Raw genomic sequence first — 72,089 nt, 5'->3', positions numbered from 1 at the left:
TACCTCACTTGCGTGGGTAGGCATAGTGGCTGCGACATGAAACAGCGCAAAGCGCAGCATGGTTGCACCTCAATTTCCCAGTGAAATTTAGCACGCTTTGGACAAAAAGACTACCTTTTCTTTTTGCGCCGAAGCTCTGCCAGCACCTAGGAAAATCTAGCAAACCTATACATTTATGAAAACTAGACACCCAGGGCAATTCAGGATGGGGTGACTCGTCTGCCTACCCCCAGGTTTTGTTACCCAGAATCCGTTGCAAACCTAACAATTTGAAAAAAAAAAACATTTTCCTCACATTTCTGTGGTGGAAAGTTCTGGAATCTGCGTAGATCAACAAATTTCCACCCACCCAGCGTGCCCTCAGGTCTCCCGAAAGAAATGGTATCTCACTTGCGTGGGTAGGCATAGTGGCTGCGACATGAAACAGCGCAAAACGCAGCATGGTCGCACCTCAATTTCCCAGTGAAATTTAGCACGTTTTGGACAAAAAGACTACCTTTTGTTTTTGCGCCGTAGCTCTGCCAGCACCTAGGGAAACCTAGCAAACCTATACCTTTTTGAAAACTAGACACCCAGGGAAATTTAGGATGGGGTGACTCGTCTGCCTACCTCCAGGTTTTGTTACCGAGAATCCCTTGCAAACATAAAAATTTGACAAACAAAACACATTTTCCTCACATTTCTGTGGTGGAAAGTTCTGGAATCTGCGTTGATCAACAAATTTCTACCCACCCAGCGTTCCCCAAGGTCTCCCGATAAAAACGGTACCTCACTTGTGTGGGTAGGCCTTGTGCCTACGACAGGAAACGGCACAAAATGCAACGTGGTTGCACCTCAATTTCCCAGTGAAATCTTAAGCTCTTTGGACAAAGAGACTACCTTTTGTTTTTGAGCCGTAGCTCAGCCAGCACCTAGGGAAACCTAGCAAACCTATACATTTTTGAAAACTAGACACCCAGGGAAATTCAGGATGGGGTGACTCGTCTGCCTACCCCCAGGTTTTGTTACCCAGAATCCCTTGCAAACCTAAAAATTTGACAAAAAAAACACATTTTCCTCACATTTCTGTGGTGGAAAGTTCTGGAATCTGCGTGGATCAACAAATTTCCACCCACCCAGCGTGCCCCCACCTCTCCCAAAAAAAATGGTACCTCACTTGCGTGGGTAGGCATAGTGGCTGCGACATGAAACAGCGCAAAACGCAGCATGGTCGCACCTCAATTTCCCAGTGAAATTTAGCACGTTTCGGACAAAAAGACTACCTTTTGTTTTTGCGCCGTAGCTCTACCAGCACCTAGGGAAACCTAGCAAACCTATACCTTTTTGAAAACTAGACATCCAGGGGAATTTAGGATGGGGTGACTCGTCTGCCTACCTCCAGGTTTTGTTACCCAGAATCCCTTGCAAACATAAAAATTTGACCAAAAAAAACACATTTTCCTCACATTTCTGTGGTGGAAAGTTCTGGAATCTGTGTGGATCAACACATTTCCACCCACCCAGCGTGCCCCCAGGTCTCCCGAAAAAAATGGTACCTCACTTGCGTGGGTAGGCATAGTGGCTGCGACATAAAACAGCGCAAAACGCAGCATGGTCGCACCTCAATTTCCCAGTGAAATTTAGCACGCTTTGGACAAAAAAACTACCTTTTCTTTTTGCGCCGAAGCTCTGCCAGCACCTAGGGAAACCTAGCAAACCTATACATTTTTGGAAACTAGACACCCAGGGGAATTCAGGATGGGGTGACTCGTCTGCCTACCCCCAGGTTTTGTTACCCAGAATCCCTTGCAAACATAAAAATTTGACCAAAAAAACACATTTTCCTCACATTTCTGTGGTGGAAAGTTCTGGAATCTGCGTGGATCAACGAATTTCCACCCACCCAGCGTGCCCCCAGGTCTCTCAAAAAAAATGGTACCTCACTTGCGTGGGTAGGCATAGTGGCTGAGACATGAAACAGCGCAAAGCGCAGCATGGTTGCACCTCAATTTCCCAGTGAAATTTAGCACGCTTTGGACAAAAAGACTACCTTTTCTTTTTGCGCCGAAGCTCTGCCAGCACCTTGGGAAATCTAGCAGACCTATACATTTTTGAAAACTAGACACCCAGGGCAATTCAGGATGGGGTGACTCGTCTGCCTACCCCCAGGTTTTGTTACCCAGAATCCCTTGCAAACATAAAAATTTTACAAACAAAACACATTTTCCTCACATTTCTGTGGTGGAAAGTTCTGGAATCTGCGTTGATCAACAAATTTCTACCCACCCAGCGTTCCCCAAGGTCTCCCGATAAAAACGGTACCTCACTTGTGTGGGTAGGCCTTGTGCCTACGACAGGAAACGGCACAAAATGCAACGTGGTTGCACCTCAATTTCCCAGTGAAATCTTAAGCTCTTTGGACAAAGAGACTACCTTTTGTTTTTGCGCCGTAGCTCTGCCAGCACCCAGGGAAACCTAGCAAACCTATACCTTTTTGAAAACTAGACACCCAGGGGAATTTAGGATGGGGTGACTCGTCTGCCTACCTCCAGGTTTTGTTACCCAGAATCCCTTGCAAACATAAAAATTTGACCAAAAAAAACACATTTTCCTCACATTTCTGTGGTGGAAAGTTCTGGAATCTGTGTAGATCAACAAATTTCCACCCACCCAGCGTGCCCCCAGGTCTCCCGAAAAATTTGTACCTCACTTGCGTGGGTAGGCATAGTGGCTGGGACATAAAACAGCGCAAAACGCAGCATGGTCGCACCTCAATTTCCCAGTGAAATTTAGCACGCTTTGGACAAAAAAACTACCTTTTCTTTTTGCGCCGAAGCTCTGCCAGTACCTAGGGAAACCTAGCAAACCTATATATTTTTGAAAACTAGACACCCAGGGGAATTCAGGATGGGGTGACTCGTCTGCCTACCCCCAGGTTTTGTTACCCAGAATCCCTTGCAAACATAATAATTTGACCAAAAAAACACATTTTCCTCACATTTCTGTGGTGGAAAGTTCTGGAATCTGCGTGGATCAACAAATTTCCACCCACCCAGCGTGCCCCCAGGTCTCTCAAAAAAAATGGTACCTCACTTGCGTGGGTAGGCATAGTGGCTGCGACATGAAACAGCGCAAAGCGCAGCATGGTTGCACCTCAATTTCCCAGTGAAATTTAGCACGCTTTGGACAAAAAGACTACCTTTTCTTTTTGCGCCGAAGCTCTGCCAGCACCTAGGAAAATCTAGCAAACCTATACATTTATGAAAACTAGACACCCAGGGCAATTCAGGATGGGGTGACTCGTCTGCCTACCCCCAGGTTTTGTTACCGAGAATCCCTTGCAAACATAAAAATTTGACAAACAAAACACATTTTCCTCACATTTCTGTGGTGGAAAGTTCTGGAATCTGCGTTGATCAACAAATTTCTACCCACCCAGCGTTCCCCAAGGTCTCCCGATAAAAACGGTACCTCACTTGTGTGGGTAGGCCTTGTGCCTACGACAGGAAACGGCACAAAATGCAACGTGGTTGCACCTCAATTTCCCAGTGAAATCTTAAGCTCTTTGGACAAAGAGACTACCTTTTGTTTTTGAGCCGTAGCTCAGCCAGCACCTAGGGAAACCTAGCAAACCTATACATTTTTGAAAACTAGACACCCAGGGAAATTCAGGATGGGGTGACTCGTCTGCCTACCCCCAGGTTTTGTTACCCAGAATCCCTTGCAAACCTAAAAATTTGACAAAAAAAACACATTTTCCTCACATTTCTGTGGTGGAAAGTTCTGGAATCTGCGTGGATCAACAAATTTCCACCCACCCAGCGTGCCCCCACCTCTCCCAAAAAAAATGGTACCTCACTTGCGTGGGTAGGCATAGTGGCTGCGACATGAAACAGCGCAAAACGCAGCATGGTCGCACCTCAATTTCCCAGTGAAATTTAGCACGTTTCGGACAAAAAGACCACCTTTTGTTTTTGCGCCGTAGCTCTACCAGCACCTAGGGAAACCTAGCAAACCTATACCTTTTTGAAAACTAGACATCCAGGGGAATTTAGGATGGGGTGACTCGTCTGCCTACCTCCAGGTTTTGTTACCCAGAATCCCTTGCAAACATAAAAATTTGACCAAAAAAAACACATTGTCCTCACATTTCTGTGGTGGAAAGTTCTGGAATCTGTGTGGATCAACACATTTCTACCCACCCAGCGTGCCCCCAGGTCTCCCGAAAAAAATTGTACCTCACTTGCGTGGGTAGGCATAGTGGCTGCGACATAAAACAGCGCAAAACGCAGCATGGTCGCACCTCAATTTCCCAGTGAAATTTAGCACGCTTTGGACAAAAAAACTACCTTTTCTTTTTGCGCCGAAGCTCTGCCAGCACCTAGGGAAACCTAGCAAACCTATACATTTTTGGAAACTAGACACCCAGGGGAATTCAGGATGGGGTGACTCGTCTGCCTACCCCCAGGTTTTGTTACCCAGAATCCCTTGCAAACATAAAAATTTGACCAAAAAAACACATTTTCCTCACATTTCTGTGGTGGAAAGTTCTGGAATCTGCGTGGATCAACGAATTTCCACCCACCCAGCGTGCCCCCAGGTCTCTCAAAAAAAATGGTACCTCACTTGCGTGGGTAGGCATAGTGGCTGCGACATGAAACAGCGCAAAGCGCAGCATGGTTGCACCTCAATTTCCCAGTGAAATTTAGCACGCTTTGGACAAAAAGACTACCTTTTCTTTTTGCGCCGAAGCTCTGCCAGCACCTTGGGAAATCTAGCAGACCTATACATTTTTGAAAACTAGACACCCAGGGCAATTCAGGATGGGGTGACTCGTCTGCCTACCCCCAGGTTTTGTTACCCAGAATCCCTTGCAAACATAAAAATTTTACAAACAAAACACATTTTCCTCACATTTCTGTGGTGGAAAGTTCTGGAATCTGCGTTGATCAACAAATTTCTACCCACCCAGCGTTCCCCAAGGTCTCCCGATAAAAACGGTACCTCACTTGTGTGGGTAGGCCTTGTGCCTACGACAGGAAACGGCACAAAATGCAACGTGGTTGCACCTCAATTTCCCAGTGAAATCTTAAGCTCTTTGGACAAAGAGACTACCTTTTGTTTTTGCGCCGTAGCTCTGCCAGCACCCAGGGAAACCTAGCAAACCTATACCTTTTTGAAAACTAGACACCCAGGGGAATTTAGGATGGGGTGACTCGTCTGCCTACCTCCAGGTTTTGTTACCCAGAATCCCTTGCAAACATAAAAATTTGACCAAAAAAAACACATTTTCCTCACATTTCTGTGGTGGAAAGTTCTGGAATCTGTGTAGATCAACAAATTTCCACCCACCCAGCGTGCCCCCAGGTCTCCCGAAAAATTTGTACCTCACTTGCGTGGGTAGGCATAGTGGCTGGGACATAAAACAGCGCAAAACGCAGCATGGTCGCACCTCAATTTCCCAGTGAAATTTAGCACGCTTTGGACAAAAAAACTACCTTTTCTTTTTGCGCCGAAGCTCTGCCAGTACCTAGGGAAACCTAGCAAACCTATATATTTTTGAAAACTAGACACCCAGGGGAATTCAGGATGGGGTGACTCGTCTGCCTACCCCCAGGTTTTGTTACCCAGAATCCCTTGCAAACATAATAATTTGACCAAAAAAACACATTTTCCTCACATTTCTGTGGTGGAAAGTTCTGGAATCTGTGTGGATCAACAAATTTCCACCCACCCAGCGTGCCCCCAGGTCTCTCAAAAAACATGGTACCTCACTTGCGTGGGTAGGCATAGTGGCTGCGACATGAAACAGCGCAAAGCGCAGCATGGTTGCACCTCAATTTCCCAGTGAAATTTAGCACGCTTTGGACAAAAAGACTACCTTTTCTTTTTGCGCCGAAGCTCTGCCAGCACCTAGGAAAATCTAGCAAACCTATACATTTATGAAAACTAGACACCCAGGGCAATTCAGGATGGGGTGACTCGTCTGCCTACCCCCAGGTTTTGTTACCCAGAATCCGTTGCAAACCTAACAATTTGAAAAACAACAACATTTTCCTCACATTTCTGTGGTGGAAAGTTCTGGAATCTGCGTAGATCAACAAATTTCCACCCACCCAGCGTGCCCTAAGGTCTCCCGAAAGAAATGGTATCTCACTTGCGTGGGTAGGCATAGTGGCTGCGACATAAAACAGCGCAAAACGCAGCATGGTCGCACCTCAATTTCCCAGTGAAATTTAGCACGTTTTGGACAAAAAGACTACCTTTTGTTTTTGCGCCGTAGCTCTGCCAGCACCTAGGGAAACCTAGCAAACCTATACCTTTTTGAAAACTAGACACCCAGGGAAATTTAGGATGGGGTGACTCGTCTGCCTACCTCCAGGTTTTGTTACCGAGAATCCCTTGCAAACATAAAAATTTGACAAACAAAACACATTTTCCTCACATTTCTGTGGTGGAAAGTTCTGGAATCTGCGTTGATCAACAAATTTCTACCAACCCAGCGTTCCCCAAGGTCTCCCGATAAAAACGGTACCTCACTTGTGTGGGTAGGCCTTGTGCCTACGACAGGAAACGGCACAAAATGCAACGTGGTTGCACCTCAATTTCCCAGTGAAATCTTAAGCTCTTTGGACAAAGAGACTACCTTTTGTTTTTGAGCCGTAGCTCAGCCAGCACCTAGGGAAACCTAGCAAACCTATACATTTTTGAAAACTAGACACCCAGGGGAATTCAGGATGGAGTGACTCGTCTGCCTACCCCCAGGTTTTGTTACCCAGAATCCCTTGCAAACATAAACATTTGACAAAAAAAACACATTTTCCTCACATTTCTGTGGTGGAAAGTTCTGGAATCTGCGTGGATCAACAAATTTCCACCCACCCAACGTGCCCCCAGGTCTCCCAAAAAAAATGGTACCTCACTTGCATGGGTAGGCATAGTGGCTGCGACATGAAACAGCGCAAAACGCAGCATGGTCGCACCTCAATTTCCCAGTGAAATTTAGCACGTTTCGGACAAAAAGACTATCTTTTGTTTTTGCGCCGTAGCTCTGCCAGCACCTAGGGAAATCTAGCAAACCTATACATTTTTTAAAACTAGACACCCAGGGCAATTCAGGATGGGGTGACTCGTCTGACTACCCCCAGGTTTTGTTACCCAGAATCCCTTGCAAACATAAATATTTGACAAAAAAACACATTTTCCTCACATTTCTGTGGTGGAAAGTTCTGGAATCTGCGTAGATCAACAAATTTCCACCCACCCAGCGTGCCCCCAGGTCTCCAAAAAAAATGGTACCTCACTTGCGTGGGTAGGCATAGTGGCTGCGACATGAAACAGCGCAAAACGCAGCATGGTCGCACCTCAATTTCCCAGTGAAATTTAGCACGTTTACGACAAAAAGACTACCTTTTCTTTTTGCGCCGAAGCTCTGCCAGCACCTAGGGAAACCTAGCAAACCTATACATTTTTGAAAACTAGACACCCAGGGGAATTCAGGATGGGGTGACTCGTCTGCCTACCCCCAGGTTTTGTTACCCAGAATCCCTTGCAAACATAAACATTTGACAAAAAAAACACATTTTCCTCACATTTCTGTGGTGGAAAGTTCTGGAATCTGCGTGGATCAACAAATTTCCACCCACCCAACGTGCCCCCAGGTCTCCCAAAAAAAATGGTACCTCACTTGCATGGGTAGGCATAGTGGCTGCGACATGAAACAGCGCAAAACGCAGCATGGTCGCACCTCAATTTCCCAGTGAAATTTAGCACGTTTCGGACAAAAAGACTACCTTTTGTTTTTGCGCCGTAGCTCTGCCAGCACCTAGGGAAACCTAGCAAACCTATACCTTTTTGAAAACTAGACACCCAGGGGAATTTAGGATGGGGTGACTCGTCTGCCTACCTCCAGGTTTTGTTACCCAGAATCCCTTGCAAACATAAAACTTTGACCAAAAAAAACACATTTTCCTCACATTTCTGTGGTGGGAAGTTCTGGAATCTGTGTAGATCAACAAATTTCCACCCACCCAGCGTGCCCCCAGGTCTCCCGAAAAATTTGTACCTCACTTGCGTGGGTAGGCATAGTGGCTGCGACATAAAACAGCGCAAAACGCAGCATGGTCGCACCTCAATTTCCCAGTGAAATTTAGCACGCTTTGGACAAAAAAACTACCTTTTCTTTTTGCGCCGAAGCTCTGCCAGTACCTAGGGAAACCTAGCAAACCTATATATTTTTGAAAACTAGACACCCAGGGGAATTCAGGATGGGGTGACTCGTCTGCCTACCCCCAGGTTTTGTTACCCAGAATCCCTTGCAAACATAATAATTTGACCAAAAAAACACATTTTCCTCACATTTCTGTGGTGGAAAGTTCTGGAATCTGCGTGGATCAACAAATTTCCACCCACCCAGCGTGCCCCCAGGTCTCTCAAAAAAAATGGTACCTCACTTGCGTGGGTAGGCATAGTGGCTGCGACATGAAACAGCGCAAAGCGCAGCATGGTTGCACCTCAATTTCCCAGTGAAATTTAGCACGCTTTGGACAAAAAGACTACCTTTTCTTTTTGCGCCGAAGCTCTGCCAGCACCTAGGAAAATCTAGCAAACCTATACATTTATGAAAACTAGTCACCCAGGGCAATTCAGGATGGGGTGACTCGTCTGCCTACCCCCAGGTTTTGTTACCCAGAATCCGTTGCAAACCTAACAATTTGAAAAAAAAAAACATTTTCCTCACATTTCTGTGGTGGAAAGTTCTGGAATCTGCGTAGATCAACAAATTTCCACCCACCCAGCGTGCCCTCAGGTCTCCCGAAAGAAATGGTATCTCACTTGCGTGGGTAGGCATAGTGGCTGCGACATGAAACAGCGCAAAACGCAGCATGGTCGCACCTCAATTTCCCAGTGAAATTTAGCACGTTTTGGACAAAAAGACTACCTTTTGTTTTTGCGCCGTAGCTCTGCCAGCACCTAGGGAAACCTAGCAAACCTATACCTTTTTGAAAACTAGACACCCAGGGAAATTTAGGATGGGGTGACTCGTCTGCCTACCTCCAGGTTTTGTTACCGAGAATCCCTTGCAAACATAAAAATTTGACAAACAAAACACATTTTCCTCACATTTCTGTGGTGGAAAGTTCTGGAATCTGCGTTGATCAACAAATTTCTACCCACCCAGCGTTCCCCAAGGTCTCCCGATAAAAACGGTACCTCACTTGTGTGGGTAGGCCTTGTGCCTACGACAGGAAACGGCACAAAATGCAACGTGGTTGCACCTCAATTTCCCAGTGAAATCTTAAGCTCTTTGGACAAAGAGACTACCTTTTGTTTTTGAGCCGTAGCTCAGCCAGCACCTAGGGAAACCTAGCAAACCTATACATTTTTGAAAACTAGACACCCAGGGAAATCCAGGATGGGGTAACTCGTCTGCCTACCCCCAGGTTTTGTTACCCAGAATCCCTTGCAAACCTAAAAATTTGACCAAAAAAACACATTTTCCTCACATTTCTGTGGTGGAAAGTTCTGGAATCTGCGTGGATCAACAAATTTCCACCCACCCAGCGTGCCCCCACCTCTCCCAAAAAAAATGGTACCTCACTTGCGTGGGTAGGCATAGTGGCTGCGACATGAAACAGCGCAAAACGCAGCATGGTCGCACCTCAATTTCCCAGTGAAATTTAGCACGTTTCGGACAAAAAGACTACCTTTTGTTTTTGCGCCGTAGCTCTGCCAGCACCTAGGGAAACCTAGCAAACCTATACCTTTTTGAAAACTAGACACCCAGGGGAATTTAGGATGGGGTGACTCGTCTGCCTACCTCCAGGTTTTGTTACCCAGAATCCCTTGCAAACATAAAAATTTGACCAAAAAAAACACATTTTCCTCACATTTCTGTGGTGGAAAGTTCTGGAATCTGTGTGGATCAACACATTTCCACCCACCCAGCGTGCCCCCAGGTCTCCCGAAAAAAATGGTACCTCACTTGCGTGGGTAGGCATAGTGGCTGCGACATAAAACAGCGCAAAACGCAGCATGGTCGCACCTCAATTTCCCAGTGAAATTTAGCACGCTTTGGACAAAAAAAACTACCTTTTCTTTTTGCGCCGAAGCTCTGCCAGCACCTAGGGAAACCTAGCAAACCTATACATTTTTGGAAACTAGACACCCAGGGGAATTCAGGATGGGGTGACTCGTCTGCCTACCCCCAGGTTTTGTTACCCAGAATCCCTTGCAAACATAAAAATTTGACCAAAAAAACACATTTTCCTCACATTTCTGTGGTGGAAAGTTCTGGAATCTGCGTGGATCAACGAATTTCCACCCACCCAGCGTGCCCCCAGGTCTCTCAAAAAAAATGGTACCTCACTTGCGTGGGTAGGCATAGTGGCTGCGACATGAAACAGCGCAAAGCGCAGCATGGTTGCACCTCAATTTCCCAGTGAAATTTAGCACGCTTTGGACAAAAAGACTACCTTTTCTTTTTGCGCCGAAGCTCTGCCAGCACCTTGGGAAATCTAGCAGACCTATACATTTTTGAAAACTAGACTCCCAGGGCAATTCAGGATGGGGTGACTCGTCTGCCTACCCCCAGGTCTTGTTACCCAGAATCCCTTGCAAACATAAAAATTTGACAAACAAAACACATTTTCCTCACATTTCTGTGGTGGAAAGTTCTGGAATCTGCGTTGATCAACAAATTTCTACCCACCCAGTGTTCCCCCAGGTCTCCCGATAAAAACGGTACCTCACTTGTGTGGGTAGGCCTTGTGCCTACGACAGGAAACGGCACAAAATGCAACGTGGTTGCACCTCAATTTCCCAGTGAAATCTTAAGCTCTTTGGACAAAGAGACTACCTTTTGTTTTTGAGCCGTAGCTCAGCCAGCACCTAGGGAAACCTAGCAAACCTATACATTTTTGAAAACTAGACACCCAGGGAAATTCAGGATGGGGTAACTCGTCTGCCTACCCCCAGGTTTTGTTACCCAGAATCACTTGCAAACCTAAACATTTGACCAAAAAAACACATTTTCCTCACATTTCTGTGGTGGAAAGTTCTGGAATCTGCGTGGATCAACAAATTTCCACCCACCCAGCGTGCCCCCAGGTCTCCCAAAAAAAATGGTACCTCACTTGCGTGGGTAGGCATAGTGGCTGCGACATAAAACAGCGCAAAACGCAGCATGGTCGCACCTCAATTTCCCAGTGAAATTTAGCACGTTTCGGACAAAAAGACTACCTTTTGTTTTTGCGCCGTAGCTCTGCCAGCACCTAGGGAAACCTAGCAAACCTATACCTTTTTGAAAACTAGACACCCAGGGGAATTTAGGATGGGGTGACTCGTCTGCCTACCTCCAGGTTTTGTTACCCAGAATCCCTTGCAAACATAAAAATTTGACCAAACAAAACACATTTTCCTCACATTTCTGTGGTGGAAAGTTCTGGAATCTGTGTAGATCAACAAATTTCCACCCATCCAGCGTGCCCCCAGGTCTCCCGAAAAATTTGTACCTCACTTGCGTGGGTAGGCATAGTGGCTGCGACATAAAACAGCGCAAAACGCAGCATGGTCGCACCTCAATTTCCCAGTGAAATTTAGCACGCTTTGGACAAAAAAACTACCTTTTCTTTTTGCGCCGAAGCTCTGCCAGTACCTAGGGAAACCTAGCAAACCTATATATTTTTGAAAACTAGACACCCAGGGGAATTCAGGATGGGGTGACTCGTCTGCCTACCCCCAGGTTTTGTTACCCAGAATCCCTTGCAAACATAATAATTTGACCAAAAAAACACATTTTCCTCACATTTCTGTGGTGGAAAGTTCTGGAATCTGCGTGGATCAACAAATTTCCACCCACCCAGCGTGCCCCCAGGTCTCTCCAAAAAAATGGTACCTCACTTGCGTGGGTAGGCATAGTGGCTGCGACATGAAACAGCGCAAAGCGCAGCATGGTTGCACCTCAATTTCCCAGTGAAATTTAGCACGCTTTGGACAAAAAGACTACCTTTTCTTTTTGCGCCGAAGCTCTGCCAGCACCTAGGAAAATCTAGCAAACCTATACATTTATGAAAACTAGACACCCAGGGCAATTCAGGATGGGGTGACTCGTCTGCCTACCCCCAGGTTTTGTTACCCAGAATCCGTTGCAAACCTAACAATTTGAAAAAAAAAACATTTTCCTCACATTTCTGTGGTGGAAAGTTCTGGAATCTGCGTAGATCAACAAATTTCCACCCACCCAGCGTGCCCTCAGGTCTCCCGAAAGAAATGGTATCTCACTTGCGTGGGTAGGCATAGTGGCTGCGACATGAAACAGCGCAAAACGCAGCATGGTCGCACCTCAATTTCCCAGTGAAATTTAGCACGCTTTGGACAAAAAGACTACCTTTTCTTTTTGCGCCGAAGCTCTGCCAGCACCTTGGGAAATCTAGCAGACCTATACATTTTTGAAAACTAGACTCCCAGGGCAATTCAGGATGGGGTGACTCGTCTGCCTACCCCCAGGTCTTGTTACCCAGAATCCCTTGCAAACATAAAAATTTGACAAACAAAACACATTTTCCTCACATTTCTGTGGTGGAAAGTTCTGGAATCTGCGTTGATCAACAAATTTCTACCCACCCAGTGTTCCCCCAGGTCTCCCGATAAAAACGGTACCTCACTTGTGTGGGTAGGCCTTGTGCCTACGACAGGAAACGGCACAAAATGCAACGTGGTTGCACCTCAATTTCCCAGTGAAATCTTAAGCTCTTTGGACAAAGAGACTACCTTTTGTTTTTGAGCCGTAGCTCAGCCAGCACCTAGGGAAACCTAGCAAACCTATACATTTTTGAAAACTAGACACCCAGGGAAATTCAGGATGGGGTAACTCGTCTGCCTACCCCCAGGTTTTGTTACCCAGAATCACTTGCAAACCTAAACATTTGACCAAAAAAACACATTTTCCTCACATTTCTGTGGTGGAAAGTTCTGGAATCTGCGTGGATCAACAAATTTCCACCCACCCAGCGTGCCCCCAGGTCTCCCAAAAAAAATGGTACCTCACTTGCGTGGGTAGGCATAGTGGCTGCGACATAAAACAGCGCAAAACGCAGCATGGTCGCACCTCAATTTCCCAGTGAAATTTAGCACGTTTCGGACAAAAAGACTACCTTTTGTTTTTGCGCCGTAGCTCTGCCAGCACCTAGGGAAACCTAGCAAACCTATACCTTTTTGAAAACTAGACACCCAGGGGAATTTAGGATGGGGTGACTCGTCTGCCTACCTCCAGGTTTTGTTACCCAGAATCCCTTGCAAACATAAAAATTTGACCAAACAAAACACATTTTCCTCACATTTCTGTGGTGGAAAGTTCTGGAATCTGTGTAGATCAACAAATTTCCACCCATCCAGCGTGCCCCCAGGTCTCCCGAAAAATTTGTACCTCACTTGCGTGGGTAGGCATAGTGGCTGCGACATAAAACAGCGCAAAACGCAGCATGGTCGCACCTCAATTTCCCAGTGAAATTTAGCACGCTTTGGACAAAAAAACTACCTTTTCTTTTTGCGCCGAAGCTCTGCCAGTACCTAGGGAAACCTAGCAAACCTATATATTTTTGAAAACTAGACACCCAGGGGAATTCAGGATGGGGTGACTCGTCTGCCTACCCCCAGGTTTTGTTACCCAGAATCCCTTGCAAACATAATAATTTGACCAAAAAAACACATTTTCCTCACATTTCTGTGGTGGAAAGTTCTGGAATCTGCGTGGATCAACAAATTTCCACCCACCCAGCGTGCCCCCAGGTCTCTCCAAAAAAATGGTACCTCACTTGCGTGGGTAGGCATAGTGGCTGCGACATGAAACAGCGCAAAGCGCAGCATGGTTGCACCTCAATTTCCCAGTGAAATTTAGCACGCTTTGGACAAAAAGACTACCTTTTCTTTTTGCGCCGAAGCTCTGCCAGCACCTAGGAAAATCTAGCAAACCTATACATTTATGAAAACTAGACACCCAGGGCAATTCAGGATGGGGTGACTCGTCTGCCTACCCCCAGGTTTTGTTACCCAGAATCCGTTGCAAACCTAACAATTTGAAAAAAAAAACATTTTCCTCACATTTCTGTGGTGGAAAGTTCTGGAATCTGCGTAGATCAACAAATTTCCACCCACCCAGCGTGCCCTCAGGTCTCCCGAAAGAAATGGTATCTCACTTGCGTGGGTAGGCATAGTGGCTGCGACATGAAACAGCGCAAAACGCAGCATGGTCGCACCTCAATTTCCCAGTGAAATTTAGCACGTTTTGGACAAAAAGACTACCTTTTGTTTTTGCGCCGTAGCTCTGCCAGCACCTAGGGAAACCTAGCAAACCTATACCTTTTTGAAAACTAGACACCCAGGGAAATTTAGGATGGGGTGACTCGTCTGCCTACCTCCAGGTTTTGTTACCGAGAATCCCTTGCAAACATAAAAATTTGACAAACAAAACACATTTTCCTCACATTTCTGTGGTGGAAAGTTCTGGAATCTGCGTTGATCAACAAATTTCTACCCACCCAGCGTTCCCCAAGGTCTCCCGATAAAAACGGTACCTCACTTGTGTGGGTAGGCCTTGTGCCTACGACAGGAAACGGCACAAAATGCAACGTGGTTGCACCTCAATTTCCCAGTGAAATCTTAAGCTCTTTGGACAAAGAGACTACCTTTTGTTTTTGAGCCGTAGCTCAGCCAGCACCTAGGGAAACCTAGCAAACCTATACATTTTTGAAAACTAGACACCCAGGGGAATTCAGGATGGGGTAACTCGTCTGCCTACCCCCAGGTTTTGTTACCCAGAATTCCTTGCAAACCTAAACATTTGACCAAAAAAACACATTTTCCTCACATTTCTGTGGTAGAAAGCTCTGGAATCTGTGTGGATCAACACATTTTCACCCACCCAGCGTGCCCCCAGGTCTCCCAAAAAAAATGGTACCTCACTTGCGTGGGTAGGCATAGTGGCTGCGACATAAAACAGCGCAACACGCAGCATGGTCGCACCTCAATTTCCCAGTGAAATTTAGCACGCTTTGAACAAAAAGACTACCTTTTGTTTTTGCGCCGTAGCTCTGCCAGCACCTAGGGAAACCTAGCAAACCTATACATTTTTCAAAACTAGACACCCAGGGGAAGTTAGGATGGGGTGCCTCGTCTGTCTACCTCCAGGTTTTGCTACCCAGAATCCCTTGCAAACATATTAATTTGACAAAAAAAAAACATTTTCCTCACATTTCTGTGGTGGAAAGTTCTGGAACCTCTGTGGATCAACAAAGTTCCACCCACCCAGCGTGCCCCCAGGTCTCCCGAAAAAAATGGTACCTCACTTGCGTGGGTAGGCATAGTGGCTGCGACATAAAACAGCGCAAAACGCAGCATGGTTGCACCTCAATTTCCCAGTGAAATTTAGCACGCTTTGGACAAAAAGACTACCTTTTCTTTTTGCGCCGAAGCTCTGCTAGCACCTAGGGAAACCTAGCAAACCTATACATTTTTGAAAACTAGACACCCAGGGGAATTCAGGATGGGGTGACTCGTCTGCCTACCCCCAGGTTTTGTTACCCAGAATTCCTTGCAAACATACAAATTTGACCAAAAAAACACTATTTCCTCACATTTCTGTGGTGGAAAGTTCTGGAATCTGCATGGATCAACAAATTTCCACCCACCCAGCGTGCCCCCAGGTCTCCCAAAAAAATGGTACCTCACTTGCGTGGGTAGGCATAGTGGCTGCGACATGAAACAGCGCAAAACGCAGCATGGTCGCACCTCAATTTCCCAGTGAAATTTAGCACGTTTCGGACAAAAAGACTATCTTTTGTTTTTGCGCCGTAGCTCTGCCAGCACCTAGGGAAATCTAGCAAACCTATACATTTTTTAAAACTAGACACCCAGGGCAATTCAGGATGGGGTGACTCGTCTGACTACCCCCAGGTTTTGTTACCCAGAATCCCTTGCAAACATAAATATTTGACAAAAAAACACATTTTCCTCACATTTCTGTGGTGGAAAGTTCTGGAATCTGCGTAGATCAACAAATTTCCACCCACCCAGCGTGCCCCCAGGTCTCCAAAAAAAATGGTACCTCACTTGCGTGGGTAGGCATAGTGGCTGCGACATGAAACAGCGCAAAACGCAGCATGGTCGCACCTCAATTTCCCAGTGAAATTTAGCACGTTTACGACAAAAATACTACATTTTATTTTTGCGCCGTAGCTCTGCCAGCACCTAGGGAAACCTAGCAAACCTATACATGTTTGAAAACTAGACACCCAGGGGAATTTAGGATGGGGTGACTCGTCTGCCTACCTCCAGGTTTTGTTACCCAGAATCCCTTGCAAACATAAACATTTGACAAAAAAAACACATTTTCCTCACATTTCTGTGGTGGAAAGTTCTGGAATCTGTGTGGATCAACAAATTTCCACCCACCCAGCGTGCCCCCAGGTCTCCCGAAAAAAATGGTACCTCACTTGCGTGGGTAGGCATAGTGGCTGCGACATAAAACAGCGCAAAACGCAGCATGGTCGCACCTCAATTTCCCAGTGAAATTTAGCACGCTTTGGACAAAAAGACTACCTTTTCTTTTTGCGCTGAAGCTCTGCCAGCACCTAGGGAAACCTAGCAAACCTATACCTTTTGGAAAACTAGACACCCAGGGGAATTTAGGATGGGGTGACTCGTCTGCCTACCTCCAGGTTTTGGTACCCAGAATCCGTTGCAAACATAAATATTTGACAAAAAAATACAGTTTCCTCACATTTCTGTGGTGGAAAGTTCTGGAATCTGTGTGGATCAACAAATTTCCACCCACCCAGCGTGCCCCCAGGTCTCCCGAAACAAATGGTACCTCACTTGCGTGAGTAGGCATAGTGGCTGCGACATAAAACAGCACAAAACGCAGCATGGTCGCACCTCAATTTCCCAGTGAAATTTAGCACGCTTTGGACAAAAAGACTACCTTTTCTTTTTGCGCCGAAACTCTGCCAGCACCTAGGGAAATCTAGCAAACCTATACATTTTTGAAAACTAAACACCCAGGGCAATTCAGGATGGGGTGACTCGTCTGCCTACCCCCAGGTTTTGTTACCCAGAATCCGTTGCAAACCTAACAATTTGAAAAACAAAACACATTTTCCTCACATTTCTGTGGTGGAAAGTTCTGGAATCTTCGTGGATCAACAGATTTCCACCCACCCAGCGTGCCCCTAGGTCTCCCGGAAACAATGATACCTCACTTGTGTGGGTAGGCATAGTGGCTGCGACATGAAACAGCGCAAAACGCAGCATGGTCGCACCTCATTTTCCCAGTGAAATTTAGCACGTTTTGGACAAAAAGACTACCTTTTGTTTTTGCGCCGTAGCTCTGCCAGCACCTAGGGAAACCTAGCAAACCTATACCTTTTTGAAAACTAGACACCCAGGGGAATTTAGGATGGGGTGACTCGTCTGCCTACCTCCAGGTTTAGTTACCGAGAATCCCTTGCAAACATAAACATTTGACAAAAAAAACACATTTTCCTCACATTTCTGTGGTAGAAAGCTCTGGAATCTGTGTGGATCAACAAATTTTCACCCACCCAGCGTGCCCCCAGGTCTCCCAAAAAAAATGGTACCCCACTTGCGTGGGTAGGCATAGTGGCTGCGACATAAAACAGCGCAAAACGCAGCATGGTCGCGCCTCAATTTCCCAGTGAAATTTAGCACGCTTTGAACAAAAAGACTACCTTTTGTTTTTGCGCCGTAGCTCTGCCAGCACCTAGGGAAACCTAGCAAACCTATACATTTTTTAAAACTAGACACGCAGGGAAAGTTAGGATGGGGTGACTCCTCTGCCTACCTCCAGGTTTTGTTACCGAGAATCCCTTGCAAACATAAACATTTGACAAAAAAAACACATTTTCCTCACATTTCTGTGGTGGAAAGTTCTGGAATCTGCGTGGATCAACAAATTTCCACCCACCCAGCGTGCCCCCAGGTCTCCCAAAAAAATGGTACCTCACTTGCATGGGTAGGCATAGTGGCTGCGACATGAAACAGCGCAAAACGCAGCATGGTCGCACCTCAATTTCCCAGTGAAATTTAGCACGTTTTGGACAAAAAGACTACCTTTTGTTTTTGCGCCGTAGCTCTGCCAGCACCTAGGGAAACCTAGCAAACCTATACTTTTTTGAAAACTAGACACCCAGGGAAATTTAGGATGGGGTGACTCGTCTGCCTACCTCCAGGTTTTGTTACCGAGAATCCCTTGCAAACATAAAAATTTGACAAACAAAACACATTTTCCTCACATTTCTGTGGTGGAAAGTTCTGGAATCTGCGTTGATCAACAAATTTCTACCCACCCAGCGTTCCCCAAGGTCTCCCGATAAAAACGGTACCTCACTTGTGTGGGTAGGCCTTGTGCCTACGACAGGAAACGGCACAAAATGCAACGTGGTTGCACCTCAATTTCCCAGTGAAATCTTAAGCTCTTTGGACAAAGAGACTACCTTTTGTTTTTGAGCCGTAGCTCAGCCAGCACCTAGGGAAACCTAGCAAACCTATACATTTTTGAAAACTAGACACCCAGGGGAATTCAGGATGGGGTAACTCGTCTGCCTACCCCCTGGTTTTGTTACCCAGAATCCCTTGCAAACCTAAACATTTGACCAAAAAAACACATTTTCCTCACATTTCTGTGGTAGAAAGCTCTGGAATCTGTGTGGATCAACACATTTTCACCCACCCAGCGTGCCCCCAGGTCTCCCAAAAAAAATGGTACCTCACTTGCGTGGGTAGGCATAGTGGCTGCGACATAAAACAGCGCAAAACGCAGCATGGTCGCACCTCAATTTCCCAGTGAAATTTAGCACGCTTTGAACAAAAAGACTACCTTTTGTTTTTGCGCCGTAGCTCTGCCAGCACCTAGGGAAACCTATACATTTTTGAAAACTAGACACCCAGGGGAAGTTAGGATGGGGTGACTCGTCTGCCTACCTCTAGGTTTTGCTACCCAGAATCCCTTGCAAACATATAAATTTGACAAAAAAAACACATTTTCCTCACATTTCTGTGGTGGAAAGTTCTGGAATCTGCATGGATCAACAAATTTCCACCCACCCAGCGTGCCCCCAGGTCTCCCAAAAAAATGGTACCTCACTTGCGTGGGTAGGCATAGTGGCTGCGACATGAAACAGCACAAAGCGCAGCATGGTTGCACCTCAATTTCCCAGTGAAATTTAGCACGCTTTGGACAAAAAGACTACCTTTTCTTTTTGCGCCGAAGCTCTGCCAGCACCTAGGGAAACCTAGCAAACCTATACATTTTTGAAAACTAGACACCCAGGGGAATTCAGGATGGGGTGACTCGTCTGCCTACCCCCAGGTTTTGTTACCCAGAATCCCTTGCAAACATAAAAATTTGACAAAAAAAACACATTTTCCTCACATTTCTGTGGTGGAAAGTTCTGGAATCTGTGTGGATCAACAAATTTCCACCCACCCAGCGTGCCCCCAGGTCTCCCAAAAAAAATGGTACCTCACTTGCATGGGTAGGCATAGTGGCTGCGACATGAAACAGCGCAAAACGCAGCATGGTCGCACCTCAATTTCCCAGTGAAATTTAGCACGTTTACGACAAAAATACTACATTTTATTTTTGCGCCGTAGCTCTGCCAGCACCTAGGGAAACCTAGCAAACCTATACATGTTTGAAAACTAGACACCCAGGGGAATTTAGGATGGGGTGACTCGTCTGCCTACCTCCAGGTTTTGGTACCCAGAATCCGTTGCAAACATAAATATTTGACAAAAAAAAAAGATTTTCCTCACATTTCTGTGGTGGAAAGTTCTGGAATCTGTGTGGATCAACAAATTTCCACCCACCCAGCGTGCCCCCAGGTCTCCCGAAACAAATGGTACCTCACTTGCGTGAGTAGGCATAGTGGCTGCGACATAAAACAGCACAAAACGCAGCATGGTCGCACCTCAATTTCCCAGTGAAATTTAGCACGCTTTGAACAAAAAGACTACCTTTTGTTTTTGCGCCGTAGCTCTGCCAGCACCTAGGGAAATCTAGCAAACCTATACATTTTTGAAAACTAAACACCCAGGGCAATTCAGGATGGGGTGACTCGTCTGCCTACCCCCAGGTTTTGTTACCCAGAATCCGTTGCAAACCTAACAATTTGAAAAACAAAACACATTTTCCTCACATTTCTGTGGTGGAAAGTTCTGGAATCTTCGTGGATCAACAGATTTCCACCCACCCAGCGTGCCCCTAGGTCTCCCGGAAACAATGATACCTCACTTGTGTGGGTAGGCATAGTGGCTGCGACATGAAACAGCGCAAAACGCAGCATGGTCGCACCTCAATTTCCCAGTGAAATTTAGCACGTTTTGGACAAAAAGACTACCTTTTGTTTTTGCGCCGTAGCTCTGCCAGCACCTAGGGAAACCTAGCAAACCTATACCTTTTTGAAAACTAGACACCCAGGGGAATTTAGGATGGGGTGACTCGTCTGCCTACCTCCAGGTTTTGTTACCGAGAATCCCTTGCAAACATAAACATTTGACAAAAAAAACACATTTTCCTCACATTTCTGTGGTAGAAAGCTCTGGAATCTGTGTGGATCAACAAATTTTCACCCACCCAGCGTGCCCCCAGATCTCCCAAAAAAAATGGTACCTCACTTGCGTGGGTAGGCATAGTGGCTGCGACATAAAACAGCGCACAACGCAGCATGGTCGCACCTCAATTTCCCAGTGAAATTTAGCACGCTTTGAACAAAAAGACTACCTTTTGTTTTTGCGCCGTAGCTCTGCCAGCACCTAGGGAAACCTAGCAAACCTATACATTTTTTAAAACTAGACACGCAGGGAAAGTTAGGATGGGGTGACTCCTCTGCCTACCTCCAGGTTTTGTTACCGAGAATCCCTTGCAAACATAATAATTTGACCAAAAAAACACATTTTCCTCACATTTCTGTGGTGGAAAGTTCTGGAATCTGCGTGGATCAACAAATTTCCACCCACCCAGCGTGCCCCCAGGTCTCTCAAAAAAAATGGTACCTCACTTGCGTGGGTAGGCATAGTGGCTGCGACATGAAACAGCGCAAAGCGCAGCATGGTTGCACCTCAATTTCCCAGTGAAATTTAGCACGCTTTGGACAAAAAGACTATCTTTTCTTTTTGCGCCGAAGCTCTGCCAGCACCTAGGGAAATCTAGCAAACCTATACATTTATGAAACTAGACACCCAGGGCAATTCAGGATGGGGTGACTCGTCTGCCTACCCCCAGGTTTTGTTACCCAGAATCCGTTGCAAACCTAACAATTTGAAAACAAAACACATTTTCCTCACATTTCTGTGGTGGAAAGTTCTGGAATCTGCGTAGATCAACAAATTTCCACCCACCCAGCGTGCCCTCAGGTCTCCCGAAAGAAATGGTATCTCACTTGCGTGGGTAGGCATAGTGGCTGCGACATGAAACAGCGCAAAACGCAGCATGGTCGCACCTCAATTTCCCAGTGAAATTTAGCACGTTTTGGACAAAAAGACTACCTTTTGTTTTTGCGCCGTAGCTCTGCCAGCACCTAGGGAAACCTAGCAAACCTATACCTTTTTGAAAACTAGACACCCAGGGAAATTTAGGATGGGGTGACTCGTCTGCCTACCTCCAGGTTTTGTTACCGAGAATCCCTTGCAAACATAAAAATTTGACAAACAAAACACATTTTCCTCACATTTCTGTGGTGGAAAGTTCTGGAATCTGCGTTGATCAACAAATTTCTACCCACCCAGCGTTCCCCAAGGTCTCCCGATAAAAACGGTACCTCACTTGTGTGGGTAGGCCTTGTGCCTACGACAGGAAACGGCACAAAATGCAACGTGGTTGCACCTCAATTTCCCAGTGAAATCTTAAGCTCTTTGGACAAAGAGACTACCTTTTGTTTTTGAGCCGTAGCTCAGCCAGCACCTAGGGAAACCTAGCAAACCTATACATTTTTGAAAACTAGACACCCAGGGGAATTCAGGATGGGGTAACTCGTCTGCCTACCCCCAGGTTTTGTTACCCAGAATTCCTTGCAAACCTAAACATTTGACCAAAAAAACACATTTTCCTCACATTTCTGTGGTAGAAAGCTCTGGAATCTGTGTGGATCAACACATTTTCACCCACCCAGCGTGCCCCCAGGTCTCCCAAAAAAAATGGTACCTCACTTGCGTGGGTAGGCATAGTGGCTGCGACATAAAACAGCGCAAAACGCAGCATGGTCGCACCTCAATTTCCCAGTGAAATTTAGCACGCTTTGAACAAAAAGACTACCTTTTGTTTTTGCGCCGTAGCTCTGCCAGCACCTAGGGAAACCTAGCAAACCTATACATTTTTCAAAACTAGACACCCAGGGGAAGTTAGGATGGGGTGACTCGTCTGCCTACCTCCAGGTTTTGCTACCCAGAATCCCTTGCAAACATATTAATTTGACAAAAAAAACACATTTTCCTCACATTTCTGTGGTGGAAAGTTCTGGAACCTCTGTGGATCAACAAAGTTCCACCCACCCAGCGTGCCCCCAGGTCTCCCGAAAAAAATGGTACCTCACTTGCGTGGGTAGGCATAGTGGCTGCGACATAAAACAGCGCAAAACGCAGCATGGTTGCACCTCAATTTCCCAGTGAAATTTAGCACGCTTTGGACAAAAAGACTACCTTTTCTTTTTGCGCCGAAGCTCTGCTAGCACCTAGGGAAACCTAGCAAACCTATACATTTTTAAAAACTAGACACCCAGGGGAATTCAGGATGGGGTGACTCGTCTGCCTACCCCCAGGTTTTGTTACCCAGAATCCCTTGCAAACATACAAATTTGACCAAAAAAACACTATTTCCTCACATTTCTGTGGTGGAAAGTTCTGGAATCTGCATGGATCAACAAATTTCCACCCACCCAGCGTGCCCCCAGGTCTCCCAAAAAAATGGTACCTCACTTGCGTGGGTAGGCATAGTGGCTGCGACATGAAACAGCGCAAAGCGCAGCATGGTTGCACCTCAATTTCCCAGTGAAATTTAGCACGCTTTGGACAAAAAGACTACCTTTTCTTTTTGCGCCGAAACTCTGCCAGCACCTAGGGAAACCTAGCAAACCTATACATTTTTGAAAACTAGACACCCAGGGCAATTCAGGATGGGGTGACTCGTCTGCCTACCCCCAGGTTTTGTTACCCAGAATCCCTTGCAAACATAAAAATTTGACAAACAAAACACATTTTCCTCACATTTCTGTGGTGGAAAGTTCTGGAATCTGCGTTGATCAACAAATTTCTACCCACCCAGCGTTCCCCCAGGTCTCCCGATAAAAACGGTACCTCACTTGTGTGGGTAGGCCTTGTGCCTACGACAGGAAACGGCACAAAATGCAACGTGGTTGCACCTCAATTTCCCAGTGAAATCTTAAGCTCTTTGGACAAAGAGACTACCTTTTGTTTTTGAGCCGTAGCTCAGCCAGCACCTAGGGAAACCTAGCAAACCTATACATTTTTTAACACTAGACACCCAGGGAAATTCAGGATGGGGTAACTCGTCTGCCTACCCCCAGGTTTTGTTACCCAGAATCACTTGCAAACCTAAACATTTGACCAAAAAAACACATTTTCCTCACATTTCTGTGGTGGAAAGTTCTGGAATCTGCGTGGATCAACAAATTTCCACCCACCCAGCGTGCCCCCAGGTCTCCCAAAAAAAATGGTACCTCACTTGCGTGGGTAGGCATAGTGGCTGCGACATGAAACAGCGCAAAACGCAGCATGGTCGCACCTCAATTTCCCAGTGAAATTTAGCACGTTTCGGACAAAAAGACTACCTTTTGTTTTTGCGCCGTAGCTCTGCCAGCACCTAGGGAAACCTAGCAAACCTATACCTTTTTGAAAACTAGACACCCAGGGGAATTTAGGATGGGGTGACTCGTCTGCCTACCTCCAGGTTTTGTTACCCAGAATCCCTTGCAAACATAAAAATTTGACCAAAAAAAACACATTTTCCTCACATTTCTGTGGTGGGAAGTTCTGGAATCTGTGTAGATCAACAAATTTCCACCCACCCAGCGTGCCCCCAGGTCTCCCGAAAAATTTGTACCTCACTTGCGTGGGTAGGCATAGTGGCTGCGACATAAAACAGCGCAAAACGCAGCATGGTCGCACCTCAATTTCCCAGTGAAATTTAGCACGCTTTGGACAAAAAAACTACCTTTTCTTTTTGCGCCGAAGCTCTGCCAGTACCTAGGGAAACCTAGCAAACCTATATATTTTTGAAAACTAGACACCCAGGGGAATTCAGGATGGGGTGACTCGTCTGCCTACCCCCAGGTTTTGTTACCCAGAATCCCTTGCAAACATAATAATTTGACCAAAAAAACACATTTTCCTCACATTTCTGTGGTGGAAAGTTCTGGAATCTGCGTGGATCAACAAATTTCCACCCACCCAGCGTGCCCCCAGGTCTCTCAAAAAAAATGGTACCTCACTTGCGTGGGTAGGCATAGTGGCTGCGACATGAAACAGCGCAAAGCGCAGCATGGTTGCACCTCAATTTCCCAGTGAAATTTAGCACGCTTTGGACAAAAAGACTACCTTTTCTTTTTGCGCCGAAGCTCTGCCAGCACCTAGGAAAATCTAGCAAACCTATACATTTATGAAAACTAGACACCCAGGGCAATTCAGGATGGGGTGACTCGTCTGCCTACCCCCAGGTTTTGTTACCCAGAATCCGTTGCAAACCTAACAATTTGAAAAAAAAAAACATTTTCCTCACATTTCTGTGGTGGAAAGTTCTGGAATCTGCGTAGATCAACAAATTTCCACCCACCCAGCGTGCCCTCAGGTCTCCCGAAAGAAATGGTATCTCACTTGCGTGGGTAGGCATAGTGGCTGCGACATGAAACAGCGCAAAACGCAGCATGGTCGCACCTCAATTTCCCAGTGAAATTTAGCACGTTTTGGACAAAAAGACTACCTTTTGTTTTTGCGCCGTAGCTCTGCCAGCACCTAGGGAAACCTAGCAAACCTATACCTTTTTGAAAACTAGACACCCAGGGAAATTTAGGATGGGGTGACTCGTCTGCCTACCTCCAGGTTTTGTTACCGAGAATCCCTTGCAAACATAAAAATTTGACAAACAAAACACATTTTCCTCACATTTCTGTGGTGGAAAGTTCTGGAATCTGCGTTGATCAACAAATTTCTACCCACCCAGCGTTCCCCAAGGTCTCCCGATAAAAACGGTACCTCACTTGTGTGGGTAGGCCTTGTGCCTACGACAGGAAACGGCACAAAATGCAACGTGGTTGCACCTCAATTTCCCAGTGAAATCTTAAGCTCTTTGGACAAAGAGACTACCTTTTGTTTTTGAGCCGTAGCTCAGCCAGCACCTAGGGAAACCTAGCAAACCTATACATTTTTGAAAACTAGACACCCAGGGGAATTCAGGATGGGGTAACTCGTCTGCCTACCCCCAGGTTTTGTTACCCAGAATTCCTTGCAAACCTAAACATTTGACCAAAAAAACACATTTTCCTCACATTTCTGTGGTAGAAAGCTCTGGAATCTGTGTGGATCAACACATTTTCACCCACCCAGCGTGCCCCCAGGTCTCCCAAAAAAAATGGTACCTCACTTGCGTGGGTAGGCATAGTGGCTGCGACATAAAACAGCGCAAAACGCAGCATGGTCGCACCTCAATTTCCCAGTGAAATTTAGCACGCTTTGAACAAAAAGACTACCTTTTGTTTTTGCGCCGTAGCTCTGCCAGCACCTAGGGAAACCTAGCAAACCTATACATTTTTCAAAACTAGACACCCAGGGGAAGTTAGGATGGGGTGACTCGTCTGCCTACCTCCAGGTTTTGCTACCCAGAATCCCTTGCAAACATATTAATTTGACAAAAAAAACACATTTTCCTCACATTTCTGTGGTGGAAAGTTCTGGAACCTCTGTGGATCAACAAAGTTCCACCCACCCAGCGTGCCCCCAGGTCTCCCGAAAAAAATGGTACCTCACTTGCGTGGGTAGGCATAGTGGCTGCGACATAAAACAGCGCAAAACGCAGCATGGTTGCACCTCAATTTCCCAGTGAAATTTAGCACGCTTTGGACAAAAAGACTACCTTTTCTTTTTGCGCCGAAGCTCTGCTAGCACCTAGGGAAACCTAGCAAACCTATACATTTTTAAAAACTAGACACCCAGGGGAATTCAGGATGGGGTGACTCGTCTGCCTACCCCCAGGTTTTGTTACCCAGAATCCCTTGCAAACATACAAATTTGACCAAAAAAACACTATTTCCTCACATTTCTGTGGTGGAAAGTTCTGGAATCTGCATGGATCAACAAATTTCCACCCACCCAGCGTGCCCCCAGGTCTCCCAAAAAAATGGTACCTCACTTGCGTGGGTAGGCATAGTGGCTGCGACATGAAACAGCGCAAAGCGCAGCATGGTTGCACCTCAATTTCCCAGTGAAATTTAGCACGCTTTGGACAAAAAGACTACCTTTTCTTTTTGCGCCGAAACTCTGCCAGCACCTAGGGAAACCTAGCAAACCTATACATTTTTGAAAACTAGACACCCAGGGCAATTCAGGATGGGGTGACTCGTCTGCCTACCCCCAGGTTTTGTTACCCAGAATCCCTTGCAAACATAAAAATTTGACAAACAAAACACATTTTCCTCACATTTCTGTGGTGGAAAGTTCTGGAATCTGCGTTGATCAACAAATTTCTACCCACCCAGCGTTCCCCCAGGTCTCCCGATAAAAACGGTACCTCACTTGTGTGGGTAGGCCTTGTGCCTACGACAGGAAACGGCACAAAATGCAACGTGGTTGCACCTCAATTTCCCAGTGAAATCTTAAGCTCTTTGGACAAAGAGACTACCTTTTGTTTTTGAGCCGTAGCTCAGCCAGCACCTAGGGAAACCTAGCAAACCTATACATTTTTTAACACTAGACACCCAGGGAAATTCAGGATGGGGTAACTCGTCTGCCTACCCCCAGGTTTTGTTACCCAGAATCACTTGCAAACCTAAACATTTGACCAAAAAAACACATTTTCCTCACATTTCTGTGGTGGAAAGTTCTGGAATCTGCGTGGATCAACAAATTTCCACCCACCCAGCGTGCCCCCAGGTCTCCCAAAAAAAATGGTACCTCACTTGCGTGGGTAGGCATAGTGGCTGCGACATGAAACAGCGCAAAACGCAGCATGGTCGCACCTCAATTTCCCAGTGAAATTTAGCACGTTTCGGACAAAAAGACTACCTTTTGTTTTTGCGCCGTAGCTCTGCCAGCACCTAGGGAAACCTAGCAAACCTATACCTTTTTGAAAACTAGACACCCAGGGGAATTTAGGATGGGGTGACTCGTCTGCCTACCTCCAGGTTTTGTTACCCAGAATCCCTTGCAAACATAAAAATTTGACCAAAAAAAACACATTTTCCTCACATTTCTGTGGTGGGAAGTTCTGGAATCTGTGTAGATCAACAAATTTCCACCCACCCAGCGTGCCCCCAGGTCTCCCGAAAAATTTGTACCTCACTTGCGTGGGTAGGCATAGTGGCTGCGACATAAAACAGCGCAAAACGCAGCATGGTCGCACCTCAATTTCCCAGTGAAATTTAGCACGCTTTGGACAAAAAAACTACCTTTTCTTTTTGCGCCGAAGCTCTGCCAGTACCTAGGGAAACCTAGCAAACCTATATATTTTTGAAAACTAGACACCCAGGGGAATTCAGGATGGGGTGACTCGTCTGCCTACCCCCAGGTTTTGTTACCCAGAATCCCTTGCAAACATAATAATTTGACCAAAAAAACACATTTTCCTCACATTTCTGTGGTGGAAAGTTCTGGAATCTGCGTGGATCAACAAATTTCCACCCACCCAGCGTGCCCCCAGGTCTCTCAAAAAAAATGGTACCTCACTTGCGTGGGTAGGCATAGTGGCTGCGACATGAAACAGCGCAAAGCGCAGCATGGTTGCACCTCAATTTCCCAGTGAAATTTAGCACGCTTTGGACAAAAAGACTACCTTTTCTTTTTGCGCCGAAGCTCTGCCAGCACCTAGGAAAATCTAGCAAACCTATACATTTATGAAAACTAGACACCCAGGGCAATTCAGGATGGGGTGACTCGTCTGCCTACCCCCAGGTTTTGTTACCCAGAATCCGTTGCAAACCTAACAATTTGAAAAAAAAAAACATTTTCCTCACATTTCTGTGGTGGAAAGTTCTGGAATCTGCGTAGATCAACAAATTTCCACCCACCCAGCGTGCCCTCAGGTCTCCCGAAAGAAATGGTATCTCACTTGCGTGGGTAGGCATAGTGGCTGCGACATGAAACAGCGCAAAACGCAGCATGGTCGCACCTCAATTTCCCAGTGAAATTTAGCACGTTTTGGACAAAAAGACTACCTTTTGTTTTTGCGCCGTAGCTCTGCCAGCACCTAGGGAAACCTAGCAAACCTATACCTTTTTGAAAACTAGACACCCAGGGAAATTTAGGATGGGGTGACTCGTCTGCCTACCTCCAGGTTTTGTTACCGAGAATCCCTTGCAAACATAAAAATTTGACAAACAAAACACATTTTCCTCACATTTCTGTGGTGGAAAGTTCTGGAATCTGCGTTGATCAACAAATTTCTACCCACCCAGCGTTCCCCAAGGTCTCCCGATAAAAACGGTACCTCACTTGTGTGGGTAGGCCTTGTGCCTACGACAGGAAACGGCACAAAATGCAACGTGGTTGCACATCAATTTCCCAGTGAAATCTTAAGCTCTTTGGACAAAGAGACTACCTTTTGTTTTTGAGCCGTAGCTCAGCCAGCACCTAGGGAAACCTAGCAAACCTATACATTTTTGAAAACTAGACACCCAGGGAAATTCAGGATGGGGTGACTCGTCTGCCTACCCCCAGGTTTTGTTACCCAGAGTCCCTTGCAAACCTAAAAATTTGACAAAAAAAACACATTTTCCTCACATTTCTGTGGTGGAAAGTTCTGGAATCTGCGTGGATCAACAAATTTCCACCCACCCAGCGTGCCCCCACCTCTCCCAAAAAAAATGGTACCTCACTTGCATGGGTAGGCATAGTGGCTGCGACATGAAACAGCGCAAAACGCAGCATGGTCGCACCTCAATTTCCCAGTGAAATTTAGCACGTTTCGGACAAAAAGACTACCTTTTGTTTTTGCGCCGTAGCTCTGCCAGCACCTAGGGAAACCTAGCAAACCTATACCTTTTTGAAAACTAGACACCCAGGGGAATTTAGGATGGGGTGACTCGTCTGCCTACCTCCAGGTTTTGTTACCCAGAATCCCTTGCAAACATAAAAATTTGACCAAAAAAAACACATTTTCCTCACATTTCTGTGGTGGAAAGTTCTGGAATCTGTGTGGATCAACACATTTCCACCCACCCAGCGTGCCCCCAGGTCTCCCGAAAAAAATGGTACCTCACTTGCGTGGGTAGGCATAGTGGCTGCGACATAAAACAGCGCAAAACGCAGCATGGTCGCACCTCAATTTCCCAGTGAAATTTAGCACGCTTTGGACAAAAAAACTACCTTTTCTTTTTGCGCCGAAGCTCTGCCAGCACCTAGGGAAACCTAGCAAACCTATACATTTTTGGAACCTAGACACCCAGGGGAATTCAGGATAGGGTGACTCGTCTGCCTACCCCCAGGTTTTGTTACCCAGAATCCCTTGCAAACATAAAAATTTGACCAAAAAAACACATTTTCCTCACATTTCTGTGGTGGAAAGTTCTGGAATCTGCGTGGATCAACGAATTTCCACCCACCCAGCGTGCCCCCAGGTCTCTCAAAAAAAATGGTACCTCACTTGCGTGGGTAGGCATAGTGGCTGCGACATGAAACAGCGCAAAGCGCAGCATGGTTGCACCTCAATTTCCCAGTGAAATTTAGCACGCTTTGGACAAAAAGACTACCTTTTCTTTTTGCGCCGAAGCTCTGCCAGCACCTTGGGAAATCTAGCAGACCTATACATTTTTGAAAACTAGACACCCAGGGCAATTCAGGATGGGGTGACTCGTCTGCCTACCCCCAGGTTTTGTTACCCAGAATCCCTTGCAAACATAAAAATTTGACAAACAAAACACATTTTCCTCACATTTCTGTGGTGGAAAGTTCTGGAATCTGCGTTGATCAACAAATTTCTACCCACCCAGCGTTCCCCCAGGTCTCCCGATAAAAACGGTACCTCACTTGTGTGGGTAGGCCTTGTGCCTACGACAGGAAACGGCACAAAATGCAACGTGGTTGCACCTCAATTTCCCAGTGAAATCTTAAGCTCTTTGGACAAAGAGACTACCTTTTGTTTTTGAGCCGTAGCTCAGCCAGCACCTAGGGAAACCTAGCAAACCTATACATTTTTGAAAACTAGACACCCAGGGAAATTCAGGATGGGGTAACTCGTCTGCCTACCCCCAGGTTTTGTTACCCAGAATCACTTGCAAACCTAAACATTTGACCAAAAAAACACATTTTCCTCACATTTCTGTGGTGGAAAGTTCTGGAATCTGCGTGGATCAACAAATTTCCACCCACCCAGCGTGCCCCCAGGTCTCCCAAAAAAAATGGTACCTCACTTGCGTGGGTAGGCATAGTGGCTGCGACATGAAACAGCGCAAAACGCAGCATGGTCGCACCTCAATTTCCCAGTGAAATTTAGCACGTTTCGGACAAAAAGACTACCTTTTGTTTTTGCGCCGTAGCTCTGCCAGCACCTAGGGAAACCTAGCAAACCTATACCTTTTTGAAAACTAGACACCCAGGGGAATTTAGGATGGGGTGACTCGTCTGCCTACCTCCAGGTTTTGTTACCCAGAATCCCTTGCAAACATAAAAATTTGACCAAAAAAACACATTTTCCTCACATTTCTGTGGTGGAAAGTTCTGGAATCTGTGTAGATCAACAAATTTCCACCCACCCAGCGTGCCCCAAGGTCTCCCGAAAAATTTGTACCTCACTTGCGTGGGTAGGCATAGTGGCTGCGACATAAAACAGCGCAAAACGCAGCATGGTCGCACCTCAATTTCCCAGTGAAATTTAGCACGCTTTGGACAAAAAAACTACCTTTTCTTTTTGCGCCGAAGCTCTGCCAGTACCTAGGGAAACCTAGCAAACCTATATATTTTTGAAAACTAGACACCCAGGGAAATTCAGGATGGGGTGACTCGTCTGCCTACCCCCAGGTTTTGTTACCCAGAATCCCTTGCAAACATAATATTTTGACCAAAAAAACACATTTTCCTCACATTTCTGTGGTGGAAAGTTCTGGAATCTGCGTGGATCAACGAATTTCCACCCACCCAGCGTGCCCCCAGGTCTCTCAAAAAAAATGGTACCTCACTTGCGTGGGTAGGCATAGTGGCTGCGACATGAAACAGCGCAAAGCGCAGCATGGTTGCACCTCAATTTCCCAGTGAAATTTAGCACGCTTTGGACAAAAAGACTACCTTTTCTTTTTGCGCCGAAGCTCTGCCAGCACCTTGGGAAATCTAGCAGACCTATACATTTTTGAAAACTAGACACCCAGGGCAATTCAGGATGGGGTGACTCGTCTGCCTACCCCCAGGTTTTGTTACCCAGAATCCCTTGCAAACATAAAAATTTGACAAACAAAACACATTTTCCTCACATTTCTGTGGTGGAAAGTTCTGGAATCTGCGTTGATCAACAAATTTCTACCCACCCAGCGTTCCCCCAGGTCTCCCGATAAAAACGGTACCTCACTTGTGTGGGTAGGCCTTGTGCCTACGACAGGAAACGGCACAAAATGCAACGTGGTTGCACCTCAATTTCCCAGTGAAATCTTAAGCTCTTTGGACAAAGAGACTACCTTTTGTTTTTGAGCCGTAGCTCAGCCAGCACCTAGGGAAACCTAGCAAACCTATACATTTTTGAAAACTAGACACCCAGGGAAATTCAGGATGGGGTAACTCGTCTGCCTACCCCCAGGTTTTGTTACCCAGAATCACTTGCAAACCTAAACATTTGACCAAAAAAACACATTTTCCTCACATTTCTGTGGTGGAAAGTTCTGGAATCTGCGTGGATCAACAAATTTCCACCCACCCAGCGTGCCCCCAGGTCTCCCAAAAAAAATGGTACCTCACTTGCGTGGGTAGGCATAGTGGCTGCGACATGAAACAGCGCAAAACGCAGCATGGTCGCACCTCAATTTCCCAGTGAAATTTAGCACGTTTCGGACAAAAAGACTACCTTTTGTTTTTGCGCCGTAGCTCTGCCAGCACCTAGGGAAACCTAGCAAACCTATACCTTTTTGAAAACTAGACACCCAGGGGAATTTAGGATGGGGTGACTCGTCTGCCTACCTCCAGGTTTTGTTACCCAGAATCCCTTGCAAACATAATATTTTGACCAAAAAAACACATTTTCCTCACATTTCTGTGGTGGAAAGTTCTGGAATCTGCGTGGATCAACAAATTTCCACCCACCCAGCGTGCCCCCAGGTCTCTCAAAAAAAATGGTACCTCACTTGCGTGGGTAGGCATAGTGGCTGCGACATGAAACAGTGCAAAGCGCAGCATGGTTGCACCTCAATTTCCCAGTGAAATTTAGCACGCTTTGGACAAAAAGACTACCTTTTCTTTTTGCGCCGAAGCTCTGCCAGCACCTAGGAAAATCTAGCAAACCTATACATTTATGAAAACTAGACACCCAGGGCAATTCAGGATGGGGTGACTCGTCTGCCTACCCCCAGGTTTTGTTACCCAGAATCCGTTGCAAACCTAACAATTTGAAAAAAAAAAACATTTTCCTCACATTTCTGTGGTGGAAAGTTCTGGAATCTGCGTAGATCAACAAATTTCCACCCACCCAGCGTGCCCTCAGGTCTCCCGAAAGAAATGGTATCTCACTTGCGTGGGTAGGCATAGTGGCTGCGACATGAAACAGCGCAAAACGCAGCATGGTCGCACCTCAATTTCCCAGTGAAATTTAGCACGTTTTGGACAAAAAGACTACCTTTTGTTTTTGCGCCGTAGCTCTGCCAGCACCTAGGGAAACCTAGCAAACCTATACCTTTTTGAAAACTAGACACCCAGGGAAATTTAGGATGGGGTGACTCGTCTGCCTACCTCCAGGTTTTGTTACCGAGAATCCCTTGCAAACATAAAAATTTGACAAACAAAACACATTTTCCTCACATTTCTGTGGTGGAAAGTTCTGGAATCTGCGTTGATCAACAAATTTCTACCCACCCAGCGTTCCCCAAGGTCTCCCGATAAAAACGGTACCTCACTTGTGTGGGTAGGCCTTGTGCCTACGACAGGAAACGGCACAAAATGCAACGTGGTTGCACCTCAATTTCCCATTGAAATCTTAAGCTCTTTGGACAAAGAGACTACCTTTTGTTTTTGAGCCGTAGCTCAGCCAGCACCTAGGGAAACCTAGCAAACCTATACATTTTTGAAAACTAGACACCCAGGGGAATTCAGGATGGGGTAACTCGTCTGCCTACCCCCAGGTTTTGTTACCCAGAATCCCTTGCAAACATACAAATTTGACCAAAAAAACACTATTTCCTCACATTTCTGTGGTGGAAAGTTCTGGAATCTGCATGGATCAACAAATTTCCACCCACCCAGCGTGCCCCCAGGTCTCCCAAAAAAATGGTACCTCACTTGCGTGGGTAGGCATAGTGGCTGCGACATGAAACAGCGCAAAGCGCAGCATGGTTGCACCTCAATTTCCCAGTGAAATTTAGCACGCTTTGGACAAAAAGACTACCTTTTCTTTTTGCGCCGAAGCTCTGCCAGCACCTAGGGAAACCTAGCAAACCTATACATTTTTGAAAACTAGACACCCAGGGGAATTCAGGATGGGGTGACTCGTCTGCCTACCCCCAGGTTTTGTTACCCAGAATCCCTTGCAAACATAAACATTTGACAAAAAAAACACATTTTCCTCACATTTCTGTGGTGGAAAGTTCTGGAATCTGCGTGGATCAACAAATTTCCACCCACCCAACGTGCCCCCAGGTCTCCCAAAAAAAATGGTACCTCACTTGCATGGGTAGGCATAGTGGCTGCGACATGAAACAGCGCAAAACGCAGAATGGTCGCACCTCAATTTCCCAGTGAAATTTAGCACGTTTCGGACAAAAAGACTATCTTTTGTTTTTGCGCCGTAGCTCTGCCAGCACCTAGGGAAATCTAGCAAACCTATAAATTTTTTGAAACTAGACACCCAGGGCAATTCAGGATGGGTGACTCGTCTGACTACCCCCAGGTTTTGTTACCCAGAATCCCTTGCAAACATAAATATTTGACAAAAAAACACATTTTCCTCACATTTCTGTGGTGGAAAGTTCTGGAATCTGCGTAGATCAACAAATTTCCACCCACCCAGCGTGCCCCCAGGTCTCCAAAAAAAATGGTACCTCACTTGCGTGGGTAGGCATAGTGGCTGCGACATGAAACAGCGCAAAACGCAGCATGGTCGCACCTCAATTTCCCAGTGAAATTTAGCACGTTTACGACAAAAATACTACATTTTATTTTTGCGCCGTAGCTCTGCCAGCACCTAGGGAAACCTAGCAAACCTATACATGTTTGAAAACTAGACACCCAGGGGAATTTAGGATGGGGTGACTCGTCTGCCTACCTCCAGGTTTTGTTACCCAGAATCCCTTGCAAACATAAACATTTGACAAAAAAAACACATTTTCCTCACATTTCTGTGGTGGAAAGTTCTGGAATCTGTGTGGATCAACAAATTTCCACCCACCCAGCGTGCCCCCAGGTCTCCCGAAAAAAATGGTACCTCACTTGCGTGGGTAGGCATAGTGGCTGCGACATAAAACAGCGCAAAACGCAGCATGGTCGCACCTCAATTTCCCAGTGAAATTTAGCACGCTTTGGACAAAAAGACTACCTTTTCTTTTTGCGCTGAATCTCTGCCAGCACCTAGGGAAACCTAGCAAACCTATACCTTTTTGAAAACTAGACACCCAGGGGAATTTAGGATGGGGTGACTCGTCTGCCTACCTCCAGGTTTTGGTACCCAGAATCCGTTGCAAACATAAATATTTGACAAAAAAAACACATTTTCCTCACATTTCTGTGGTGGAAAGTTCTGGAATCTGTGTGGATCAACAAATTTCCACCCACCCAGCGTGCCCCCAGGTCTCCCGAAACAAATGGTACCTCACTTGCGTGAGTAGGCATAGTGGCTGCGACATAAAACAGCACAAAACGCAGCATGGTCGCACCTCAATTTCCCAGTGAAATTTAGCACGCTTTGGACAAAAAGACTACCTTTTCTTTTTGCGCCGAAACTCTGCCAGCACCTAGGGAAATCTAGCAAACCTATACATTTTTGAAAACTAAACACCCAGGGCAATTCAGGATGGGGTGACTCGTCTGCCTACCCCCAGGTTTTGTTACCCAGAATCCGTTGCAAACCTAACAATTTGAAAAACAAAACACATTTTCCTCACATTTCTGTGGTGGAAAGTTCTGGAATCTTCGTGGATCCACAGATTTCCACCCACCCAGCGTGCCCCTAGGTCTCCCGGAAACAATGATACCTCACTTGTGTGGGTAGGCATAGTGGCTGCGACATGAAACAGCGCAAAACGCAGCATGGTCGCACCTCAATTTCCCAGTGAAATTTAGCACGTTTTGGACAAAAAGACTACCTTTTGTTTTTGCGCCGTAGCTCTGCCAGCACCTAGGGAAACCTAGCAAACCTATACCTTTTTGAAAACTAGACACCCAGGGGAATTTAGGATGGGGTGACTCGTCTGCCTACCTCCAGGTTTAGTTACCGAGAATCCCTTGCAAACATAAACATTTGACAAAAAAAACACATTTTCCTCACATTTCTGTGGTGGAAAGTTCTGGAATCTGCGTGGATCAACGAATTTCCACCCACCCAGCGTGCCCCCAGGTCTCTCAAAAAAAATGGTACCTCACTTGCGTGGGTAGGCATAGTGGCTGCGACATGAAACAGCGCAAAGCGCAGCATGGTTGCACCTCAATTTCCCAGTGAAATTTAGCACGCTTTGGACAAAAAGACTACCTTTTCTTTTTGCGCCGAAGCTCTGCCAGCACCTTGGGAAATCTAGCAGACCTATACATTTTTAAAAACTAGACACCCAGGGCAATTCAGGATGGGGTGACTCGTCTGCCTACCCCCAGGTTTTGTTACCCAGAATCCCTTGCAAACATAAAAATTTGACAAACAAAACACATTTTCCTCACATTTCTGTGGTGGAAAGTTCTGGAATCTGCGTTGATCAACAAATTTCTACCCACCCAGCGTTCCCCCAGGTCTCCCGATAAAAACGGTACCTCACTTGTGTGGGTAGGCCTTGTGCCTACGACAGGAAACGGCACAAAATGCAACGTGGTTGCACCTCAATTTCCCAGTGAAATCTTAAGCTCTTTGGACAAAGAGACTACCTTTTGTTTTTGAGCCGTAGCTCAGCCAGCACCTAGGGAAACCTAGCAAACCTATACATTTTTGAAAACTAGACACCCAGGGAAATTCAGGATGGGGTAACTCGTCTGCCTACCCCCAGGTTTTGTTACCCAGAATCACTTGCAAACCTAAACATTTGACCAAAAAAACACATTTTCCTCACATTTCTGTGGTGGAAAGTTCTGGAATCTGCGTGGATCAACAAATTTCCACCCACCCAGCGTGCCCCCAGGTCTCCCAAAAAAATGGTACCTCACTTGCGTGGGTAGGCATAGTGGCTGCGACATGAAACAGCGCAAAACGCAGCATGGTCGCACCTCAATTTCCCAGTGAAATTTAGCACGTTTCGGACAAAAAGACTACCTTTTGTTTTTGCGCCGTAGCTCTGCCAGCACCTAGGGAAACCTAGCAAACCTATACCTTTTTGAAAACTAGACACCCAGGGGAATTTAGGATGGGGTGACTCGTCTGCCTACCTCCAGGTTTTGTTACCCAGAATCCCTTGCAAACATAAAAATTTGACCAAAAAAAAACACATTTTCCTCACATTTCTGTGGTGGGAAGTTCTGGAATCTGTGTAGATCAACAAATTTCCACCCACCCAGCGTGCCCCCAGGTCTCCCGAAAAATTTGTACCTCACTTGCGTGGGTAGGCATAGTGGCTGCGACATAAAACAGCGCAAAACGCAGCATGGTCGCACCTCAATTTCCCAGTGAAATTTAGCACGCTTTGGACAAAAAAACTACCTTTTCTTTTTGCGCCGAAGCTCTGCCAGTACCTAGGGAAACCTAGCAAACCTATATATTTTTGAAAACTAGACACCCAGGGGAATTCAGGATGGGGTGACTCGTCTGCCTACCCCCAGGTTTTGTTACCCAGAATCCCTTGCAAACATAATAATTTGACCAAAAAAACACATTTTCCTCACATTTCTGTGGTGGAAAGTTCTGGAATCTGCGTGGATCAACAAATTTCCACCCACCCAGCGTGCCCCCAGGTCTCTCAAAAAAAATGGTACCTCACTTGCGTGGGTAGGCATAGTGGCTGCGACATGAAACAGCGCAAAGCGCAGCATGGTTGCACCTCAATTTCCCAGTGAAATTTAGCACGCTTTGGACAAAAAGACTACCTTTTCTTTTTGCGCCGAAGCTCTGCCAGCACCTAGGAAAATCTAGCAAACCTATACATTTATGAAAACTAGACACCCAGGGCAATTCAGGATGGGGTGACTCGTCTGCCTACCCCCAGGTTTTGTTACCCAGAATCCGTTGCAAACCTAACAATTTGAAAAAAAAAAACATTTTCCTCACATTTCTGTGGTGGAAAGTTCTGGAATCTGCGTAGATCAACTTATTTCCACCCACCCAGCGTGCCCTCAGGTCTCCCGAAAGAAATGGTATCTCACTTGCGTGGGTAGGCATAGTGGCTGCGACATGAAACAGCGCAAAACGCAGCATGGTCGCACCTCAATTTCCCAGTGAAATTTAGCACGTTTTGGACAAAAAGACTACCTTTTGTTTTTGCGCCGTAGCTCTGCCAGCACCTAGGGAAACCTAGCAAACCTATACCTTTTTGAAAACTAGACACCCAGGGAAATTTAGGATGGGGTGACTCGTCTGCCTACCTCCAGGTTTTGTTACCGAGAATCCCTTGCAAACATAAAAATTTGACAAACAAAAGACATTTTCCTCACATTTCTGTGGTGGAAAGTTCTGGAATCTGCGTTGATCAACAAATTTCTACCCACCCAGCGTTCCCCAAGGTCTCCCGATAAAAACGGTACCTCACTTGTGTGGGTAGGCCTTGTGCCTACGACAGGAAACGGCACAAAATGCAACGTGGTTGCACCTCAATTTCCCAGTGAAATCTTAAGCTCTTTGGACAAAGAGACTACCTTTTGTTTTTGAGCCGTAGCTCAGCCAGCACCTAGGGAAACCTAGCAAACCTATACATTTTTTAAAACTAGACACCCAGGGAAATTCAGGATGGGGTAACTCGTCTGCCTACCCCCAGGTTTTGTTACCCAGAATCCCTTGCAAACCTAAAAATTTGACCAAAAAAACACATTTTCCTCACATTTCTGTGGTGGAAAGTTCTGGAATCTGCGTGGATCAACAAATTTCCACCCACCCAGCGTGCCCCCAGGTCTCCCAAAAAAAATGGTACCTCACTTGCGTGGGTAGGCATAGTGGCTGCGACATAAAACAGCGCAAAACGCAGCATGGTCGCACCTCAATTTCCCAGTGAAATTTAGCACGTTTCGGACAAAAAGACTACCTTTTGTTTTTGCGCCGTAGCTCTGCCAGCACCTAGGGAAACCTAGCAAACCTATACCTTTTTGAAAACTAGACACCCAGGGGAATTTAGGATGGGGTGACTCGTCTGCCTACCTCCAGGTTTTGTTACCCAGAATCCCTTGCAAACATAAAAATTTGACCAAAAAAAACATATTTTCCTCACATTTCTGTGGTGGAAAGTTCTGGAATCTGTGTAGATCAACAAATTTCCACCCACCCAGCGTGCCCCCAGGTCTCCCGAAAAATTTGTACCTCACTTGCGTGGGTAGGCATAGTGGCTGCGACATAAAACAGCGCAAAACGCAGCATGGTCGCACCTCAATTTCCCAGTGAAATTTAGCACGCTTTGGACAAAAAAACTACCTTTTCTTTTTGCGCCGAAGCTCTGCCAGTACCTAGGGAAACCTAGCAAACCTATATATTTTTGAAAACTAGACACCCAGGGGAATTCAGGATAGGGTGACTCGTCTGCCTACCCCCAGGTTTTGTTACCCAGACTCCCTTGCAAACATAATAATTTGACCAAAAAAACACATTTTCCTCACATTTCTGTGGTGGAAAGTTCTGGAATCTGCGTGGATCAACAAATTTCCACCCACCCAGCGTGCCCCCAGGTCTCTCAAAAAAAATGGTACCTCACTTGCGTGGGTAGGCATAGTGGCTGCGACATGAAACAGCGCAAAGCGCAGCATGGTTGCACCTCAATTTCCCAGTGAAATTTAGCACGCTTTGGACAAAAAGACTACCTTTTCTTTTTGCGCCGAAGCTCTGCCAGCACCTAGGAAAATCTAGCAAACCTATACATTTATGAAAACTAGACACCCAGGGCAATTCAGGATGGGGTGACTCGTCTGCCTACCCCCAGGTTTTGTTACCCAGAATCCGTTGCAAACCTAGCAATTTGAAAAAAAAAACATTTTCCTCACATTTCTGTGGTGGAAAGTTCTGGAATCTGCGTAGATCAACAAATTTCCACCCACCCAGCGTGCCCTCAGGTCTCCCGAAAGAAATGGTATCTCACTTGCGTGGGTAGGCATAGTGGCTGCGACATGAAACAGCGCAAAACGCAGCATGGTCGCACCTCAATTTCCCAGTGAAATTTAGCACGTTTTGGACAAAAAGACTACCTTTTGTTTTTGCGCCGTAGCTCTGCCAGCACCTAGGGAAACCTAGCAAACCTATACCTTTTTGAAAACTAGACACCCAGGGAAATTTAGGATGGGGTGACTCGTCTGCCTACCTCCAGGTTTTGTTACCGAGAATCCCTTGCAAACATAAAAATTTGACAAACAAAACACATTTTCCTCACATTTCTGTGGTGGAAAGTTCTGGAATCTGCGTTGATCAACAAATTTCTACCCACCCAGCGTTCCCCAAGGTCTCCCGATAAAAACGGTACCTCACTTGTGTGGGTAGGCCTTGTGCCTATGACAGGAAACGGCACAAAATGCAACGTGGTTGCACCTCAATTTCCCAGTGAAATCTTAAGCTCTTTGGACAAAGAGACTACCTTTTGTTTTTGAGCCGTAGCTCAGCCAGCACCTAGGGAAACCTAGCAAACCTATACATTTTTGAAAACTAGACACCCAGGGGAATTCAGGATGGGGTAACTCGTCTGCCTACCCCCAGGTTTTGTTACCCAGAATCCCTTGCAAACCTAAACATTTGACCAAAAAAACACATTTTCCTCACATTTCTGTGGTAGAAAGCTCTGGAATCTGTGTGGATCAACAAATTTTCACCCACCCAGCGTGCCCCCAGGTCTCCCAAAAAAAATGGTACCTCACTTGCGTGGGTAGGCATAGTGGCTGCGACATAAAACAGCGCAAAACGCAGCATGGTCGCACCTCAATTTCCCAGTGAAATTTAGCACGCTTTGAACAAAAAGACTACCTTTTGTTTTTGCGCCGTAGCTCTGCCAGCACCTAGGGAAACCTAGCAAACCTATACATTTTTCAAAACTAGACACCCAGGGGAAGTTAGGATGGGGTGCCTCGTCTGTCTACCTCCAGGTTTTGCTACCCAGAATCCCTTGCAAACATATTAATTTGACAAAAAAAACACATTTTCCTCACATTTCTGTGGTGGAAAGTTCTGGAACCTCTGTGGATCAACAAAGTTCCACCCACCCAGCGTGCCCCCAGGTCTCCCGAAAAAAATGGTACCTCACTTACGTGGGTAGGCATAGTGGCTGCGACATAAAACAGCGCAAAACGCAGCATGGTTGCACCTCAATTTCCCAGTGAAATTTAGCACGCTTTGGACAAAAAGACTACCTTTTCTTTTTGCGCCAAAGCTCTGCTAGCACCTAGGGAAACCTAGCAAACCTATACATTTTTGAAAACTAGACACCCAGGGGAATTCAGGATGGGGTGACTCGTCTGCCTACCCCCAGGTTTTGTTACCCCCAGAATCCCTTGCAAACATACAAATTTGACCAAAAAAACACTATTTCCTCACATTTCTGTGGTGGAAAGTTCTGGAATCTGCATGGATCAACAAATTTCCACCCACCCAGCGTGCCCCCAGGTCTCCCAAAAAAATGGTACCTCACTTGCGTGGGTAGGCATAGTGGCTGCGACATGAAACAGCGCAAAGCGCAGCATGGTTGCACCTCAATTTCCCAGTGAAATGTAGCACGCTTTGGACAAAAAGACTACCTTTTCTTTTTGCGCCGAAGCTCTGCCAGCACCTAGGGAAACCTAGCAAACCTATACATTTTTGAAAACTAGACACCCAAGGGAATTCAGGATGGGGTGACTCGTCTGCCTACCCCCAGGTTTTGTTACCCAGAATCCCTTGCAAACATAAACATTTGACAAAAAAAACACATTTTCCTCACATTTCTGTGGTGGAAAGTTCTGGAATCTGCGTGGATCAACAAATTTCCACCCACCCAGCGTGCCCCCAGGTCTCCCAAAAAAAATGGTACCTCACTTGCATGGGTAGGCATAGTGGCTGCGACATGAAACAGCGCAAAACGCAGCATGGTCGCACCTCAATTTCCCAGTGAAATTTAGCACGTTTCGGACAAAAAGACTATCTTTTGTTTTTGCGCCGTAGCTCTGCCAGCACCTAGGGAAATCTAGCAAACCTATACATTTTTTAAAACTAGACACCCAGGGCAATTCAGGATGGGGTGACTCGTCTGACTACCCCCAGGTTTTGTTACCCAGAATCCCTTGCAAACATAAATATTTGACAAAAAAACACATTTTCCTCACATTTCTGTGGTGGAAAGTTCTGGAATCTGCGTAGATCAACAAATTTCCACCCACCCAGCGTGCCCCCAGGTCTCCAAAAAAAATGGTACCTCACTTGCGTGGGTAGGCATAGTGGCTGCGACATGAAACAGCGCAAAACGCAGCATGGTCGCACCTCAATTTCCCAGTGAAATTTAGCACGTTTACGACAAAAATACTACATTTTATTTTTGCGCCGTAGCTCTGCCAGCACCTAGGGAAACCTAGCAAACCTATACATGTTTGAAAACTAGACACCCAGGGGAATTTAGGATGGGGTGACTCGTCTGCCTACCTCCAGGTTTTGTTACCCAGAATCCCTTGCAAACATAAACATTTGACAAAAAAAACACATTTTCCTCACATTTCTGTGGTGGAAAGTTCTGGAATCTGTGTGGATCAACAAATTTCCACCCACCCAGCGTGCCCCCAGGTCTCCCGAAAAAAATGGTACCTCACTTGCGTGGGTAGGCATAGTGGCTGCGACATAAAACAGCGCAAAACGCAGCATGGTCGCACCTCAATTTCCCAGTGAAATTTAGCACGCTTTGGACAAAAAGACTACCTTTTCTTTTTGCGCCGAAGCTCTGCCAGCACCTAGGGAAACCTAGCAAACCTATACCTTTTTGAAAACTAGACACCCAGGGGAATTTAGGATGGGGTGACTCGTCTGCCTACCTCCAGGTTTTGGTACCCAGAATCCGTTGCAAACATAAATATTTGACAAAAAAAACACATTTTCCTCACATTTCTGTGGTGGAAAGTTCTGGAATCTGTGTGGATCAACAAATTTCCACCCACCCAGCGTGCCCCCAGGTCTCCCGAAACAAATGGTACCTCACTTGCGTGAGTAGGCATAGTGGCTGCGACATAAAACAGCACAAAACACAGCATGGTCACACCTCAATTTCCCAGTGAAATTTAGCACGCTTTGGACAAAAAGACTACCTTTTCTTTTTGCGCCGAAACTCTGCCAGCACCTAGGGAAATCTAGCAAACCTATACATTTTTGAAAACTAAACACCCAGGGCAATTCAGGATGGGGTGACTCGTCTGCCTACCCCCAGGTTTTGTTACCCAGAATCCGTTGCAAACCTAACAATTTGAAAAACAAAACACATTTTCCTCACATTTCTGTGGTGGAAAGTTCTGGAATCTTCGTGGATCAACAGATTTCCACCCACCCAGCGTGCCCCTAGGTCTCCCGGAAACAATGATACCTCACTTGTGTGGGTAGGCATAGTGGCTGCGACATGAAACAGCGCAAAACGCAGCATGGTCGCACCTCAATTTCCCAGTGAAATTTAGCACGTTTTGGACAAAAAGACTACCTTTTGTTTTTGCGCCGTAGCTCTGCCAGCACCTAGGGAAACCTAGCAAACCTATACCTTTTTGAAAACTAGACACCCAGGGGAATTTAGGATGGGGTGACTCGGCTGCCTACCTCCAGGTTTTGTTACCGAGAATCCCTTGCAAACATAAACATTTGACAAAAAAAACACATTTTCCTCACATTTCTGTGGTAGAAAGCTCTGGAATCTGTGTGGATCAACAAATTTTCACCCACCCAGCGTGCCCCCAGGTCTCCCAAAAAAAATGGTACCTCACTTGCGTGGGTAGGCATAGTGGCTGCGACATAAAACAGCGCAAAACGCAGCATGGTCGCACCTCAATTTCCCAGTGAAATTTAGCACGCTTTGAACAAAAAGACTACCTTTTGTTTTTGCGCCGTAGCTCTGCCAGCACCTAGGGAAACCTAGCAAACCTATACATTTTTTAAAACTAGACACGCAGGGAAAGTTAGGATGGGGTGACTCCTCTGCCTACCTCCAGGTTTTGTTACCGAGAATCCCTTGCAAACATAATAATTTGACCAAAAATACACATTTTCCTCACATTTCTGTGGTGGAAAGTTCTGGAATCTGCGTGGATCAACAAATTTCCACCCACCCAGCGTGCCCCCAGGTCTCTCAAAAAAAATGGTACCTCACTTGCGTGGGTAGGCATAGTGGCTGCGACATGAAACAGCGCAAAGCGCAGCATGGTTGCACCTCAATTTCCCAGTGAAATTTAGCACGCTTTGGACAAAAAGACTACCTTTTCTTTTTGCGCCGAAGCTCTGCCAGCACCTAGGGAAATCTAGCAAACCTATACATTTATGAAAACTAGACACCCAGGGCAATTCAGGATGGGGTGACTCGTCTGCCTACCCCCAGGTTTTGTTACCCAGAATCCGTTGCAAACCTAACAATTTGAAAAAAAAACACATTTTCCTCACATTTCTGTGGTGGAAAGTTCTGGAATCTGCGTAGATCAACAAATTTCCACCCACCCAGCGTGCCCTCAGGTCTCCCGAAAGAAATGGTATCTCACTTGCGTGGGTAGGCATAGTGGCTGCGACATGAAACAGCGCAAAACGCAGCATGGTCGCACCTCAATTTCCCAGTGAAATTTAGCACGCTTTGGACAAAAAAACTACCTTTTCTTTTTGCGCCGTAGCTCTGTCAGCACCTAGGGAAACCTAGCAAACCTATACCTTTTTGAAAACTAGACACCCAGGGAAATTTAGGATGGGGTGACTCGTCTGCCTACCTCCAGGTTTTGTTACCGAGAATCCCTTGCAAACATAAAAATTTGACAAACAAAACACATTTTCCTCCCATTTCTGTGGTGGAAAGTTCTGGAATCTGCGTTGATCAACAAATTTCTACCCACCCAGCGTTCCCCAAGGTCTCCCGATAAAAACGGTACCTCACTTGTGTGGGTAGGCCTTGTGCCTACGACAGGAAACGGCACAAAATGCAATGTGGTTGCACCTCAATTTCCCAGTGAAATCTTAAGCTCTTTGGACAAAGAGACTACCTTTTGTTTTTGAGCCGTAGCTCAGCCAGGACCTAGGGAAACCTAGCAAACCTATACATTTTTGAAAACTAGACACCCAGGGGAATTCAGGATGGGGTAACTCGTCTGCCTACCCCCAGGTTTTGTTACCCAGAATCCCTTGCAAACCTAAACATTTGACCAAAAAAACACATTTTCCTCACATTTCTGTGGTAGAAAGCTCTGGAATCTGTGTGGATCAACAAATTTTCAACCACCCAGCGTGCCCCCAGGTCTCCCAAAAAAAATGGTACCTCACTTGCGTGGGTAGGCATAGTGGCTGCGACATAAAACAGCGCAAAACGCAGCATGGTCGCACCTCAATTTCCCAGTGAAATTTAGCACGCTTTGAACAAAAAGACTACCTTTTGTTTTTGCGCCGTAGCTCTGCCAGCACCTAGGGAAACCTAGCAAACCTATACATTTTTCAAAACTAGACACCCAGGGGAAGTTAGGATGGGGTGACTCGTCTGCCTACCTCCAGGTTTTGCTACCCAGAATCCCTTGCAAACATATTAATTTGACAAAAAAAACACATTTTCCTCACATTTCTGTGGTGGAAAGTTCTGGAACCTCTGTGGATCAACAAAGTTCCACCCACCCAGCGTGCCCCCAGGTCTCCCGAAAAAAATGGTACCTCACTTGCGTGGGTAGGCATAGTGGCTGCGACATAAAACAGCGCAAAACGCAGCATGGTTGCACCTCAATTTCCCAGTGAAATTTAGCACGCTTTGGACAAAAAGACTACCTTTTCTTTTTGCGCCGAAGCTCTGCTAGCACCTAGGGAAACCTAGCAAACCTATACATTTTTGAAAACTAGACACCCAGGGGAATTCAGGATGGGGTGACTCGTCTGCCTACCCCCAGGTTTTGTTACCCAGAATCCCTTGCAAACATACAAATTTGACCAAAAAAACACTATTTCCTCACATTTCTGTGGTGGAAAGTTCTGGAATCTGCATGGATCAACAAATTTCCACCCACCCAGCGTGCCCCCAGGTCTCCCAAAAAAATGGTACCTCACTTGCGTGGGTAGGCATAGTGGCTGCGACATGAAACAGCGCAAAGCGCAGCATGGTTGCACCTCAATTTCCCAGTGAAATTTAGCACGCTTTGGACAAAAAGACTACCTTTTCTTTTTGCGCCGAAGCTCTGCCAGCACCTAGGGAAACCTAGCAAACCTATACATTTTTGAAAACTAGACACCCAGGGGAATTCAGGATGGGGTGACTCGTCTGCCTACCCCCAGGTTTTGTTACCCAGAATCCCTTGCAAACATAAACATTTGACAAAAAAACACATTTTCCTCACATTTCTGTGGTGGAAAGTTCTGGAATCTGCGTGGATCAACAAATTTCCACCCACCCAACGTGCCCCCAGGTCTCCCAAAAAAAATGGTACCTCACTTGCATGGGTAGGCATAGTGGCTGCGACATGAAACAGCGCAAAACGCAGCATGGTCGCACCTCAATTTCCCAGTGAAATTTAGCACGTTTCGGACAAAAAGACTATCTTTTGTTTTTGCGCCGTAGCTCTGCCAGCACCTAGGGAAATCTAGCAAACCTATACATTTTTTAAAACTAGACACCCAGGGCAATTCAGGATGGGGTGACTCGTCTGACTACCCCCAGGTTTTGTTACCCAGAATCCCTTGCAAACATAAATATTTGACAAAAAAACACATTTTCCTCACATTTCTGTGGTGGAAAGTTCTGGAATCTGCGTAGATCAACAAATTTCCACCCACCCAGCGTGCCCCCAGGTCTCCAAAAAAAATGGTACCTCACTTGCATGGGTAGGCATAGTGGCTGCGACATGAAACAGCGCAAAACGCAGCATGGTCGCACCTCAATTTCCCAGTGAAATTTAGCACGTTTCGGACAAAAAGACTATCTTTTGTTTTTGCGCCGTAGCTCTGCCAGCACCTAGGGAAATCTAGCAAACCTATACATTTTTTAAAACTAGACACCCAGGGCAATTCAGGATGGGGTGACTCGTCTGACTACCCCCAGGTTTTGTTACCCAGAATCCCTTGCAAACATAAATATTTGACAAAAAAACACATTTTCCTCACATTTCTGTGGTGGAAAGTTCTGGAATCTGCGTAGATCAACAAATTTCCACCCACCCAGCGTGCCCCCAGGTCTCCAAAAAAAATGGTACCTCACTTGCGTGGGTAGGCATAGTGGCTGCGACATGAAACAGCGCAAAACGCAGCATGGTCGCACCTCAATTTCCCAGTGAAATTTAGCACGTTTACGACAAAAATACTACATTTTATTTTTGCGCCGTAGCTCTGCCAGCACCTAGGGAAACCTAGCAAACCTATACATGTTTGAAAACTAGACACCCAGGGGAATTTAGGATGGGGTGACTCGTCTGCCTACCTCCAGGTTTTGTTACCCAGAATCCCTTGCAAACATAAACATTTGACAAACAAAACACATTTTCCTCACATTTCTGTGGTGGAAAGTTCTGGAATCTGTGTGGATCAACAAATTTCCACCCACCCAGCGTGCCCCCAGGTCTCCCGAAAAAAATGGTACCTCACTTGCGTGGGTAGGCATAGTGGCTGCGACATAAAACAGCGCAAAACGCAGCATGGTCGCACCTCAATTTCCCAGTGAAATTTAGCACGCTTTGGACAAAAAGACTACCTTTTCTTTTTGCGCCGAAGCTCTGCCAGCACCTAGGGAAACCTAGCAAACCTATACCTTTTTGAAAACTAGACACCCAGGGGAATTTAGGATGGGGTGACTCGTCTGCCTACCTCCAGGTTTTGGTACCCAGAATCCGTTGCAAACATAAATATTTGACAAAAAAAACACATTTTCCTCACATTTCTGTGGTGGAAAGTTCTGGAATCTGTGTGGATCAACAAATTTCCACCCACCCAGCGTGCCCCCAGGTCTCCCGAAACAAATGGTACCTCACTTGCATGAGTAGGCATAGTGGCTGCGACATAAAACAGCACAAAACGCAGCATGGTCACACCTCAATTTCCCAGTGAAATTTAGCACGCTTTGGACAAAAAGACTACCTTTTCTTTTTGCGCCGAAACTCTGCCAGCACCTAGGGAAATCTAGCAAACCTATACATTTTTGAAAACTAAACACCCAGGGCAATTCAGGATGGGGTGACTCGTCTGCCTACCCCCAGGTTTTGTTACCCAGAATCCGTTGCAAACCTAACAATTTGAAAAACAAAACACATTTTCCTCACATTTCTGTGGTGGAAAGTTCTGGAATCTTCGTGGATCAACAGATTTCCACCCACCCAGCGTGCCCCTAGGTCTCCCGGAAACAATGATACCTCACTTGTGTGGGTAGGCATAGTGGCTGCGACATGAAACAGCGCAAAACGCAGCATGGTCGCACCTCAATTTCCCAGTGAAATTTAGCACGTTTTGGACAAAAAGACTACCTTTTGTTTTTGCGCCGTAGCTCTGCCAGCACCTAGGGAAACCTAGCAAACCTATACCTTTTTGAAAACTAGACACCCAGGGGAATTTAGGATGGGGTGACTCGTCTGCCTACCTCCAGGTTTTGTTACCGAGAATCCCTTGCAAACATAAACATTTGACAAAAAAAACACATTTTCCTCACATTTCTGTGGTAGAAAGCTCTGGAATCTGTGTGGATCAACAAATTTTCACCCACCCAGCGTGCCCCCAGGTCTCCCAAAAAAAATGGTACCTCACTTGCGTGGGTAGGCATAGTGGCTGCGACATAAAACAGCGCAAAACGCAGCATGGTCGCACCTCAATTTCCCAGTGAAATTTAGCACGCTTTGAACAAAAAGACTACCTTTTGTTTTTGCGCCGTAGCTCTGCCAGCACCTAGGGAAACCTAGCGAACCTATACATTTTTCAAAACTAGACACCCAGGGGAAGTTAGGATGGGGTGACTCGTCTGCCTACCTCCAGGTTTTGCTACCCAGAATCCCTTGCAAACATATTAATTTGACAAAAAAAACACATTTTCCTCACATTTCTGTGGTGGAAAGTTCTGGAACCTCTGTGGATCAACAAAGTTCCACTCACCCAGCGTGCCCCCAGGTCTCCCGAAAAAAATGGTACCTCACTTGCTTGGGTAGGCATAGTGGCTGCGACATAAAACAGCGCAAAACGCAGCATGGTTGCACCTCAATTTCCCAGTGAAATTTAGCACGCTTTGGACAAAAAGACTACCTTTTCTTTTTGCGCCGAAGCTCTGCTAGCACCTAGGGAAACCTAGCAAACCTATACATTTTTGAAAACTAGACACCCAGGGGAATTCAGGATGGGGTGACTCGTCTGCCTACCCCCAGGTTTTGTTACCCAGAATCCCTTGCAAACATACAAATTTGACCAAAAAAACACTATTTCCTCACATTTCTGTGGTGGAAAGTTCTGGAATCTGCATGGATCAACAAATTTCCACCCACCCAGCGTGCCCCCAGGTCTCCCAAAAAAATGGTACCTCACTTGCGTGGGTAGGCATAGTGGCTGCGACATGAAACAGCGCAAAGCGCAGCATGGTTGCACCTCAATTTCCCAGTGAAATTTAGCACGCTTTGGACAAAAAGACTACCTTTTCTTTTTGCGCCGAAGCTCTGCCAGCACCTAGGGAAACCTAGCAAACCTATACATTTTTGAAAACTAGACACCCAGGGGAATTCAGGATGGGGTGACTGGTCTGCCTACCCCCAGGTTTTGTTACCCAGAATCCCTTGCAAACATAAACATTTGACAAAAAAACACATTTTCCTCACATTTCTGTGGTGGAAAGTTCTGGAATCTGCGTGGATCAACAAATTTCCACCCACCCAACGTGCCCCCACGTCTCCCAAAAAAAATGGTACCTCACTTGCATGGGTAGGCATAGTGGCTGCGACATGAAACAGCGCAAAACGCAGCATGGTCGCACCTCAATTTCCCAGTGAAATTTAGCACGTTTCGGACAAAAAGACTATCTTTTGTTTTTGCGCCGTAGCTCTGCCAGCACCTAGGGAAATCTAGCAAACCTATACATTTTTTAAAACTAGACACCCAGGGCAATTCAGGATGGGGTGACTCGTCTGACTACCCCCAGGTTTTGTTACCCAGAATCCCTTGCAAACATAAATATTTGACAAAAAAACACATTTTCCTCACATTTCTGTGGTGGAAAGTTCTGGAATCTGTGTAGATCAACAAATTTCCACCCACCCAGCGTGCCCCCAGGTCTCCAAAAAAAATGGTACCTCACTTGCGTGGGTAGGCATAGTGGCTGCGACATGAAACAGCGCAAAACGCAGCATGGTCGCACCTCAATTTCCCAGTGAAATTTAGCACGTTTACGACAAAAATACTACATTTTATTTTTGCGCCGTAGCTCTGCCAGCACCTAGGGAAACCTAGCAAACCTATACATGTTTGAAAACTAGACACCCAGGGGAATTTAGGATGGGGTGACTCGTCTGCCTACCTCCAGGTTTTGTTACCCAGAATCCCTTGCAAACATAAACATTTGACAAAAAAAACACATTTTCCTCACATTTCTGTGGTGGAAAGTTCTGGAATCTGTGTGGATCAACAAATTTCCACCCACCCAGCGTGCCCCCAGGTCTCCCGAAAAAAATGGTACCTCACTTGCGTGGGTAGGCATAGTGGCTGCGACATAAAACAGCGCAAAACGCAGCATGGTCGCACCTCAATTTCCCAGTGAAATTTAGCACGCTTTGGACAAAAAGACTACCTTTTCTTTTTGCGCTGAAGCTCTGCCAGCACCTAGGGAAACCTAGCAAACCTATACCTTTTTGAAAACTAGACACCCAGGGGAATTTAGGATGGGGTGACTCGTCTGCCTACCTCCAGGTTTTGGTACCCAGAATCCGTTGCAAACATAAATATTTGACAAAAAAAACACATTTTCCTCACATTTCTGTGGTGGAAAGTTCTGGAATCTGTGTGGATCAACAAATTTCCACCCACCCAGCGTGCCCCCAGGTCTCCCGAAACAAATGGTACCTCACTTGCGTGAGTAGGCATAGTGGCTGCGACATAAAACAGCACAAAACGCAGCATGGTCGCACCTCAATTTCCCAGTGAAATTTAGCACGCTTTGGACAAAAAGACTACCTTTTCTTTTTGCGCCGAAACTCTGCCAGCACCTAGGGAAATCTAGCAAACCTATACATTTTTGAAAACTAAACACCCAGGGCAATTCAGGATGGGGTGACTCGTCTGCCTACCCCCAGGTTTTGTTACCCAGAATCCGTTGCAAACCTAACAATTTGAAAAACAAAACACATTTTCCTCACATTTCTGTGGTGGAAAGTTCTGGAATCTTCGTGGATCAACAGATTTCCACCCACCCAGCGTGCCCCTAGGTCTCCCGGAAACAATGATACCTCACTTGTGTGGGTAGGCATAGTGGCTGCGACATGAAACAGCGCAAAACGCAGCATGGTCGCACCTCATTTTCCCAGTGAAATTTAGCACGTTTTGGACAAAAAGACTACCTTTTGTTTTTGCGCCGTAGCTCTGCCAGCACCTAGGGAAACCTAGCAAACCTATACCTTTTTGAAAACTAGACACCCAGGGGAATTTAGGATGGGGTGACTCGTCTGCCTACCTCCAGGTTTAGTTACCGAGAATCCCTTGCAAACATAAACATTTGACAAAAAAAAAACATTTTCCTCACATTTCTGTGGTAGAAAGCTCTGGAATCTGTGTGGATCAACAAATTTTCACCCACCCAGCGTGCCCCCAGGTCTCCCAAAAAAAATGGTACCTCACTTGCGTGGGTAGGCATAGTGGCTGCGACATAAAACAGCGCAAAACGCAGCATGGTCGCGCCTCAATTTCCCAGTGAAATTTAGCACGCTTTGAACAAAAAGACTACCTTTTGTTTTTGCGCCGTAGCTCTGCCAGCACCTAGGGAAACCTAGCAAACCTATACATTTTTTAAAACTAGACACGCAGGGAAAGTTAGGATGGGGTGACTCCTCTGCCTACCTCCAGGTTTTGTTACCGAGAATCCCTTGCAAACATAAACATTTGACAAAAAAAACACATTTTCCTCACATTTCTGTGGTGGAAAGTTCTGGAATCTGCGTGGATCAACAAATTTCCACCCACCCAGCGTGCCCCCAGGTCTCCCAAAAAAATGGTACCTCACTTGCATGGGTAGGCATAGTGGCTGCGACATGAAACAGCGCAAAACGCAGCATGGTCGCACCTCAATTTCCCAGTGAAATTTAGCACGTTTTGGACAAAAAGACTACCTTTTGTTTTTGCGCCGTAGCTCTGCCAGCACCTAGGGAAACCTAGCAAACCTATACTTTTTTGAAAACTAGACACCCAGGGAAATTTAGGATGGGGTGACTCGTCTGCCTACCTCCAGGTTTTGTTACCGAGAATCCCTTGCAAACATAAAAATTTGACAAACAAAACACATTTTCCTCACATTTCTGTGGTGGAAAGTTCTGGAATCTGCGTTGATCAACAAATTTCTACCCACCCAGCGTTCCCCAAGGTCTCCCGATAAAAACGGTACCTCACTTGTGTGGGTAGGCCTTGTGCCTACGACAGGAAACGGCACAAAATGCAACGTGGTTGCACCTCAATTTCCCAGTGAAATCTTAAGCTCTTTGGACAAAGAGACTACCTTTTGTTTTTGAGCCGTAGCTCAGCCAGCACCTAGGGAAACCTAGCAAACCTATACATTTTTGAAAACTAGACACCCAGGGGAATTCAGGATGGGGTAACTCGTCTGCCTACCCCTGGTTTTGTTACCCAGAATCCCTTGCAAACCTAAACATTTGACCAAAAAAACACATTTTCCTCACATTTCTGTGGTAGAAAGCTCTGGAATCTGTGTGGATCAACACATTTTCACCCACCCAGCGTGCCCCCAGGTCTCCCAAAAAAAATGGTACCTCACTTGCGTGGGTAGGCATAGTGGCTGCGACATAAAACAGCGCAAAACGCAGCATGGTCGCACCTCAATTTCCCAGTGAAATTTAGCACGCTTTGAACAAAAAGACTACCTTTTGTTTTTGTGCCGTAGCTCTGCCAGCACCTAGGGAAACCTAGCAAACCTATACATTTTTGAAAACTAGACACCCAGGGGAAGTTAGGATGGGGTGACTCGTCTGCCTACCTCTAGGTTTTGCTACCCAGAATCCCTTGCAAACATATAAATTTGACAAAAAAAACACATTTTCCTCACATTTCTGTGGTGGAAAGTTCTGGAATCTGCATGGATCAACAAATTTCCACCCACCCAGCGTGCCCCCAGGTCTCCCAAAAAAATGGTACCTCACTTGCGTGGGTAGGCATAGTGGCTGCGACATGAAACAGCACAAAGCGCAGCATGGTTGCACCTCAATTTCCCAGTGAAATTTAGCACGCTTTGGACAAAAAGACTACCTTTTCTTTTTGCGCCGAAGCTCTGCCAGCACCTAGGGAAACCTAGCAAACCTATACATTTTTGAAAACTAGACACCCAGGGGAATTCAGGATGGGGTGACTCGTCTGCCTACCCCCAGGTTTTGTTACCCAGAATCCCTTGCAAACATAAACATTTGACAAAAAAAACACATTTTCCTCACATTTCTGTGGTGGAAAGTTCTGGAATCTGTGTGGATCAACAAATTTCCACCCACCCAGCGTGCCCCCAGGTCTCCCAAAAAAAATGGTACCTCACTTGCATGGGTAGGCATAGTGGCTGCGACATGAAACAGCGCAAAACGCAGCATGGTCGCACCTCAATTTCCCAGTGAAATTTAGCACGTTTCGGACAAAAAGACTACCTTTTGTTTTGGCGCCGTAGCTCTGCCAGCACCTAGGGAAATCTAGCAAACCTATACATTTTTTAAAACTAGACACCCAGGGCATTTCAGGATGGGGTGACTCGTCTGACTACCCCCAGGTTTTGTTACCCAGAATCCCTTGCAAACATAAATATTTGACAAAAAAACACATTTTCCTCACATTTCTGTGGTGGAAAGTTCTGGAATCTGCGTAGATCAACAAATTTCCACCCACCCAGCGTGCCCCCAGGTCTCCAAAAAAAATGGTACCTCACTTGCGTGGGTAGGCATAGTGGCTGCGACATGAAACAGCGCAAAACGCAGCATGGTCGCACCTCAATTTCCCAGTGAAATTTAGCACGTTTACGACAAAAATACTACATTTTATTTTTGCGCCGTAGCTCTGCCAGCACCTAGGGAAACCTAGCAAACCTATACATGTTTGAAAACTAGACACCCAGGGGAATTTAGGATGGGGTGACTCGTCTGCCTACCTCCAGGTTTTGTTACCCAGAATCCCTTGCAAACATAAAAATTTGACAAAAAAACACATTTTCCTCACATTTCTGTGGTGGAAAGTTCTGGAATCTGTGTGGATCAACAAATTTCCACCCACCCAGCGTGCCCCCAGGTCTCCCGAAAAAATGGTACCTTACTTGCGTGGGTAGGCATAGTGGCTGCGACATGAAACAGCGCAAAACGCAGCATGGTCGCACCTCAATTTCCCAGTGAAATTTAGCACGTTTCGGACAAAAAGACTTTTGTTTTTGCGCCGTAGCTCTGCCAGCACCTAGGGAAATCTAGCAAACCTATACATTTTTTAAACCTAGACACCCAGGGCAATTCAGGATGGGGTGACTCGTCTGACTACCCCCAGGTTTTGTTACCCAGAATCCCTTGCAAACATAAATATTTGACAAAAAAACACATTTTCCTCACATTTCTGTGGTGGAAAGTTCTGGAATCTGCGTAGATCAACAAATTTCCACCCACCCAGCGTGCCCCCAGGTCTCCAAAAAAAATGGTACCTCACTTGCGTGGGTAGGCATAGTGGCTGCGACATAAAACAGCGCAAAACGCAGCATGGTCGCACCTCAATTTCCCAGTGAAATTTAGCACGCTTTGAACAAAAAGACTACCTTTTGTTTTTGCGCCGTAGCTCTGCCAGCACCTAGGGAAACCTAGCAAACCTATACATTTTTCAAAACTAGACACCCAGGGGAAGTTAGGATGGGGTGACTCGTCTGCCTACCTCCAGGTTTTGCTACCCAGAATCCCTTGCAAACATATTAATTTGACAAAAAAAACACATTTTCCTCACATTTCTGTGGTGGAAAGTTCTGGAACCTCTGTGGATCAACAAAGTTCCACCCACCCAGCGTGCCCCCAGGTCTCCCGAAAAAAATGGTACCTCACTTGCGTGGGTAGGCATAGTGGCTGCGACATAAAACAGCGCAAAACGCAGCATGGTTGCACCTCAATTTCCCAGTGAAATTTAGCACGCTTTGGACAAAAAGACTACCTTTTCTTTTTGCGCCGAAGCTCTGCTAGCACCTAGGGAAACCTAGCAAACCTATACATTTTTGAAAACTAGACACCCAGGGGAATTCAGGATGGGGTGACTCGTCTGCCTACCCCCAGGTTTTGTTACCCAGAATCCCTTGCAAACATACAAATTTGACCAAAAAAACACTATTTCCTCACATTTCTGTGGTGGAAAGTTCTGGAATCTGCATGGATCAACAAATTTCCACCCACCCAGCGTGCCCCCAGGTCTCCCAAAAAAATGGTACCTCACTTGCGTGGGTAGGCATAGTGGCTGCGACATGAAACAGCGCAAAGCGCAGCATGGTTGCACCTCAATTTCCCAGTGAAATTTAGCACGCTTTGGACAAAAAGACTACCTTTTCTTTTTGCGCCGAAGCTCTGCCAGCACCTAGGGAAACCTAGCAAACCTATACATTTTTGAAAACTAGACACCCAGGGGAATTCAGGATGGGGTGACTCGTCTGCCTACCCCCAGGTTTTGTTACCCAGAATCCCTTGCAAACATAAACATTTGACAAAAAAACACATTTTCCTCACATTTCTGTGGTGGAAAGTTCTGGAATCTGCGTGGATCAACAAATTTCCACCCACCCAACGTGCCCCCAGGTCTCCCAAAAAAAATGGTACCTCACTTGCATGGGTAGGCATAGTGGCTGCGACATGAAACAGCGCAAAACGCAGCATGGTCGCACCTCAATTTCCCAGTGAAATTTAGCACGTTTCGGACAAAAAGACTATCTTTTGTTTTTGCGCCGTAGCTCTGCCAGCACCTAGGGAAATCTAGCAAACCTATACATTTTTTAAAACTAGACACCCAGGGCAATTCAGGATGGGGTGACTCGTCTGACTACCCCCAGGTTTTGTTACCCAGAATCCCTTGCAAACATAAATATTTGACAAAAAAACACATTTTCCTCACATTTCTGTGGTGGAAAGTTCTGGAATCTGCGTAGATCAACAAATTTCCACCCACCCAGCGTGCCCCCAGGTCTCCAAAAAAAATGGTACCTCACTTGCATGGGTAGGCATAGTGGCTGCGACATGAAACAGCGCAAAACGCAGCATGGTCGCACCTCAATTTCCCAGTGAAATTTAGCACGTTTCGGACAAAAAGACTATCTTTTGTTTTTGCGCCGTAGCTCTGCCAGCACCTAGGGAAATCTAGCAAACCTATACATTTTTTAAAACTAGACACCCAGGGCAATTCAGGATGGGGTGACTCGTCTGACTACCCCCAGGTTTTGTTACCCAGAATCCCTTGCAAACATAAATATTTGACAAAAAAACACATTTTCCTCACATTTCTGTGGTGGAAAGTTCTGGAATCTGCGTAGATCAACAAATTTCCACCCACCCAGCGTGCCCCCAGGTCTCCAAAAAAAATGGTACCTCACTTGCGTGGGTAGGCATAGTGGCTGCGACATGAAACAGCGCAAAACGCAGCATGGTCGCACCTCAATTTCCCAGTGAAATTTAGCACGTTTACGACAAAAATACTACATTTTATTTTTGCGCCGTAGCTCTGCCAGCACCTAGGGAAACCTAGCAAACCTATACATGTTTGAAAACTAGACACCCAGGGGAATTTAGGATGGGGTGACTCGTCTGCCTACCTCCAGGTTTTGTTACCCAGAATCCCTTGCAAACATAAACATTTGACAAACAAAACACATTTTCCTCACATTTCTGTGGTGGAAAGTTCTGGAATCTGTGTGGATCAACAAATTTCCACCCACCCAGCGTGCCCCCAGGTCTCCCGAAAAAAATGGTACCTCACTTGCGTGGGTAGGCATAGTGGCTGCGACATAAAACAGCGCAAAACGCAGCATGGTCGCACCTCAATTTCCCAGTGAAATTTAGCACGCTTTGGACAAAAAGACTACCTTTTCTTTTTGCGCCGAAGCTCTGCCAGCACCTAGGGAAACCTAGCAAACCTATACCTTTTTGAAAACTAGACACCCAGGGGAATTTAGGATGGGGTGACTCGTCTGCCTACCTCCAGGTTTTGGTACCCAGAATCCGTTGCAAACATAAATATTTGACAAAAAAAACACATTTTCCTCACATTTCTGTGGTGGAAAGTTCTGGAATCTGTGTGGATCAACAAATTTCCACCCACCCAGCGTGCCCCCAGGTCTCCCGAAACAAATGGTACCTCACTTGCATGAGTAGGCATAGTGGCTGCGACATAAAACAGCACAAAACGCAGCATGGTCACACCTCAATTTCCCAGTGAAATTTAGCACGCTTTGGACAAAAAGACTACCTTTTCTTTTTGCGCCGAAACTCTGCCAGCACCTAGGGAAATCTAGCAAACCTATACATTTTTGAAAACTAAACACCCAGGGCAATTCAGGATGGGGTGACTCGTCTGCCTACCCCCAGGTTTTGTTACCCAGAATCCGTTGCAAACCTAACAATTTGAAAAACAAAACACATTTTCCTCACATTTCTGTGGTGGAAAGTTCTGGAATCTTCGTGGATCAACAGATTTCCACCCACCCAGCGTGCCCCTAGGTCTCCCGGAAACAATGATACCTCACTTGTGTGGGTAGGCATAGTGGCTGCGACATGAAACAGCGCAAAACGCAGCATGGTCGCACCTCAATTTCCCAGTGAAATTTAGCACGTTTTGGACAAAAAGACTACCTTTTGTTTTTGCGCCGTAGCTCTGCCAGCACCTAGGGAAACCTAGCAAACCTATACCTTTTTGAAAACTAGACACCCAGGGGAATTTAGGATGGGGTGACTCGTCTGCCTACCTCCAGGTTTTGTTACCGAGAATCCCTTGCAAACATAAACATTTGACAAAAAAAACACATTTTCCTCACATTTCTGTGGTAGAAAGCTCTGGAATCTGTGTGGATCAACAAATTTTCACCCACCCAGCGTGCCCCCAGGTCTCCCAAAAAAAATGGTACCTCACTTGCGTGGGTAGGCATAGTGGCTGCGACATAAAACAGCGCAAAACGCAGCATGGTCGCACCTCAATTTCCCAGTGAAATTTAGCACGCTTTGAACAAAAAGACTACCTTTTGTTTTTGCGCCGTAGCTCTGCCAGCACCTAGGGAAACCTAGCGAACCTATACATTTTTCAAAACTAGACACCCAGGGGAAGTTAGGATGGGGTGACTCGTCTGCCTACCTCCAGGTTTTGCTACCCAGAATCCCTTGCAAACATATTAATTTGACAAAAAAAACACATTTTCCTCACATTTCTGTGGTGGAAAGTTCTGGAACCTCTGTGGATCAACAAAGTTCCACTCACCCAGCGTGCCCCCAGGTCTCCCGAAAAAAATGGTACCTCACTTGCTTGGGTAGGCATAGTGGCTGCGACATAAAACAGCGCAAAACGCAGCATGGTTGCACCTCAATTTCCCAGTGAAATTTAGCACGCTTTGGACAAAAAGACTACCTTTTCTTTTTGCGCCGAAGCTCTGCTAGCACCTAGGGAAACCTAGCAAACCTATACATTTTTGAAAACTAGACACCCAGGGGAATTCAGGATGGGGTGACTCGTCTGCCTACCCCCAGGTTTTGTTACCCAGAATCCCTTGCAAACATACAAATTTGACCAAAAAAACACTATTTCCTCACATTTCTGTGGTGGAAAGTTCTGGAATCTGCATGGATCAACAAATTTCCACCCACCCAGCGTGCCCCCAGGTCTCCCAAAAAAATGGTACCTCACTTGCGTGGGTAGGCATAGTGGCTGCGACATGAAACAGCGCAAAGCGCAGCATGGTTGCACCTCAATTTCCCAGTGAAATTTAGCACGCTTTGGACAAAAAGACTACCTTTTCTTTTTGCGCCGAAGCTCTGCCAGCACCTAGGGAAACCTAGCAAACCTATACATTTTTGAAAACTAGACACCCAGGGGAATTCAGGATGGGGTGACTCGTCTGCCTACCCCCAGGTTTTGTTACCCAGAATCCCTTGCAAACATAAACATTTGACAAAAAAACACATTTTCCTCACATTTCTGTGGTGGAAAGTTCTGGAATCTGCGTGGATCAACAAATTTCCACCCACCCAACGTGCCCCCACGTCTCCCAAAAAAAATGGTACCTCACTTGCATGGGTAGGCATAGTGGCTGCGACATGAAACAGCGCAAAACGCAGCATGGTCGCACCTCAATTTCCCAGTGAAATTTAGCACGTTTCGGACAAAAAGACTATCTTTTGTTTTTGCGCCGTAGCTCTGCCAGCACCTAGGGAAATCTAGCAAACCTATACATTTTTTAAAACTAGACACCCAGGGCAATTCAGGATGGGGTGACTCGTCTGACTACCCCCAGGTTTTGTTACCCAGAATCCCTTGCAAACATAAATATTTGACAAAAAAACACATTTTCCTCACATTTCTGTGGTGGAAAGTTCTGGAATCTGTGTAGATCAACAAATTTCCACCCACCCAGCGTGCCCCCAGGTCTCCAAAAAAAATGGTACCTCACTTGCGTGGGTAGGCATAGTGGCTGCGACATGAAACAGCGCAAAACGCAGCATGGTCGCACCTCAATTTCCCAGTGAAATTTAGCACGTTTACGACAAAAATACTACATTTTATTTTTGCGCCGTAGCTCTGCCAGCACCTAGGGAAACCTAGCAAACCTATACATGTTTGAAAACTAGACACCCAGGGGAATTTAGGATGGGGTGACTCGTCTGCCTACCTCCAGGTTTTGTTACCCAGAATCCCTTGCAAACATAAACATTTGACAAAAAAAACACATTTTCCTCACATTTCTGTGGTGGAAAGTTCTGGAATCTGTGTGGATCAACAAATTTCCACCCACCCAGCGTGCCCCCAGGTCTCCCGAAAAAAATGGTACCTCACTTGCGTGGGTAGGCATAGTGGCTGCGACATAAAACAGCGCAAAACGCAGCATGGTCGCACCTCAATTTCCCAGTGAAATTTAGCACGCTTTGGACAAAAAGACTACCTTTTCTTTTTGCGCTGAAGCTCTGCCAGCACCTAGGGAAACCTAGCAAACCTATACCTTTTTGAAAACTAGACACCCAGGGGAATTTAGGATGGGGTGACTCGTCTGCCTACCTCCAGGTTTTGGTACCCAGAATCCGTTGCAAACATAAATATTTGACAAAAAAAACACATTTTCCTCACATTTCTGTGGTGGAAAGTTCTGGAATCTGTGTGGATCAACAAATTTCCACCCACCCAGCGTGCCCCCAGGTCTCCCGAAACAAATGGTACCTCACTTGCGTGAGTAGGCATAGTGGCTGCGACATAAAACAGCACAAAACGCAGCATGGTCGCACCTCAATTTCCCAGTGAAATTTAGCACGCTTTGGACAAAAAGACTACCTTTTCTTTTTGCGCCGAAACTCTGCCAGCACCTAGGGAAATCTAGCAAACCTATACATTTTTGAAAACTAAACACCCAGGGCAATTCAGGATGGGGTGACTCGTCTGCCTACCCCCAGGTTTTGTTACCCAGAATCCGTTGCAAACCTAACAATTTGAAAAACAAAACACATTTTCCTCACATTTCTGTGGTGGAAAGTTCTGGAATCTTCGTGGATCAACAGATTTCCACCCACCCAGCGTGCCCCTAGGTCTCCCGGAAACAATGATACCTCACTTGTGTGGGTAGGCATAGTGGCTGCGACATGAAACAGCGCAAAACGCAGCATGGTCGCACCTCATTTTCCCAGTGAAATTTAGCACGTTTTGGACAAAAAGACTACCTTTTGTTTTTGCGCCGTAGCTCTGCCAGCACCTAGGGAAACCTAGCAAACCTATACCTTTTTGAAAACTAGACACCCAGGGGAATTTAGGATGGGGTGACTCGTCTGCCTACCTCCAGGTTTAGTTACCGAGAATCCCTTGCAAACATAAACATTTGACAAAAAAAAAACATTTTCCTCACATTTCTGTGGTAGAAAGCTCTGGAATCTGTGTGGATCAACAAATTTTCACCCACCCAGCGTGCCCCCAGGTCTCCCAAAAAAAATGGTACCTCACTTGCGTGGGTAGGCATAGTGGCTGCGACATAAAACAGCGCAAAACGCAGCATGGTCGCGCCTCAATTTCCCAGTGAAATTTAGCACGCTTTGAACAAAAAGACTACCTTTTGTTTTTGCGCCGTAGCTCTGCCAGCACCTAGGGAAACCTAGCAAACCTATACATTTTTTAAAACTAGACACGCAGGGAAAGTTAGGATGGGGTGACTCCTCTGCCTACCTCCAGGTTTTGTTACCGAGAATCCCTTGCAAACATAAACATTTGACAAAAAAAACACATTTTCCTCACATTTCTGTGGTGGAAAGTTCTGGAATCTGCGTGGATCAACAAATTTCCACCCACCCAGCGTGCCCCCAGGTCTCCCAAAAAAATGGTACCTCACTTGCATGGGTAGGCATAGTGGCTGCGACATGAAACAGCGCAAAACGCAGCATGGTCGCACCTCAATTTCCCAGTGAAATTTAGCACGTTTTGGACAAAAAGACTACCTTTTGTTTTTGCGCCGTAGCTCTGCCAGCACCTAGGGAAACCTAGCAAACCTATACTTTTTTGAAAACTAGACACCCAGGGAAATTTAGGATGGGGTGACTCGTCTGCCTACCTCCAGGTTTTGTTACCGAGAATCCCTTGCAAACATAAAAATTTGACAAACAAAACACATTTTCCTCACATTTCTGTGGTGGAAAGTTCTGGAATCTGCGTTGATCAACAAATTTCTACCCACCCAGCGTTCCCCAAGGTCTCCCGATAAAAACGGTACCTCACTTGTGTGGGTAGGCCTTGTGCCTACGACAGGAAACGGCACAAAATGCAACGTGGTTGCACCTCAATTTCCCAGTGAAATCTTAAGCTCTTTGGACAAAGAGACTACCTTTTGTTTTTGAGCCGTAGCTCAGCCAGCACCTAGGGAAACCTAGCAAACCTATACATTTTTGAAAACTAGACACCCAGGGGAATTCAGGATGGGGTAACTCGTCTGCCTACCCCTGGTTTTGTTACCCAGAATCCCTTGCAAACCTAAACATTTGACCAAAAAAACACATTTTCCTCACATTTCTGTGGTAGAAAGCTCTGGAATCTGTGTGGATCAACACATTTTCACCCACCCAGCGTGCCCCCAGGTCTCCCAAAAAAAATGGTACCTCACTTGCGTGGGTAGGCATAGTGGCTGCGACATAAAACAGCGCAAAACGCAGCATGGTCGCACCTCAATTTCCCAGTGAAATTTAGCACGCTTTGAACAAAAAGACTACCTTTTGTTTTTGTGCCGTAGCTCTGCCAGCACCTAGGGAAACCTAGCAAACCTATACATTTTTGAAAACTAGACACCCAGGGGAAGTTAGGATGGGGTGACTCGTCTGCCTACCTCTAGGTTTTGCTACCCAGAATCCCTTGCAAACATATAAATTTGACAAAAAAAACACATTTTCCTCACATTTCTGTGGTGGAAAGTTCTGGAATCTGCATGGATCAACAAATTTCCACCCACCCAGCGTGCCCCCAGGTCTCCCAAAAAAATGGTACCTCACTTGCGTGGGTAGGCATAGTGGCTGCGACATGAAACAGCACAAAGCGCAGCATGGTTGCACCTCAATTTCCCAGTGAAATTTAGCACGCTTTGGACAAAAAGACTACCTTTTCTTTTTGCGCCGAAGCTCTGCCAGCACCTAGGGAAACCTAGCAAACCTATACATTTTTGAAAACTAGACACCCAGGGGAATTCAGGATGGGGTGACTCGTCTGCCTACCCCCAGGTTTTGTTACCCAGAATCCCTTGCAAACATAAACATTTGACAAAAAAAACACATTTTCCTCACATTTCTGTGGTGGAAAGTTCTGGAATCTGTGTGGATCAACAAATTTCCACCCACCCAGCGTGCCCCCAGGTCTCCCAAAAAAAATGGTACCTCACTTGCATGGGTAGGCATAGTGGCTGCGACATGAAACAGCGCAAAACGCAGCATGGTCGCACCTCAATTTCCCAGTGAAATTTAGCACGTTTCGGACAAAAAGACTACCTTTTGTTTTGGCGCCGTAGCTCTGCCAGCACCTAGGGAAATCTAGCAAACCTATACATTTTTTAAAACTAGACACCCAGGGCATTTCAGGATGGGGTGACTCGTCTGACTACCCCCAGGTTTTGTTACCCAGAATCCCTTGCAAACATAAATATTTGACAAAAAAACACATTTTCCTCACATTTCTGTGGTGGAAAGTTCTGGAATCTGCGTAGATCAACAAATTTCCACCCACCCAGCGTGCCCCCAGGTCTCCAAAAAAAATGGTACCTCACTTGCGTGGGTAGGCATAGTGGCTGCGACATGAAACAGCGCAAAACGCAGCATGGTCGCACCTCAATTTCCCAGTGAAATTTAGCACGTTTACGACAAAAATACTACATTTTATTTTTGCGCCGTAGCTCTGCCAGCACCTAGGGAAACCTAGCAAACCTATACATGTTTGAAAACTAGACACCCAGGGGAATTTAGGATGGGGTGACTCGTCTGCCTACCTCCAGGTTTTGTTACCCAGAATCCCTTGCAAACATAAAAATTTGACAAAAAAACACATTTTCCTCACATTTCTGTGGTGGAAAGTTCTGGAATCTGTGTGGATCAACAAATTTCCACCCACCCAGCGTGCCCCCAGGTCTCCCGAAAAAATGGTACCTTACTTGCGTGGGTAGGCATAGTGGCTGCGACATGAAACAGCGCAAAACGCAGCATGGTCGCACCTCAATTTCCCAGTGAAATTTAGCACGTTTCGGACAAAAAGACTTTTGTTTTTGCGCCGTAGCTCTGCCAGCACCTAGGGAAATCTAGCAAACCTATACATTTTTTAAACCTAGACACCCAGGGCAATTCAGGATGGGGTGACTCGTCTGACTACCCCCAGGTTTTGTTACCCAGAATCCCTTGCAAACATAAATATTTGACAAAAAAACACATTTTCCTCACATTTCTGTGGTGGAAAGTTCTGGAATCTGCGTAGATCAACAAATTTCCACCCACCCAGCGTGCCCCCAGGTCTCCAAAAAAAATGGTACCTCACTTGCGTGGGTAGGCATAGTGGCTGCGACATGAAACAGCGCAAAACGCAGCATGGTCGCACCTCAATTTCCCAGTGAAATTTAGCACGTTTACGACAAAAATACTACATTTTATTTTTGCGCCGTAGCTCTGCCAGCACCTAGGGAAACCTAGCAAACCTATACATGTTTGAAAACTAGACACCCAGGGGAATTTAGGAGGGGGTGACTCGTCTGCCTACCTCCAGGTTTTGTTACCCAGAATCCCTTGCAAACATAAAAATTTGACAAAAAAACACATTTTCCTCACATTTCTGTGGTGGAAAGTTCTGGAATCTGTGTGGATCAACAAATTTCCACCCACCCAGCGTGCCCCCAGGTCTCCCGAAAAAAATGGTACCTCACTTGCGTGGGTAGGCATAGTGGCTGCGACATAAAACAGCGCAAAACGCAGCATGGTCGCACCTCAATTTCCAAGTGAAATTTAGCACGCTTTGGACAAAAAGACTACCTTTTCTTTTTGCGCCGAAGCTCTGCCAGCACCTAGGGAAACCTAGCAAACCTATACCTTTTTGAAAACTAGACACCCAGGGGAATTTAGGATGGGGTGACTCGTCTGCCTACCTCCAGGTTTTGGTACCCAGAATCCGTTGCAAACATAAATATTTGACAAAAAAAACACATTTTCCTCACATTTCTGTGGTGGAAAGTTCTGGAATCTGTGTGGATCAACAAATTTCCACCCACCCAGCGTGCCCCCAGGTCTCCCGAAACAAATGGTAACTCACTTGCGTGAGTAGGCATAGTGGCTGCGACATAAAACAGCACAAAACGCAGCATGGTCGCACCTCAATTTCCCAGTGAAATTTAGCACGCTTTGGACAAAAAGACTACCTTTTCTTTTTGCGCCGAACTCTGCCAGCACCTAGGGAAATCTAGCAAACCTATACATTTTTGAAAACTAAACACCCAGGGCAATTCAGGATGGGGTGACTCATCTGCCTACCCCCAGGTTTTGTTACCCAGAATCCGTTGCAAACCTAACAATTTGAAAAACAAAACACATTTTCCTCACATTTCTGTGGTGGAAAGTTCTGGAATCTTCGTGGATCAACAAATTTCCACCCACCCAGCGTGCCCCTAGGTCTCCTGGAAACAATGATACCTCACTTGCGTGGGTAGGCATAGTGGCTGCGACATGAAACAGCGCAAAACGCAGCATGGTCGCACCTCAATTTCCCAGTGAAATTTAGCACGTTTTGGACAAAAAGACTACCTTTTGTTTTTGCGCCGTAGCTCTGCCAGCACCTAGGGAAACCTAGCCCACCTATACCTTTTTGAAAACTAGACACCCAGGGGAATTTAGGATGGGGTGACTCGTCTGCCTACCTCCAGGTTTTGTTACCGAGAATCCCTTGCAAACATAAACATTTGACAAAAAAAACACATTTTCCTCACATTTCTGTGGTAGAAAGCTCTGGAATCTGTGTGGATCAACAAATTTTCACCCACCCAGCGTGCCCCCAGGTCTCCCAAAAAAAATGGTACCTCACTTGCGTGGGTAGGCATAGTGGCTGCGACATAAAACAGCGCAAAACGCAGCATGGTCGCACCTCAATTTCCCAGTGAAATTTAGCACGCTTTGAACAAAAAGACTACCTTTTGTTTTTGCGCCGTAGCTCTGCCAGCACCTAGGGAAACCTAGCAAACCTATACATTTTTGAAAACTAGACACGCAGGGGAAGTTAGGATGGGGTGACTCCTCTGCCTACCTCCAGGTTTTGCTACCCAGAATCCCTTGCAAACATAAACATTTGACAAAAAAAACACATTTTCCTCACATTTCTGTGGTGGAAAGTTCTGGAATCTGCGTGGATCAACAAATTTCCACCCACCCAGCGTGCCCCCAGGTCTCCTGAAAAAAATGGTACCTCACTTGAGTGGGTAGGCATAGTGGCTGCGACATGAAACAGCGCAAAACGCAGCATGGTCGCACCTCAATTTCCCAGTGAAATTTAGCACGTTCGGACAAAAAGACTACCTTTTCTTTTTGCGCCGAAGCTCTGCCAGCACCTAGGGAAACCTAGCAAACCTATACATTTTTGAAAACTAGACACGCAGGGGAATTCAGGATGGGGTGACTCCTCTGCCTACCTCCAGGTTTTGCTACCCAGAGTCCCTTGCAAACATACAAATTTGACCAAAAAAACACTATTTCCTCACATTTCTGTGGTGGAAAGTTCTGGAATCTGCATGGATCAACAAATTTCCACCCACCCAGCGTGCCCCCAGGTCTCCCAAAAAAATGGTACCTCACTTGCGTGGGTAGGCATAGTGGCTGCGACATGAAACAGCGCAAAGCGCAGCATGGTTGCACCTCAATTTCCCAGTGAAATTTAGCACGCTTTGGACAAAAAGACTACCTTTTCTTTTTGCGCCGAAGCTCTGCCAGCACCTAGGGAAACCTAGCAAACCTATACATTTTCGAAAACTAGACACCCAGGGGAATTCAGGATGGGGTGACTCGTCTGCCTACCCCCAGGTTTTGTTACCCAGAATCCCTTGCAAACATAAAAATTTGACAAAAAAAAACACATTTTCCTCACATTTCTGTGGTGGAAAGTTCTGGAATCTGCGTGGATCAACAAATTTCCACCCACCCAGCGTGCCCCCAGGTCTCCCAAAAAAAATGGTACCTCACTTGCATGGGTAGGCATAGTGGCTGCGACATGAAACAGCGCAAAACGCAGCATGGTCGCACCTCAATTTCCCAGTGAAATTTAGCACGTTTCGGACAAAAAGACTACATTTTATTTTTGCGCCGTAGCTCTGCCAGCACCTAGGGAAACCTAGCAAACCTATACATGTTTGAAAACTAGACACCCAGGGGAATTTAGGATGGGGCGACTCGTCTGCCTACCTCCAGGTTTTGTTACCCAGAATCCCTTGCAAACATAAAAATTTGACAAAAAAACACATTTTCCTCACATTTCTGTGGTGGAAAGTTCTGGAATCTGTGTGGATCAACAAATTTCCACCCACCCAGCGTGCCCCCAGGTCTCCCGAAAAAAATGGTACCTCACTTGCGTGGGTAGGCATTGTGGCTGCGACATAAAACAGCGCAAAACGCAGCATGGTCGCACCTCAATTTCCCAGTGAAATTTAGCATGCTTTGGACAAAAAGACTACCTTTTCCTTTTGCGCCGAAGCTCTGCCAGCACCTAGGGAAACCTAGCAAACCTATACATTTTTGAAAACTAGACACCCAGGGGAATTTAGGATGGGGTGACTCGTCTGCCTACCTCCAGGTTTTGGTACCCAGAATCCGTTGCAAACATAAATATTTGACAAAAAAAACACATTTTCCTCACATTTCTGTGGTGGAAAGTTCTGGAATCTGTGTGGATCAACAAATTTCCACCCACCCAGCGTGCCCCCAGGTCTCCCGAAACAAATGGTACCTCACTTGCGTGAGTAGGCATAGTGGCTGCGACATAAAACAGCACAAAACGCAGCATGGTCGCACCTCAATTTCCCAGTGAAATTTAGCACGCTTTGGACAAAAAGACTACCTTTTCTTTTTGCGCCGAAACTCTGCCAGCACCTAGGGAAATCTAGCAAACCTATACATTTTTGCAAACTAAACACCCAGGGCAATTCAGGATGGGGTGACTCGTCTGCCTACCCCCAGGTTTTGTTACCCAGAATCCGTTGCAAACCTAACAATTTGAAAAACAAAACACATTTTCCTCACATTTCTGTGGTGGAAAGTTCTGGAATCTTCGTGGATCAACACATTTCCACCCACCCAGCATGCCCCTAGGTCTCCCGGAAACAATGATACCTCACTTGCGTGGGTAGGCATAGTGGCTGCGACATGAAACAGCGCAAAACGCAGCATGGTCGCACCTCAATTTCCCAGTGAAATTTAGCACGTTTTGGACAAAATGACTACCTTTTGTTTTTGCGCCGTAGCTCTGCCAGCACCTAGGGAAACCTAGCAAACCTATACCTTTTTGAAAACTAGACACCCAGGGGAATTTAGTATGGGGTGACTCGTCTGCCTACCTCCAGGTTTTGTTACCGAGAATCCCTTGCAAACATAAACATTTGACAAAAAAAACACATTTTCCTCACATTTCTGTGGTGGAAAGTTCTGGAATCTGCGTGGATCAACAAATTTCCACCCACCCAGCGTGCCCCCAGGTCTCCTGAAAAAAATGGTACCTCACTTGAGTGGGTAGGCATAGTGGCTGCGACATGAAACAGCGCAAAACGCAGCATGGTCGCACCTCAATTTCCCAGTGAAATTTAGCACGTTCGGACAAAAAGACTACCTTTTGTTTTTGCGCCGTAGCTCTGCCAGCACCTAGGGAAATCTAGCAAACCTATACATTTTTTAAAACTAGACACCCAGGGCAATTCAGGATGGGGTGACTCGTCTGCCTACCCCTAGGTTTTGTTACCCAGAATCTCTTGCAAACATAAACATTTGACAAAAAAACACATTTTCCTCACATTTCTGTGGTGGAAAGTTCTGGAATCTGCGTAGATCAACAAATTTCCACCCACCCAGCCTGCCCCCACGTCTCCCGAAAAAAATGGTACCTCACTTGCGTGGGTAGGCATAGTGGCTGCGACATGAAACAGTGCAAAACGCAGCATGGTCGCACCTCAATTTCCCAGTGAAATTTAGCACGTTTCGGACAAAAAGACTACCTTTTGTTTTTGCGCCGTAGCTCTGCCAGCACCTAGGGAAACCTAGCAAACCTATACATTTTTGAAAACTAGACACCCAGGGCAATTCAGGATAGGGTGACTCGTCTTCCTACCCCCAGGTTTTGTTACCCAGAATCCCTTGCAAACATAAATATTTGACAAAAGAAAACACATTTTCCTCACATTTCTGTGGTGGAAAGTTCTGGAATCTGCGTGGATCAACAAATTTCCACCCACCCAGCGTGCCCCCAGGTCTCCCGAAAAAAATGGTACCTCACTTGCGTGGGTAGGCATAGTGGCTGCGACATGAAACAGCGCAAAACACAGCATGGTCGCACCTCAATTTCCCAGTGAAATTTAGCACGTTTTGGACAAAAAGACTACATTTTATTTTTGCGCCGTAGCTCTGCCAGCACCTAGGGAAACCTAGCAAACCTATACATTTTTGAAAACTAGACACCCAGGGAAATTTAGGATGGGGTGACTCGTCTGCCTACCTCCAGGTTTTGTTACCCAGAATCCCTTGCAAACATAAAAATGTGACAAAAAAACACATTTTCCTCACATTTCTGTGGTGGAAAGTTCTGGAATCTGTGTGGATCAACGAATTTCCACCCACCCAGCGTGCCCCCAGGTCTCCCGAAAAAAATGGTACCTCACTTGCGTGGGTAGGCATAGTGGCTGCGACATAAAACAGCGCAAAACGCAGCATGGTCGCACCTCAATTTCCCAGTGAAATTTAGCACGCTTTGGACAAAAAGACTACCTTTTCTTTTTGCGCCGAAGCTCTGCCAGCACCTAGGGAAACCTAGCAAACCTATACATTTTTGAAAACTAGACACCCAGGGGAATTCAGGATGGGGTGACTCGTCTGCCTACCCCCAGGTTTTGTTACCCAGAATCCCTTGCAAACATACAAATTTGACAAAAAAAACACATTTTCCTCACATTTCTGTGGTGGAAAGTTTTGGAATCTGCGTGGATCAACAAATTTCCACCCACCCAGCGTGCCCCCAGGTCTCCCCAAAATAATGGTACCTCACTTGCGTGGGTAGGCATAGTGGCTGCGACATGAAACAGCGCAAAACGCAGCATGGTTGCACCTTAATTTCCCAGTGAAATTTAGCACGCTTTGGACAAAAAGACTACCTTTTGTTTTTGCGCCGTAGCTCTGCCAGCACCTAGGGAAACCTAGCAAACCTATACATTGCTGAAAACTAGACACCCAGGGGAATTCAGGATGGGGTGACTCGTCTGCCTACCCCCAGGTTTTGTTACCCAGAATCCCTTGCAAACATAAAAATGTGACAAAAAAACCACATTTTCCTCACATTTCTGTGGTGGAAAGTCCTGGAATCTGCGTGGATCCACAAAATTCCACCCACCCAGCGTGCCCCCAGGTCTCCTGAAAAACATGGTACCTCACTTGCGTGGATGGACATAGTGGCTGCAACAAGGAAAGGGTTCAAATCGTACGGTGGTGAATTTACATTACCTTATTGCAAAACTACCTTGATTTTGGGGGGGGGGCATCTGAGTTTGTGGCCCGGGGCTCGGTGGTATTCTTTGCAAAGTAGCAAACCCAAACAGTTCTGAAAACTAGACACCCGGGAGAGTCCAGGGAGGTATGGCATGCGTGGGTCCCCCAATGTTTTCCTACCCAGAACTCCTTGCAAACCTTAAAATTAGGTAAAAATAGCACTTTTCCAAACTTTTTGGCGTGGGATCGCCGTGCCGGCAAAAATGTCCTACCACCCTGCGTTCCCGTTGTTCTCCCGAGTAAAAGGATACCTCACTTGTGTGGGTGCCCCAAAGCAGAACACGCCAAAAATGAATTTTGAAAAAAGTAGTTTTTAGTCATATTTAAGTTTTACAAATTAAACCCCCCAGCCTGAGTCACATGCCTTTGGCCCACCCACACAAGTGAGGTATCATTTTACTCGGGAGAACAAGGGAAACGCTGGGTGGTAGGACATTTGTTCCGGCAGCGAGATCCCACCCAAAAAAGTATGGAAAAGTGTTTTTTGTTACCAAAATTTCAGGTTTGCAGGGGTTTCTGGGTAGGAAAACATTGGGGGACCCACGCATGCCATACCTCCCTGGACTCCCCCGGGTGTCTAGTTCTCAGAACTGTTTGGGTTTGGTAGTTTCCAAAGATGCCCGCCAAGCCCCGGGCCAAAAGCTCAGGTGACCCCCTCAAAAAATAAGATTATTTGGCTAAAGGTAATGTTTTGGTCTCCACAGTATGAATTGGGCCTTTTCCTAAAGCAGCCACTATGCCTACCCACGCAAGTGAGGTACCATTTTTATCGGGAGACCTTGGGGAACGCTCGGTGGGAGGTAATTTGTGGGAGCCCAGTGATGCCACGCTTTCCCACACTAAAACGTGTGAACAAACTGATATTTTCCAAGCAAAAAATGAGGTTTGCAAGGGATTCTGGGTAAAGGAACGTTGGAGGATCCACGCAAGCCATACCTCCTTGGAAGCCCCCGGGTGTCTACTTTTCAGAAATGTGTGGGTTTGGTAGGTTTCCCTAGATGGCTGTCTCGCACGGGGCCAAAAACCCAGGTAACCCCTCTTGCAAAAGCTGGTGAACTTAACATTTTCACCATTGTTAAATTCACCAGCTTTTGCAAGAGGGGTTACCTGGGTTTCTGGCCCCGTGCGAGACAGCCATCTATGGAAACCTACCAAACCCACACCTTTCTGAAAAGTAGACACCCGGGGGCTTCCAAGGAGGTATGGCTTGCGTGGATTCTCCAACGTTCCTTTACCCAGAATCCCTTGCAAACCTCAATTTTAGCAGAAAAAAATCAATTTTTTCACACGTTGTAGTCTGGGAAAGCGTGGCATCACTGGGCTCACACAAATTATCTCCCACCCAGCGTTCCCCCAGGTCTCCCGATAAAAACGGTACCTCACTTGCGTGGGTAGCCATAGTGGCTGCAACAGGAAAAGGTCCAAATCGTACGGTGGTGAATTTAAAATACCCTGAAGCAATATAAATTTGATTTGGGGGGGCACCTGAGTTTTTGGCCAGGGGCTGGGTGGTATTCTTTGGAAAGTAGCAAACCCAAACAGTTCTGAAAACTAGACACCCGGGAGAGTCCAGGGAGGTATGG

This window comes from Lissotriton helveticus, chromosome 11, assembly GCF_964261635.1.
Source record: "Lissotriton helveticus chromosome 11, aLisHel1.1, whole genome shotgun sequence".
Lineage (NCBI taxonomy): Eukaryota > Metazoa > Chordata > Amphibia > Caudata > Salamandridae > Lissotriton > Lissotriton helveticus.
This window is presented reverse-complemented; position numbering follows the sequence as displayed.